This window comes from Sminthopsis crassicaudata, chromosome 2, assembly GCF_048593235.1.
Source record: "Sminthopsis crassicaudata isolate SCR6 chromosome 2, ASM4859323v1, whole genome shotgun sequence".
Classification (NCBI taxonomy): domain Eukaryota; kingdom Metazoa; phylum Chordata; class Mammalia; order Dasyuromorphia; family Dasyuridae; genus Sminthopsis; species Sminthopsis crassicaudata.
The window spans coordinates 566,699,724-566,760,671 of NC_133618.1; the positions used below are offsets into that span (position 1 = coordinate 566,699,724).

The following is a 60,948-nucleotide window of genomic DNA, read 5'->3' on the forward strand; positions in this document are numbered from 1 at the left end:
GTAAATAAAAACTATTAATTAAAAAAGAAAGAAAGAAAGATTACTTTGACAGGCTAGTGGAACATGGACTGGAGTAAGGAGAAACTTATTTCACACAATGATAAAAAGATAGGGTTTAAGAGTTGGAACAGACCTTAGAAGCCATCTACTACAAGATCCTAGACATGATCAAATAGCTTCTTCTTTAAGCCCACTAGTGAAAGGCAATTCATGGCATGTGTGAAGTGATCTACTTCACATTGTATATCTCTAATAGTTGGAAATTTTCCAAAAAACAAACATAAATTGGTCTCTTTTCAACTTCTACCCATTGTTTGTAGTTCTGTGGCCCAGGTAGAATAAATCTAATCTGCCTTCTATATAACAACCCTTCAGAAAAATCAAGTCAAATAAACAAGTATTTATTAATTCCTAAGTGCTAAACACTTGTCTCATTTAAATCTTTTCTTCTCCATTCCTAGTTTCTTCTACTAACTCTTCATTTTCTAGTTCTTTCCACTCTCCTGATCACCCACTTCTAGTTGTACTCTCCTTCCTACAATATGGTGTCCAGAATTGAACGGGGCACTCCACATGAGGCTGTACAAGTACGGAGTATAGAATAACAATGATCTTCCTGTCCTGATTATTATACCCCTGTTAATGTAATCTAAGAGAACACTGACATTATTTTTAACTATCATCTTACAGTGTTGACTTCTAGTTCACTAAAATTCTCAGATCTTTTTCAGGTGAACTTCATCTGTTAAGCATGCTTCCTCAGCCTGTATTTGTCAGTTTGATTTTGTAAAAATCCAATTGGAATTTTACAGTCATCCTCTCTGAGTCTTATCATATCTGGCTCTCCATTGTAATCTGTCAAACTGTTTTGGATTTTCCCAAATATATTAGATAGCCCTTGCAGCTTCATGCAGTCTTCAGATTTAACAAACTTATACCTTCTATGACTGATTTTTTTTTTTTTTTTTTTAATGTTGAAGAGGACAAAGTCTTGGAGAATTCCACTAGAAAAGTTCTCCCTAGTTAAATATTAACCCATTAATGACTATTTGGGTCATTTAACCAGTTCAGAACTCACCAATCTAGCCTATATATCTCTATCTTATCTACAAGAATATCACAAGGAAATTTGTTAAATGCTTTGTTGAACCCAAAGCATTTTTTATCTTCAGAATAACCCTATCTTATCAGCCTAATAATGATCTTGTCAGAAAATAAAATTAACTTAATTTCCCCCATTCTAATGAAACCATCCTTGTCACTGTAGACCCTTCCTTTTCTAGATATTCAGTAACTACCTTTCTAATACTATCCTGATAGGCCAAAAAGTATCTCTCTTTTAAGGAACCTGGCCCCTATTCTAGATATTCCTATTTCTCTGTCTCCATTCTGCCATTTTTCGATATAATGGTAAACTACTTGACATCACATGTAACAACACTGCACATTCATGTGTGGTAGCATATGCACAGAAAATAATGAGGACCTTTTTCTGGAAGATCGGAGCATGTTTGGATATTCTCTGTTGGTCTATCATGTGGGTCTGGAGCCATCTTTTCCATTAGTTGTGTAGCTGGAGAGATAAAACCTAATTCAAGGACTTCTTCATTCACATCATACAGTAAGGAACGGAAAGTGTCAGGGTCACCTATTTCTCCTCCCTAACATCAGGCCATGGGATTAGAAAAAGGTGTGAGGCTTTTTAGTAACTGCTTTTCCATTGTTGGTTCTGGGAGTGGAGCTTGAGCCATTGTCATTCCAGAGTTGAGGAATTAAGGCTGGCTATTTTAGCCAGCTAGCAAGTCAGCAGAAGTTGGAACTGCCAGCTTTGAACTTGAACTTGTTAGAACTAAAGTGAATAGGAACTAGGCAGGACTAAAGTTATATGAAATAACCTTGAGCCTAATAACCTAATCCATCCAGAGACCTAGGTGATAGAAGGGAGGGATTATGTTAGAGAGAAAGGCTTGTATGTTTTTCTTATTATAAGATTTGAAGTAAACTTTTTTCCCCCCTGAGGCAATTGGGGTTAAGTGACTTGCCCAGGATCACACAGCTAAGAAGTGTTAAGTGTCTGAGATCACATCTGAACTCAGGTCCTCCTGACTTCAGAGCTGGTGCTCTATCTACTTCACCACCTAGCTGCCCCCAGTAAACTTTTCTAAAGGCTAATCCATCATTAAGTAGTTAAATGGAATTGTAGTGTTAGTTATCAGTCCACTAAAAATCAGAGAAACACAATTAGTGGCGGCTCCAGCCAAAATCAGAGAAAGGCCAAAGTCCCCATACGCCTCATGATGTGATTTGATGATGTGGGGTTTGGCACTAAATGTTGGAGTTCGGTCACATGAAAAATTCACCAATGGCCATTCTCTTTGGCAAAAGGTAGATTTATTTAGGGAAGAAATTACAGACAAAATAGGCACCAGAAATGGTAAATATGAAATAGAGTGAGAGAGCATATGAAAGAAGTTCTTCAGTGGAACTCACAATTACCCAGAAGAAAAGGAGTACCCATGAGGTTGCTGAGAGGTAAATCCTGAAAGGGACTTAATATCCTAAAAGAACTAGTTAATTGTAAGGAGCAGAAGTGATGTTGAGAAGCATAGTGGAGTTAGAGATACTAAATGGAATAGGGGAAGGGGAAGGGGAAAGATACCAAGAGGCAGAGGGCCATGGTGGACTGACCCAAAGGAGGGCAGCACCCGTGGGTGGCCCATAAATAGATTCTATAGGGAAAATTTAACCTCAGAGACATGACTGGGATTTCTGACGGGGGAAGGTGAGACTGCTCAAGACCCCTATAGGTGAGTCTCAGAGGTTTGATATAACTTGGATTTCAGACAGGATGACCTCTCCGATGGAGCAAAACTGATCTCTATTAGAGATCAATTAGGGATCAATTCCTCTGCTAAGCACACCTAACATTGAAGACCTCACCACTCAGGTTACTGAAGAACCTTGGGGAGTAGAAGAAGGAGGTAAAATGCTGCTGGACTATTCCAGAGAAAATTCAGTATGAGTTAACTTCCCTACATCAAACTTTCATAAACAGGGATTGGCCAGCCAGTTCCCAGTATCACCCTGCCTGTGACTTTAGAGATGAGAAAACAATTAAAAAAAAAAAAAATTGAGTAGGGGCAGCTAGGTGGCGCAGTGGATAGAGCACCAGCCCTGAAGTCAGGAAGACCTGAGTTCAAATTTGACCTCAGACACTTAACACTTCCTGGCTGTGTGACCTTGGGCAAGTTACTTCACCCTAATTGCCTCAGCCAAAACAAAACAAAAAAAAAAAAAAAAAAAAAAATTGAGTAAGAACTAGGCCCTTCCCTGGGCTTTACCCAAACATAGTAAATTTAGAACACTTTTAGTTTGTTTTTTAATAACATAGTAACAACTAAGCTTAGTGCTTAGTTAGTAAATTCATTAGTTAAAATCAGAAACTATCAGAGAACAGTGATCTCCTCCCTTTATTCTATTTTTAATCTTTCCTCCTGTCCCTTCTCTATACTCTGCTCATCTACTTTCCATAATATGACTCCATGAATATCTCATTTCAGTTCTAATTCACAAGCTTTGCTTTGCTAGTGTTGGTACACTGTCTTTGGTTATATCTTTTCTTTATTGCTCCAGGCTCCATTTGTCCCTTCAGTGTTTTCTAAAATCTGTCACTGTTTGAGTTAAAATGCACCATAATAAAGGCCCATTGCTTTATTTGTATTTTTAAGCAAAACCTATTTCTTTAAACAAGTACTGGCCTCTCTAATTGTGACCCATTCTTTAAATCTCCAAACTATTGCAACAGACTGGATTGGATAGGTCTTAGAATTTTGGCAAGAATCAATGGCAGGCCCACTGGTTTGTAGTTTGCAGAATTTGTTCTCCTTTCTTTTTCAAAAATTAGTTTAGAAAATAACTGTATGAACATGTATATATATATATATATATATATATATATATATATATATATATATATATATATATATATATATATATATATATATATATATATATATATATATTGTATTTAACATATACTTTAACATATTTAACATGTATTGATCAATCTGCCATCTGGGGAGGGGGTGGGAAAAGAGGGGAAAAATTGGAACAAAAGGGTCAATGCTGAAAAATTACCCATGCATATATCTTGTAAATAAAAAACTATGATAAAAAAAAAAACCAAAAGCTAGCTCAGAATTTGCTTTTCTCCCATCCTGTTGGACATTTCCCATTCTCTTTAGCCTTTCAAAAGACCCTGTTAGTGGCTCAGGAATCATACCTACTGGTTATTTCTGTGTCCTGGGATGTAGTTCATCTTGGATTGGTAACTTGAACTCCTAGAGAAGGTAGTCAGATGCTGTATGAGATATCTTATTCCACTTCCTGATTGCCATTTTCATTCTAATTTCATAATCAAAAAATCATTTATCTTGGAGGAGAAAACAGAAGCAAAATAAGAAATCAGTAATTAATATTTGTCTATTATTATTATCATCTCACCTCCTCTAGTAAAGATGTTATCTCTTCCTGGATAGAACCTTTAACCACAGTATAGCTTTAAAAAAAAAAAAAAAAAAAAAAAAAAAAAAAAACTATTTTTAGTAAATAAAATGAAAGGATTAAACAAAATCATCTCCAATTTCTTTCCCATTCCTAGTCCTTTGATCCAAATACTTTTTTCTTTTTCTTATCTGGGAAGAAAATTCCTTTCTAATAGGTCTGGAATTGGTTCTTATACATATTTGAATACCACACAGACCTAAGTGCAAAGATTTTGTGAATCAAAGAACTAGAATCATGAGTCTAACTTTCTTGTTTTAAAAAATAGGAAACTGAGACCCAGAGAAGTGAAGGCCCCTGCAGATCAAACAAGAGTTGGTGAAGATTCTGGTCAGAAAAAGCCAAAATGATTCATAATTCTAACCTTTCAGAATAAATGTGACTAATAGTGGATACAAATTCTCTCTCCTCTGAATCTAATTCAGAACATTTGTTTACTATTCCCCTTCCTACTGCTCTGTGTTTGGACCTTTAGTTGGTTTTCTCTTCTGAAAATGGTACTACCATTTATACTACCTAACTCAAATAACTGGCTAATGGGAATAAAGATGGAAAGTATTAGGCAAGCCATAAAACATTTCAATGCCAGGTATTATGAATTTCCATTATTACCAATGTACTACTGCCCACCTAATGGAAGCTTTCACTAATTGTAGGCTAAATATCTGTTTGATTGGCAATAAATAAGTATGTGGAGTTAGGGAGAGCTAAATTCAAATCCAGCCTCAGACCATGTATGACTCCAGGTGAGCCATTTTAATCTTTGTCTGCCTGTTTCTTCAATTATATTTAAAAAAAAAAAAAAAAAAAAAAAAAAAAAGAGTATAATAGTATCCACTTCTCAGGGTGGTTGCTTAAGTACTTAGCACAGAACCTGGCACATTGGTAGGCTCTTACTGATTGTTCTCCTTCTCCACATTTCTTTATTGACTAGGAAGGGATAGATTTCAAGACTATATCACCAATTGCTTATTCTACAGATCTCAGTTCAGAAAAAGTATTGTCCCATATGAGGAGGGCCAGTGAAGAAGGGGATAGAGTCAGTCTCTTATTACCAGATATTAATCAAGGACATGCTCTAATTATGTTAGACCATTTTCTTTAAAACTTATAGGAAAAATAGATATATGGGTTGGTAATTGATGTCATCTCAGTTATCCTTTTGGGGGAAGAATATTGGAGCGGGGAGAATGCCAACTTTGATCTTTTCCATTCTTTTGAAATCTTCCCCTTTTTAAGATAGCTTGATTTCTTAGTATCTTAAAAATTATATAGTTCACATGGAACTATGTTCCAAGAGCTATCAAACTGTGCATACCCTTCAGTCCAGCAGTTTTTATGGCCTGTATCCCAAAGAGAAAAGAGGGAAAAGGACCCCATGTGTAAGAATGTTTGTGGCAGCCCTTTTGGTAGTGGCAAGAAACTGGAAACTGAGTGGATGCCCATCAGTTGGAAAATGGCTGAATAAGTTATGGTATATAAATGCTATAGAATATCATTCTTCTATAAGAAATGACCAGTAGGATGATTTCAGAAAAGCCTGGAGAGACTTACATGAACTGATGCTAAATGAAATGAACAGAACCAGGAAAACATTGTATACAACAACAAGATTATATGATGATCAATTCTGATGGACATGGCTCTTTTCAACAGCAAAGTGATTCAGGCCAGTTCTAATGGTCTTGTAATGAAGAAAGCCATCTGCACCCAGAGAGGACTGTAAGGACTGCATGTGGATCATAACATAGAATTTTCACCTTTTTTGTTGTTGTTTGAATGCACTGTTTTCTTTCTCATTTTTTCCTTTTTGATCTGATTTTTCTTGTGCAGTATAATAAATGTGGAAATATATATATATATATGAATTGCACATGTCTAAAATATATTGGATTACTTGCTGTCTAGGGGAGGTGGTAAAGGGAAGGGAAAGAAAAAATTGGAATACAAGGATAAATGTTGAAAATTATCTTTGCATATGGTTTGAAAATAAAGGCTACTATTTTTAAAAATTGTATTCCTCATTTGGAACTATGTCTAAAGAGCTATCAAATTGTGCATACTCTTTGATCCAGCAGTGTCTCTACTGAGTCTGTATCCCAAAGAGATCATAAAAGAGGGAAAAAGACCCACATGTGCAAAAATGTTTGTAGCAGCACTTTTTGTAGTGGTAAAGAAGTGGAAATTGAGTGGATGCCCATGAGTTGGAGAATGACTGAATAAATTATAGTATGTGAATGTAATGGAATATTATTGTTCTATAAGAAATGATGAGCAGGCTGATTTCAGAAAATCCTGGAAAGACTTAACATGAACTGATACTAAGTGAAATGACAGAAGTACACAGTGACAAGATTATATGATGAACAACTGTGATGAACTTGGTTCTTTTCAACAATGAAGTGATTTAAGGTAATTCCAATAGACATGGGATAGAAAGTGCCATCCATAACCAGAGAGAGAACTATGGAGGGATCAAAGCATAGTATGTTTGCTTTTTTTTATTATTGTTGTTGTGGTTATTGTTTACTTTCTTTTTCCTGTTTTTCCCCTTTTTGATCTGATTTTTCTTCCACAGAATGTCAAATGTAGAAATATGTTTAGAAGAATTGCACATGTTTTATATCAGATTGCTTGCTGTCTTAGGGAGGGGAAAGGGGAGAAAGACAAGAATTTGGAACACAAGGTTTTGCAAAGGTGAATGTTGAAAATATCTTTGTATGTAGTTAGAAAAATAAAATGCTATTTTAAAAATTTTATGTTCAAACCCCAAAATTTCCTAAGAAATATCTGTTTGTTCCACAAGAACTAGTAGGAAAAAAAACTGAATAGTGGCTTCATAGAAAAAGAGCTTAGACTACTTATTTACAGTAAATTTCAAATATATACCTACATGTGCTTATATGCATATATACGCTTATGTGATATTATAACATGAAGAAAGTGAAAGATTGGAAGGTCATATTTTTCAAACCTATAGAGAGGGAAATAGTTTGCAACTGGTTATGGGATCAATAATATCATAAAAGACAAACTTGTCAACTTTAGGTATATAAAAATACAAATCTTTTGTAACAATAAAATCAATCATGATAGAATAAGAAAAGTTATTTTAAATGAGAAAAAAAATTATATTGAACTCAAGACTCAGATGGAGCTATGCTCTCATCAATGTAGGTATCCCCTCCAAAGATGCAGAAAAGCCTGCTTATTCTTGTCATTGTCCTCTCATAAATTTACCATAGGGGATATATACAATGAGCAAGGGACCTTCCTCAAATTCTCCAGATATTCTATGAGTATCAATAGAGAACCCAATCTTTCCATTGATTAGCCAAAGTATTGTATTAACTATCTGAAAAAGGCTGATATAATAATAATTAATATACTTAACAAATTTATATATCATGTTAAGGGAAAAAATAGATGAAGAAACTGAGGCTGAGAATTTGAAGGACTTGCCCACAATCTGATAATTATCTAAATCAAAATTCAAACTCATTCAGCAGCAGACAATAATGTTTTGAAAATGTGTTCAGAATGATAGTAAACAGAGAAATATAATTAAAACAATTCTGAGGCATTGTCTTACCCACATCAAACTGCTTGATATATATTTTTTTAATTGAAAAACAATGTTAAAGGATCTGTGGGAAAATAGACTTGCTGAATCATTGCTGTCAGAGCTATAATATTGGTCCACCCATTTTGGAAAAGAATTTGAATTCTGAGAGGAAAGTTACAAAATTGTCCTAATCTTTGATCCCTTTAATCCCACTTATGGGTCTATGATCTAAGGAGACCATTGATTCCAAGAAAAGACTCATCTGTACTAAACATCTTAAGCAACAGTATTTGTAATAGCAAAAGTTAGAGACAATTTATATTCTCCCATCAGACTGGCTTATGGATAAACAAATTGTATTACATGAGTGTAATAGAATGTTATTGTTCTACAGGGAAGTATTCAAGGAAATATAACAACAATAATAATAATGGGGATCAGACTTGTGATTTCATTGGTATAGGAAACTCCCAAGTGTTGAAATTCCCTTTACTAGAACAGGTTGGCACCTTTTCTGCAATTTATAATCTTAAGGAATTGCATTTATCACTGAAAGTTTACATGACTTGCTTGAAGTCATAAAGCTCATATATGTCAACAATGAGGTTCAAACCTAGGTCTTCCTAGCTCTGAGGCTCACTCTCTGTTCATTATGCCTTTAGCAATAAATGCTAACATTCATATAACATTTTTTAAATATAATTTTATTTTTTTAATTTTATAATTATAAATTTTTTTGACAGTATATGATGAACAACTGTGATGAACTTGGTTCTTTTCAACAATGAAGTGATTTAAGGTAATTCCAATAGACATGGGATAGAAAGTGCCATCCATAACTAGAATGAGTAATTTTTTTTTTATAACATTATCCCTTGTATTCATTTTTCCAAATTTTCCCCTCCTTCCTTCTACTCCCTCCCCTGATGACAGGCAATCCCATACATTTTATATGTGTTACAGTATAACCCAGATACAATATATGTGTGTAAATCCAATTTTCTTGTTGCACATTAAGTATTAGATTCCGAAGGTATAAGTAACCTGGGTAGATAGACAGTAGTGTTAACAATTTACATTCAATTCCCAGTGTTCCTTCTCTGGGTGTAGTTGTTTCTGTCCATCACTGATCAACCGGAAGTGAGTTGGCTCTTCTTTATGTTGAAGATATCCACTTCCATCAGAATACATCTTCATACAGTATTGTTGTTGAAGTGTACAGTGATCTTCTGGTTCTGCTCATTTCACTCAGCAACAGTTGATGTAAGTCTCTCCAAGCCTCTCTGTATTACTCCTGCTGGTCATTTCTTACAGAGCAATAATATTCCATAACATTCATATACCATAATTTACCCAACCATTCTCCAATTGATGGACATCCATTCATTTTCCAGTTTCTAGCCACTACAAAAAGGGCCGCCACAAACATTTTGGCGCATACAGGTCCCTTTCCCATCTTTAGTATTTCCTTGGGATATAAGCCCAATAGCAGCACTGCTGGATCAAAGGGTATGCACAGTTTGATAACTTTTGGGGCATAGTTCCAAATTGTTCTCCAGAATGGCCAGATTCTTTCACAACTCCACCAATAATGCATCAGTGTCCCAGTTTTCCCACATCCCCTCCAACATTCATCATTATTTGTTCCTGTCATCTTAGCCAATCTGACAGGTGTGTTGTGGTATCTCAGAGTTGTCTTAATTTGCATTTCTCTGATCAGTAGTGATTTGGAGCACTTTCATATGAGTGGATATAGTTTCAATTTCATCACCTGAGAATTGTCGGTTCATATCCTTTGACCATTTATCAGTTGGAGAATGGTTTGATTTCTTATAAATTAGGATCAATTCTCTATATATTTTGGAAATGAGACCTTTGTCAGAACCTTTACTTTTAAAAATATTTTCCCAATTTGTTACTTCCCTTCTAATCTTGTTTGCATTAGTATTGTTTGTACAGAAACTTTTTAGTTTGATGTAATCAAAATCCTCTATTTTGTGATCAATAATGATCTCTAGTTCTCCTCTGGTCATAAATTCCCTCCTCCTCCACAGGTCTGAGAGGTAGACTATTCTCTGTTCCTCTAATCTATTTATGATCTCATTCTTTATGCCTAAATCATGGACCCATTTTGATCTTATCTTGGTATATGGTGTTAAGTGTGGATCCATATCTAATTTCTGCCATTAAATGTAATTTAAAAACTATTTTGTACATATTGAATTTAATCCTTACATCCACCTTTTGAGATAAATAATATTATAACTTCCATTTTATGGTTGAGGAAACGGAGATCAAGTGACTTTTACAGTGTCACAGAGCTAGCTGTGTCTGGATTTGAACCCCTTACTCTAAATATGGTCAACCCTCCACTCTTTAACTGGGTGACCTTAGGCAAGCAACTCAATACTCTGTGCTTCAGTTTCCCCAGCTGTAAGTGGGATGGACTCAGACCTGTAGCACAAAGCCAAGTGCAAGGTAATGGTGCTACTCAATCAATGCCAAGAAATGATGGGGGAACAAATGATAAGTCATTTTATTATCCTGGTAATCAACAATCTAGTAGCTGAGTTTTTGACCAGGGGCCTTTGCCTTCACCCCTTCCTAGACAATAAACTGTGGTGTTTCCCAAGGGTGGGGTCCTTGATCATAGTAGCTCCTTCTTAGGGTAACTTGCTGAAGGCAGACCTGGCTTGTCTTGGGTTGGTGGGGAGAATGAGGATAGTGGGGTGTCCTGGAGGGGGGTAGGGAAGATGGTGAGAATGTTAACAGCTGCCGTTCAGATGTGAATTATCCTTTCCACACTTTCCTTGCTCTATGGAGGTTCAATTAAAGCAGCAAAGGAGTCAGAATCCACACCTCTGCAAATGGGCTCTGTTTCCCAGGGCCCCCTGCTCCATTCTTTCCCTGGGCTCTGTGGGTTTTGACACCTCCCTGCCACATGACAGGGGGCCATCTCACACCTTAGTCTCAGGATAAAAACCCCAGTCTTCCTGACTTGCTCCCTAGTCTCACCCTGAAGCTGCCCCCCAACCATGGCTAACTCTCCTCGCCAGCAATTCCCCAGGCAGGAAGATTGGCTGCTACCCCAGGACTGGGGCTGGGGCTGGGAAAGCCCCTCGGACTCCATTTCCCCCACATCCTCTTCTGATTCCTATAGCTCATCCCCATCCTATGGACACCCAAGCACCACAGAAAGCCTTCCTCAAACTCTAGGCTGCCACCCTCCAGAGCCCCCTACTTCTGCCCCTTTCCAAAGGAACAGAAGGGAACGAGGTGGCCCCGCCAGTGGGCAGAGACAGAGTGCCAGCGAGCGTGAGAAACTGAGGATGCGCAACCTCTCACGTGCCTTGCATGAACTGCGGCGTTATCTACCACCCTCAGTGGCACCTGTTGGACAGAGTCTGACTAAGATTGAGACCCTGCGGCTGGCTATCCGCTACATTGGTCACCTGTCGGCCCTTCTGGGACTCAGCGAGGAGAGCCTAAGGCGCCGAAGGAGGGAAGGGACCATGCAGAGCTGCCCACTCTGTCCTGACAGATTGGGCTTCTGTCCAGACCAAACCCAGAGCCTCAGCCCACTCTCCCAAGCTCCCAAAGCCTACTCTCCCCTGCTCCCTGAAGTCTGGGCATCCTCACCTTCCTGCCAATTAGTTCTGCCCCAGCCCAAGCGATGTGGTGAGCAGAATATCAATGCCAGGTCTTGGGGTTCACTTTCCTGCTGCTTGGGATCACCAACCAGGTCAGACCTGCCTGGAAGAAGACATGAAGCTATAGGATTTGGGAATCCTCTTCCTGCCTGCCCTGGAACACAGACCCCACCCAAGTTACACTGGGAAAAAGCCACTGATCCAGCCTCCTGGGCAATAGCTCCACACTCCTCGGAGTTGACTACTCTATACCAGGTACAATGTTTCTCCTTTTATGTGTCTCCATGAGAAGTTCAAACCATTTTTTTAAAAGACAATTTCCAAAGGCTCAGATTTGTAACTAGGAAGGAAAGTGGTTGGGGCTGGACTGTTTCCTAATCTAATCTTTATAGAATAAGGGAATGTCAGGATCAGAATAGATTTAAGATAGGATCTAAACCCCATCATTTTACAAGTTAAAATATGTTGCTTTCCATTTCTAGGGGAAAGCTATTCATGAACCTGCGATTTCAATATATTCCTCAGGCCTTTTGTCGTCATTCCCCCCACCCCAGTTTAACCAAAAACTCCTAAGACTAATTAAAGTCAGAAACCCTTAGCCTGTGTGGATGGTCACACCATAACTTCTAGCCCTAGCCCCTGATTTAATTTCCCCTTCATTAGATCCAAAATTTATCAAGGGTCTACTCTGTGCAAGGCAGAGCTGCAAAGATTGCAATGGGCAAAAAAGAGTTATTCTTCTAGTGGAAAGATGGCTTTTTCTCCATCCAGATTTCCACATCTAACTGCCTCATTGTTCTCTTCTCTCAAGAAGACTAAGGATTGGTTGGAGGATAAGGACAGGAAGACTTGGGGTTGGGGAGAGGGATGAGTATTCCTGTGGTAAAAAGCCCACTGGCATGGGAGATCCCTTATAGGCTGAGGAGTAAAGATTCTGATGAAAGTAGCAAAGCATGATGGCAGAGGAAGGACAGTATGAATTCAAAGAAAAGAGCCCTATGTTTAAATCCCAAATCTGCTCCTTATTACTTATATTATTTTTAAAGTCACCTTTTTTCTCCACATCTATAATTTTCTTAGCTAGAAAGAAAGAAAGAAAGAAAGAAAGAAAGAAAGAAAGAAAGAAAGAAAGAAAGAAAGAAAGAAAGAAAGAAAGAAAGAAAAGAAAGAAAGAAAGGAAGGAAAGAAAGAAAGGAAGGAAAGAAGAAAGAAAGAAAGGAAGGAAAGAAGAAAGAAAGAAAGGAAGGAAGGAAGGAAAAAGCAGAGAGGATTAGAATAGGTGATATTAAAAGTGCTTTTTAGCTCCTCTCATCTTCTCTGGGGGCATGATGGACTTTCCAAGACCCTTTGTCATTGCTTTAGACCCACTCAAATATGCTATATTCAACCATCCAGATAGAGGAAGGCAAAGAAATTCCCTCCCTTTTTCTCCATGTCTCCCAGCTTTCTGTGGAAAATGAGCTCCTCTGTCTCCCTGGGAACCTCATGTCCAGATATAGGTCTTGTGGCAGACAGGAGCAAGAAGCCTAAGTTAACTCTGGCTCCTAAAAGGATAAATGCCTTTGGAAAAGAAAAATAATTCCTCTGTAATTCTCCACCATTCCATCCATGAATTAGCAAATCCTCTCTTTTCTCCACTTAGCTCTGTTCAAAGAAGGATGACTGGAATGGTGAGGGACCCGGAAACTGTAGTGACAGATGAGATCAGGAATCTTTTACCTGAAAATTAAAAAAAGAATACCCTAAAAAGGGTTATGGACTTCACCCTGAAAATCTAGGAAACCAACCAATACTTGTGTCACTAATCAATGATTTGTTTCCCTTCTGGTCTTAGGTCATCACCACTTCTCCGGAATCTAGTTTACCAGCTCTCACAGGACCTTACCAGTCACAGCCCATGCCTCAGAGATGTCAGCCAGAACTGCCAACACAGTGGGATTGCTGGGGTTACAATGGCCTAACTTCTGTACAGGAGACAGACCCTTTACTCATGTTCAGAGAGGACAGGTCCCCTGAGTGCTGAGGACTCAGGGCCTCTGAGCTTGGGGAGAAAGAGCTGGTATTTCTCAAGTAATTGTCCACATGTTATGTCTTAGCCCATCTCTGGAAGTCCAAGGATTAAATCTATATTATTTACTTCTTTTCTGTGTTATTTTTTAATACTCACTAGATATTAGAGAATAATACTTTGAAAGCACTTCTCATTACATCCTCCTATAAGTTCCTAGATTTAGATCCAAAAGGGATCTTAAAGACCATTCAATTCATCCCCTTCATTTTATAGATAAATAAAAAGAGGGAGGGACAGAGAGATGGAGGAAGAAAGGGAGAAAGGGAAGAATGGGAAAGAAAGAAGGAAATGAAAGTTTAGTTTCTACTTTTTTTAATAGTTTGCCTGGGTTTTGTTTTGTTTTGTTTTGTTTTGCCTTTTTAATGCAACTTGATCCTGGGAGGAATGAGTCACTTGCTTCTTGTGCTATATTCAGTTTACAGGTTTTAGGGAAGATAATCAAAGTCTCTAAAGGTCCTCAGAGTCTCCTATGATCCAGTTCTCCAATAGAAAATGGCTAATTGATCTTATCTTTCCCTAAGATTTCTCCTTTCTCCCTTCCCTATTTATCTGCTCACACAAACTACACTTTACAACACCAGTTTAGTTGCTGACAGAATCTACCTGCCACCTTAGTTGGGGAGGATGGTTGACATACTTGGCTATTTCCAAGAAACTTGTCCCAGAGCAATCAGGTTTAGAATGGTATTGTGTATGAGAATGCCTCCCCTCTACACATTTATCAGGGAAGGCTGTTTAGGGAGTTCTCACAGCAGCTTATTATAGTTTCTTTCCTCCAGTAAGATAAAGTATTTAGAGTAACATTTTGGTTGAAATCATGTCTCTACCTTCTTGACTTTGGTTAACCTCCTTCAGCCTTAGTTTCCTCATCTGTTAATGAAGATATTAGGTCATTACATGATTATAGACCATATTAGTTTCTCCCTTTTTCATTTCTCTGCTCCAGAAATAGGGCTTTATAGCAATATGCTTATATGCTAACAGAACCTGATGGCTCAGTGGGGAGGAGGGAGGAAAGATTGCTGGACTCTATGGCTATGGGAAGAGTTAAGCTAAAGAATAATGAAACTGCAGAGGTCTTTTGTGAAAATCATAGATTTAGAGTTAAAAGACACCTCATAGACCATTTAGAGTCCAATCTCTCATTTTACAGAGGAGGAAACTGAGGCCCATTGAGTTTAAGAGACTCACCCTTCTGAATCCATGTCTCTGGAGTTATGATCAGGAAAGCCAATAAGTAATAGTTGCTCTCTCTAAGCATCTCCAGTCCTGCTGTCACTGAGTCCTATGGTCTCAGAAAACTGAAGACTGAAAAAGTCTTTTCTGTTATTGACAACAAATTTCAAAGAAGACATTGCCTAAGACTTTTCTGTTATTGACAAATCTCAAAGACTTTTAAATGTCCATTGGTGGGGGCTCATTTCTCAAGCCATCCTAGCAATATTGTCATAAAATAAGAGACTCGGTAGAACTTCAACTCATTTTCTAGTCCATGCCTGTCTTTAGTCCAGCTCCATTGAAACCTTCCCACACAACTACAAATCAAGTCTATTCTTAAAGATCTCTAGAAAAAGGCATTTCCTATCTTCCCCAGGCAAATAAATGTACCAGTTAATATTCATTGAGCTTCCACTGAGTATATAGTATCACATTACATCCTTCAGGGTGTTCTAGAGAGAGAGAGAGAGACAATTTTTCCCTTTAAGAAGCCTAATGGTCATATGTCCATTGGGATGGTTATAAACACAAAACATAAACAAACAAACAAAAAACAAATAGAAAAACAAACATATTGATGTACCTCAATAGCTAGACTGTGAACTACAAAAGCAAAGTTTAAACATCAAAAAACCCAGGTTCTGTCATACACTACACATCAGGTAAGTCACTTAAGCACCGTGGGCCTGAGTTTTCTAATATGTGAGATGGAAATGATTATATTTGTTCTACCAACTCCACAGGATCATCCTGAAGTTCAAATATGATAATATAGCCATGAAGAATGTCTGATGCGGAAAGAATCTTTGAAATAATTTCCTTCAACCACTTCATTTTATAAAGGAGAAAACTGAGGCCAGAAGTTAGTTAGCTTGCCCAACGTCACACTGCTATTAGTAAAGTTAATACTAGAAGTGAACTAGCTTAAGTCCTCTTGGCAAACTCTTATCACCACACCAAACTATGCAGAAGTAAATAGTATCAGCTATTATTAAAAAAAAAAAAAAAAAAATCTTTAAAGCTTGTAAAATACTTTGTGCTACTTAATTCTTTTTCTTATATCAACAACCCCTTTGAGGTAGATGACCAAGGGCATTATTATCTCTAACAGGAGAGAAAATCAAGATCCAGAAATGGCGAATGACTTGTTCATAATCACACTACTAGTATCAGAGGTTGGATTTGAAGCTTGGTCTCCCCTGACTACAGGGTCAATATATTTTATACTATGCCTTTCATATGAAGGCTATCCTTTTGAAAAAGAGAAGTGTGTAGACTTACTACTCCCTATACTTACACAATGTATTTTGATAGGCATAAAGAATTGTGGGTAATGGCCCAAAGATGAGAGTGAAGAATAACTATAGCCATAAAGTTATTCCAGGAAGGCTCCACTGAGGCTGAATTTTCATAAAGTGAAAGAATCTCAAGAGGCCATCTAGTTCAACCCTCTTCTGAATAAAAATTCCCCCTTAATATGTGCAAGCAAGTGCTCCAGTTCCCTTTCTCCTTGAAAACCTTCAGAGAAAGTGAATTCAATCTTTAGACAGTTTGTTCCATCTTTGGATAACTATAATTAATACAAACTTTTCTGTTGCCAACTCTAAATTTGACTTCTTTGGAGTCAAGCTGAAAAAAAAAAAAAAAAAAAAAAAAAATATATATATATTTTTTACATTTAAAAACCATTTAAATATCTAAAAGCAACTATCATTTAATGCCCCTCCCCACAAAGTTTTCTTTTCTTCCAATTAAACATCTCCAATTCTTTCAGTTGACATAATTCCAGGCTTACCCAAAAAAGATCAGCCAAGCAATTCACACAGAAAAAGCCAAGTGGATGAAAAATATTGATAGCTTCTAATATGCAATTGTATGGGTAATCTGCCAAGTTAGATTGGGAAGGAACAGTCAGCTTGCATCCAGATTCAAAGAAGGAAAAAAGCAGGTAGGATTACATTTGTGAAATTGATAGCTGTTTTCAATAATCCTAAACTACAGACTAGTAAATAGGAATTTTTGTGCCTGAAGTGAGCACCACCAACCTATGAGTACTATAACATGCAAAGATAGCACACACTCCAGTAATGTAATAAGGGAGTCCTGTTAAGTGGCGCAATGTTACACAGTATATATGTAACGTGTTGATATCCATTGATTTGCTACGTTGTCTCTTCTCCAATCCGAAGCTCCCTTCAAAGGTCTGTGTTCCCCCCAGTTATGGAATACTATCATGTCATTACATTCAAACTCTCTGTGTACTATGGGAAACTGTTGAGAAAATATACTCCCACTACTCAGAACTCTTGCCCTTCTGTTTTTTATTTATACAGACACTTTACAATGTAACATCATAAGGTGAATGACGTTAACACAACCAATTTTTTAGATCTCAAACATAAAAGAAAAATACTATATATGATTCAGGCCAATTCCAATATAATTGTGATGGAGAGAGCCATCTAAGAGTACTATGAAAGAGTACTATGGGGACTGAATGTGAATCACAACATCATATTTTTACCTTTTTTGTTGTTGCTTGCTTTTTCCCCCCTCTTTTTGATATTTTTCTTGTGCAGCATGATAAATGTAGGAATAGTATAGAACAATTGCACGTTTAACATATAATGGATTACTTGCTGTGCAAGGAAGGAAGTGAAGAGAAGGGAGAGAGAAAAATTTGAAACACAAGGTTTTACAAAGGTGAATACTAAAAACTACCTTTGCATATATTCTGAAAATAGAAAGCTATTTAAAAAAAAGAATAATACCATATAGCTAAAAAGTGTAAACAAAGTAGATGCCCTTCAATTGGGGAATGACTAAACAAATTGTGATACATGAATATATTATAAGAAATGATGTGTGTGATGAAAACAGATAATCAGATTCATCTGAAGTAATGCAAAGTGAAGTCAGCAGAGCCAAGAAAACAATGACAGCAGCAATGTAAATTGAAAGACCAAGGAGTATTCAAATGAAGAGACATGAGAAGACATTCCCAATATACCCCTTCTCAGAGATAGGAGGTCCATAGTGTTATCTATTACATTTATTTTCAAGCTTTTTCAATATATTGCTCAGTTATACTGACTTCTCCCTCTCTAAAAAGTACTATTTATAATATAGGATGATTCTCTGGGAAGGGGAGGGGGAAAGAGAAATGGGATACTATAATGATGTAAAAAACAGAAAACATTAATTACAAAATTATTTTTAAAAAAGAATGTCATACTATGAACCACTACATAGAATTTCCAATCCCTCTAATTTTGTCCGCCTGCATTTTGGATTTCCTTCATAGGCTAAATGTACACTATTTCAAAGTCCGATTCTTTTTGTTCAGCAAAACAACTATTTGGTCATGTATACATATATTGTATTTAATTTATGCTCTAACATATTTAACATGTATTGATCATGTCAACCTGCCATCTGGGGGAGAGGGAAGGAGGGAAAAAATTGGAACAAATGGTTTGGCAATTGTCATTGTTGTAAAATTACCCATGCATATAGCTGGTAAATAAAAACTATTAGATATGAAAAAAAAGATGTCATAGATATTAATATACTAAAGTCAATTCATAAGTAATACATATATTATAATATCTATATAAAACTTTATTACATTCTCTAATGTCCTTAGTATTTATGAGGAAGAGTGGCCACAAATCTATGGAACCTAACAAGGAAGCACATGAGGGAGGGCTCTGCAGGACTTGATGTAACTAATCCATTTATCTACCTCTCCTCCTCTCCCCCCTCCCCCCCTCCCCCGCCGCCAATAAAACTAAGTCTCAATGCTTGTTTTCAGCTGGACAAATCCTCTTTTCTATTTAAACATAGCATTGACAAACTTATTTTATCATTAAACTTAATTTATCACTCTTTAAAAGGTATTTTTAAAATATTTCCTCTTAATATGAATAGTAATTTCATGGGAAGTAGTATGAAAGATGCCTTCAGTTGAAGGATGAAGCAGGAGACCATACCAATAGGTTGAAGGGAAAACTAGTGACATAAGTGCATGGCTATTACTGGGAAAGCTTCTATAAAGGAATGGGATAAGGATGTTCTCCACCCTTGAAGTACTGAACTGCTGTCAAATTTTCAGTCACTTTCAATCATGTCCAATTCTTCATTATCCATTTGAGATTTGGGATTTTTCTTGGCAAAGATATTAGAGTGGTTTGCCATTTCTTTCTCCATCTCATTTTACAGATAAGGAAATTGGGGCAAACAGGGCTAAGTGACTTGCCCAGGGTCACATAGGTAGTTAGTATCTACAACCAGATTTGAACTCAAAAAGATGAAGATTTCTGACTCCAGACCCAGCACTATTCATTGAACCACTTATGGACCCGCTTCTAAATTTAGCATCCCCTATTCAGCACCTTGGGAAAAAGCCTTAAGCAGCTTATATTATAACTTATAGCTCTGTAAAGCTATTCTTTACTTCAAATGCCTTTTATTTGTCTGTTAATTATTTAAAGCTGCCTAACAGTTGATTGTTTTTAATCGATGCCCTTTGCTTTTTATATAAGTAATTTCCAGATACACTTCCTCCCCCACCACAACTACCATCAGGCAGTAAGCATTCTTTTATAACAAAGAAAAATGATAATGGCTATATATTAATGCATTTGGTATACTCCATACACTTAGTTCTTTGACTCACTAAAGAGAGAAGAATGATACATTTCTTCATCTCTTTTCTGGCGTCATAAACAATTCTTTACAATTATATTGTTTTCAGGAAAGTCCATCTTATTTATGCCATGGAGCAGCACATGATTTAAATAGAGAAATATGGAGAAGACAATTCAGTAGGAATAATGCTCAGTGAATAAGGTGTATATAACTAGACACAAGAAAGATAAGACAGAGAGAAGTCTAATTGTACCCCAGCAGGGATAATAGCATCACTCAAATCAGTAACTACCAGAGCCTCTACTACCACATAACAGGACCACAGCAACTATATAAGTAGAACAAAATCCATGCAAATCTATCATGTCCCATGCCCTAAATCAGGCTCCTAGTTTCAGAAGCTGAGTTCCACCAATGCTACTTATTACCTCGAGCCAACTCTGACCTTTCACTATCCATGTATGTTGTTCTTTCTTCAATGAAGCTGCTTTTGAATGGTAAAATTACTGAGGGAGATCCTAGAGAATTCCCCATACTCAAAACTTAGGAATTCCATTCCCTTCTTCACAAGAATGAGGGGTCTACTTGACCTCAAAGCTGCAGTTTAGTTTCATCCCCAAAGAATGCACAGTTTAGAATCAGAATATAAGACATTAGTCTCCTTGCTCTCTTCCTTTTTGTGCTTTAAATCTTTAAATCTCAACTAAAATCCCACCTTTTATAAGAAGTGTTTCCTAAACCCCCTTGATATCAGTGCCTTCCCTTTGGGATTGCCTTCAAATGATATTGTATAAAACTTGTTTGTACAGTTATTTGCAAGTTGTCTCCCCCAAGAGAATGTGAGCTCCTTGAGAGTAGGAGTTTATTTTTGCCTTTCCTTGCATCCCTAATGCTTGGTACAGTGTCTGGCATATCATAGGCATTTAATAAATTATCAACTAGAAAGGACCTTGGAATCAACTAGTCCAAAATTTTTATTTTACTAAAAAGAGAAGCCCTGAGACTTACCTCATGGGACTATCATGAGAAAAATGCTTGGAAATTAAAAAAAAAAAAAAAAAGCTATATAAATGTGTGTTATGTTCTCTCACAATGTTCAATTCAAAGAGTCAGCCCTAAGCAAATATAAAATAATCCAAATTTCTAGGAGCTTATAGAGATTGAATAATGTAATGGGAAAAGAGCAGTTGGATTCAAATCCCATCTCTGGCATTTATTATCTATGTGATCTTGGGTAAATTATTGAACTTTTCTGTGCCTCAGTTTCTTTTCATTGTCTAAAAAAAAAAGAGGCTGGACTTGATGACTTCAAAGGTCATAGGTCCAGTTCTATGAACTATCTATGAATCTGTGATTACTGACATCTAAATTACAAGACATGCTCTTCAAAACAATCTCTCAAGTTTCCTTCCACTCCCAACAGCTTGATAGGTCACTTGCCTGTTCACTTAAAGTCTCTGAGGTACATATCTTCTGGAGGAAGTGAGAGATAACTGTAGAAGCAATTAATGTAAAAGAAGGTGATATCCAGATCCATGAGCCATTTCTGTCTCTCATAGCACTAATCACCTATTTTCTTATGACACAGTGAATTCCTTGTTTCTGGAATTTTTGACCAAAATGGCCTAGCTAACATTTTCTACCTTCTGTTTACCTTCACTTTGCCAAATTATTCTCTTCTTAAATAATTCTTCATACACTCCAACACTGATACTTCCCTTTTACTTGAGAAAACTAGGTTTTTTTTGTTTGTTTTGTTTTGTTTTGTTTTTAATCTCTGCTCTACAATTCACTAGCTACTCAACATTTACCAAGTCACTCCTTCCTGGTTCTTAATACTCTCTATTATGAAATAAGGGGTTGGACTAGATCATCTCTAAGATCCTTTTCTGTTCTAAAATTCCAATAAATCTGCTTCAAAACTCTATCATTGGCATCTTAGATTGAAATCCTAAGAATTTGCAATTATCAACTATAAAAGACTTGGTTCTTCTCAATGGTTCATTGATCCAAGGCAATCCCAATAAACTTGGGATAGAAAACAGCATCTGCATCTGGAAAGAGAACTATGGAGATTGAATCAAAACATGCTATGTTCACTTTTTTTTTCTTTTTCTTCTGTTTCTTTTTTCCTTGGTTTTTCTTTTTTCTGATTTTTCTCTTCCAACATGATTCATAAAGAAATATGTATTTTTAAAGATTATACATGTATAACCAGAAAAAAAAATAAAAAAAGAAATCTTAAGAACTTCTAAAATTAAATGTTCCCTGATTAAATATTTAAAGGACAGATAAAAAATTCCTATCCTTAGAAAAAGTCATACCAGATTGTGAAGATAAAAATATTAGGGACAGATAAAGAAATTCTCATCCTTAATAAAAAGCACCAGGGATTTTAGATACAGGCCCCAAGTCAGGAATTTTTAGGTTCCCCTAGACAAATTCAAAGCTTCTTACTGGAGTTGAAGATTAGAAATCCCTTCCCCCAAAGCTGAGGGGGAGATCCAGACTTCAGGGCCTGGGGAAGTGCTGGGAAGGACAAAGTGAGAGCCATAGGCCACTGGGGGTTGGCACCAGGAAAGTTGCCTACCCAGGAAGGAGTTGGGGCCAGGTTTAGTCAGGAAGAGATCCAGGAAGGTTTTTTAATTTGGGACCACACAGCTTTGAACCACTCTCTTCAGTGCTAAACCTGCCCTGTTCTTCCATTCACCCCATTCCCACTCCCACTCCGCCCCTTCAGTTGCTCAAGGTCATTTTAATGTGTGGAAGGATGCCGGGGAGACTTCGGCTCACAGGATTCAGGTTGAACTCATCTCTTTCTTCACAACTCCTAGTGCCAGAGCCACAAGTAAGGATTAGGAAGGCAGCATTAGAAATTTTTACATAATTCTGTCTTATATAAAAATAATATTTACTGATAAAAACCACAATTTTGCAACCTCCACTTTCAATTAATGATCCCATATGGAAGAAACTGGGGAATAGATGAGTTTTGAGATCCTTTCTGGGTCTCAATCTAGGAAAAAATTGCCTGTCCAAATCAGTGGGCAGAGTTCTCAGAGTAGGAATACCAAATACAGAGTTTCCAAATTCCTGTTCCACCTAAAAGGCTTAGAAAGTACTTTCACAAAAAAGGTCTTCTTTGATTTTCATACTTCCCTAATCTCTCTATTTTACAAATGAGGACACTTGAAGTCAACTAACTTGACTAAGGCTATACAAACAGCCTATACTTATTATCTCTCAACTCTTATCATCCTATCGCTGTCCAGTTCCTAAGAAGAATTTCTCTTACCTGGAAAATATGTAAGGCCTAAAAGGGCTACACAGATAAGCAGTTTTATTACTACCATGTTTAATAATATACATTAAAAAGAAAATAGAATGCACATAACAGATTTGGAGTTTCATACACACTTTTTCCCTGTCCTTATTTGTATAGAGCTGTTCTTGTTTGTGGATGTTTGTTCATAATAAATCTATTAATAAGATAATTTTATGACTTTTCATTCAATTAATCATTTAACACAAATTTTCTGAGCTCCTACAGAATTGCTTACACTGGTGGTACCTTGTGGTATATATATACATGGGGCTATGTTCCCAATAAACTGGGAATGTGAAATTCTGGGGACCCAATAAATTAGCTCCCAGTGGTAGTTGTGTTCTTTCTTCCCTCTTCCCCCAGTTTCCCATCATCTCCATCCTAACCCTTCCTCCTACAATGGAGAAGCTGATTAAACAGTAGATTGATAGAGACCACCTACATTAATAAGATGTGGGCATAGGCTTCCCACAATCTTCTAAAAGGAGTAACCTTCCATCATGCAGATTCTCTGGCATCTGGAACTCCTAGTCAGTAACTACTCCTGCAAGTTTCTAGATCCAGATTCCAAGATATTGGAGGAAAGGGCCATAGAAGAGCTGAAGGGGTCTCCTTATACTGTCTCCCTCCCTTTCTCCCCTATTCCCAGAATGTCAGTGCAGCTTTTCATATTATTTTTAAAAATAATAAACCAGACTAGGAAACTCATCTAGAAATCATTTATTTACATTTTCCCTTAGAAAAAAATATACAGATACTTTCCCCAATGATTTCTCAGATGTCGGGACTTTCAAGGTTGAGGGGGAAGGAAAAGGGAAGGTTCCACTTCCTATCCGAGTTGTTCAGCCCATGAGACATGGGTTCCCTGAGATTAGCCTGGGTCAATGCCTCCCTGGTAAGATGGTCCATGATGTCACCCAGGATGTAGGCTTTTCAAATTTTGTCAATGCCAAAGTGGGCCTGGCATGAGGAAAAGCAGGGGAGCACATAATGTTTTTGTAGAATGGTCTGTCCTTCATCCCTTTTGGCTGGGCTCAGGCCTTCAAGAGAGACAGACCGGAATGCTGATACTACCATCACAAATTAGAACCTACTTACTATGAGTTTTAAACCAGTCTAGCACAATAGCCTTGTTCTCATTCACCCATTTAATATTGGCCTTTGTCTTCTCCAGAGCCTGCTCCAGGGCCCGGGTTCCTGAACCAAAGCCGATATCCATGTTTTCCTCTTTGAATCGTTCAAGCTGCAGAGGATAGAGAAAATTAATCCCATTTTCCTTTTGGTTTAGCTCCATTTCTAATAATGGAAGCCACTATTTTAGGGGGAAGCCGATCTGCCCATGGGATCCTGAAATCTTTTTCAGGATTTACCTTTTTCAGAGACAGTAAATGAAAATCTAAGTTGCAATACACCCTTCCTACACACACACCTCTCTCTAATTTGTCCTTTAAGGGAAAGGCCTTACCTGAGAAATCAGGTAACAAGATCACTGGATTTAGAGCTAGAGAGACTTTAATCCAACCCCCTTAATTTATAGGGAATGGGCTCAAAGTTTAGAACCGGTAGTATGAGACAGAGCTAAGTTTTGAGCTTGAGTTCAGCACCATTTTCCTCTATGCTATCCAAACCCATCTAGTCCAACTCTTTCATTTTATAGATAAGGAAACTAATGGCCCAAGAGAAATAATTTGATCAATTGTCAAGCAGGTCCTGGACTTCCAAACTTATGTTATTCCCATTACACATGATTGCCCAATGAGATCACGCAATGATCTATTGAGAAAATAAGAATCAGTCTTATTACTGAGGCAATCAGATTTTGGAGGGGGATCCTGCAACCTCTCTGCCACCATGGTAGTTCTTCCAAACTTCCTTCTCATGAACATGAGGTAATTGTGGCATTTGCCCAGACATAAATGAGAGTACTGAGATAAAGCCTTACCTGTTTCAGTTCATAATCTGTGGAAAACCTCTGGGTCACACCCTGGATCAGGTTGGAGAAGGAGAAGGAACCACCACCATAACTATACAGAAGGATGAAGAGTAAGTCAGAAAAAAGTCAAAGGGCCCATATTTCTTCAATAAAATGAGGTCAAAGGAACCTCTCATTAGCAAGAAACAGGGGAACTTCCATTTAATCCCAAATTCTTGGGTTCTAAATCTATGTAATCTGGTAGTCAAAATCACTGCAATACTGCCTTGGAGCAAATCTGTTCTCTGCTAACTTCAAATTCAAATCTATGTTGTTTGGCTGAGGCCTTTATCAACACAAGTACTATTCCAGCTTCCCAAACTCATGCCCCTCCAGAGAGGGAAGGGCATTAAATAATTTGGGGTTTGAAGAAAGCTTTTTTTGAGGAAAAAACTAATAATAGCTAAAATTTATTTTAATTCATTTTAAACTAAATTTAATATTAAGTATCAATAAATTAATTTAAATACATAAGCTAAATAAAATAAATAATCCCTCCCTAAAGTCCTTTCCCCAGCAGACTCACTCCAGGAATAGCTTCTTCCAGTTGATTTGAACAAAGTTCCAGGCCAAGTTTTGCCCAACCACATTGCTGGCAATGCTGGTGATGGTAGATGTTGCATCCTGCTTCCGGATTAGTGAGGAATTCAGAGTGTAACCCAGGTACCTAGGCAGAAAAAGTCAAGACTAACTAGGGCAGCAGCTTCCCAATTTCTATGGGTTTATTGGATTAAAAATTAACCATAAGAACTAAAGTTGCAAGAGTGCATTTCTCCTCAAAAGTCAAAGTACTTTCCTGTTTATTTTTTCATGTAGCCTCATTGTTCTCTTGCTAAAAGACTGAGCTAAATCAGTGACTTATCTCTATATCAGACAGGTGTAAAGGGCTAGAACTGAGCAATGCACTTGGATAATGAAGCCCGTGAGACTAATTGCCAATTGGACGGTTCCCTATTAACTTGTTTGAAGGTTGACCCTCCCCAACTGTTCTGTGCTGACTTGATTGGTGGGACAAAGAGGGGGAAGTGACTTGTGTGGGAGGAGTAGGAGAAACTTGGGTGATGGAACTCTCGCACATGACCTGGCATTGGAGGGGACAGTAAAGATCAAGAATAAAGACGTTTAGTGATCCTGACTCCAGCTGATTTCTGGGAAGATAGAGTTCCAGCAGACAGGGCATAAAATTTTCATTCACAGGAATTTTTTGAAACATTCTATTAAGTCTCAAGAGGAGCTGCCATCTGCATTGGTGATGCAAATAATCACACTGGCAAGTTGCAGATATTAAGAAATATCCTCCTAACTTTTGATTGTATGCTATGAGGAGATGCTACTTCATAGCATCATAGGGAAAGTGTAAGGAAGGAAATTCTTTTTTTTATTTTTTTGGAGGCTGGGGTTAAGTGACTTGCCCAGGGTCACACAGCCAGGAAGTGTTAAGTGTCTGAGACCAGATTTGAACTCAGGTCCTCCTGAATTCAAGGCTGGTGCTCTATCCACTGCACCACCTAGCTGCCCCAGGAAATTCATTTTTAAAATCAGCTAAGGTGAATATAGATTTCCTATAACTAAAATTATTTTGAAAATACCTTGAATAGCCCATAGATTATAGTGTAATACAAGGTATTCCAAAAAGTCTTAGTACAGTTCTGTTAAATGCTCAAAACTGCACTAAGACTATTAGGAATCCCTATATATTGAAAATGATCGAAGCTGAGAAGGAGCTGGATCTCTTTAAAAGATAATCTATATACAATGATGGGTTGGTTGGTTTTATTCTTTTTCTTTGTTGAAAGTAATAGTTTATTAAATAGGGAAGAGGGAGGGATATATTCAGAAATAATGGTGACAAATGGCAGGAAGAAAGATATCAATAAACTTTTTTAAAAGAAGGCAAATGGTATCAGATATTATGGAGGGAAATAATTTTGGCAGAGCTTCATTACATGAGAATGATCCTTCAAGGAGTTGCACATGCCATCAGGGAAATTTTCTTTAGTTTCTGTCCTTTAGTTTCAAAGTGAAGCAAGATAGGACAAAAGGAAATCAAAAAACAAAATAAGGAACTTAGGATGACTAACCAAGCTTGTGCCTCTTAATAGCTTTACCAGTCTAAGCAGAATGTATATGCTAGTTGGGATAAAGAGAAAAATACAGAATCACAGTCAAGGAAACAAGATGGTCACTCTATGAAATGCTTTGTGATAACTAAAACAGAAAACAGTAGCTTCATGGAAGGGTCTTATATGTCATACTTACTTTAGGCATATGCTAATTGGTAAAATGACTTGCCACTATTATTTTAATTGCTATTTCTTTTATTTTCTGTCAAGTACATCTATGGGAAAGTTAAATTAAAGGCTTTGAAAGCTGCCCCTCCTTTACAGTTCATTTAACAGATTGGAAAACTAAGTCAAATTCACAGGATGAGTAAGAGAACCAGTTCACTGATTGCCAGAACAGAGAGTAACTCTTTTCATAGACCATTTTAATTGTTTTTTATTTTTGCCTCTTTTGATTCTTTGAATTCACTTATTTTGTTGAAGCTGCCTAGTTTGGATTATAGTAGCATTTTTTGTTTTGTTTTGTTTTTCTGAGGCTGGGGTTAAGTGACTTGCCCAGGGTCACACAGCTAGGAAGTGTTAAGTGTCTAAGACCAGATTTGAACTTGGGTCCTCCTGAATTCAGGGCTGGTGCTCTATCCACTGCGCCCCCTAGCTGCCCCTCATAGTAGCATTTTGGAAAAATCCTCAATGCCTGTGATTTGCATTTTGGGGCAGGCTAAGGAATTCAGGGGATTCTACATTGTCTCAAAGCTCAATCCTCTAGGGTTTCCATGCCTTGGTGCCACCCAGAATAAGCAGAGGGCCATTTATGGTGCAGCTATGAACAGAAGGATGATATGAGTGTGTATGTGTATGTGTGTGTGTGTGTGTGTGTGTGTGTGTGTGTGTGTGTGTGTGTGCTGACACTTGTGTCAGATGCATGCAGAGAGGGAGAAGAGAAGAAATTGGCCCCAACTCTAAATTGCATTCCCTTTCTGCTGCTTTACATTTGTTCTCACACATGACCACACATTACACACCTGTCCAAGATCCACACATTTGTGCTGCAGGCCAGCGCTGAACGAAGCTTATCAGCCTCCGTGACCAGGGTGGCACTTTGGAACTGTTTCCAGGCAAAATCCCACTCTTCTTCTCCACCTCTAGCGATGGCATTGCAATAAATGGTAGATCTCAGGTTGGGATGGATCCTAGAACCAAAATAGCAAGGTAAGAAGCTGACAAATGATGGGATTAGCAAAGGAGGAAGTGGGGCAATCTTCTCAAGCTCCTAGACTGGGGGGGGAGGGGTAATGTTACCTCTGAAATAGCTGAAAGCATCACTAGACATGGAGTCAGTCATGGTGTCCAGTCCTAGCTTTTGACTCCTCAAAAATTTTCCCTCTCTTGATCTTTCTCCTTGTCTATATAATTAAGGGATTGACCTAAGTCCTTTTCAGTCCTAATATTCATGATTTTTATCCCTCTAGATGAGGACACAGGAACAGGATAGGTATTTCCCCCAGTTGTACTCCCACTATCTTCCTTGCCCTGGCACTATTTAGCATGAAGCTTTAACAGAACTTTCTACCAATACTTACGGATTTTTTGAGGGGTCCTTCATCCATTGGTTGAAGAGGTTTGAGGCCAGTTCCCCACATTCAGCAACATTATTAGAGCAGGCTGTGCTAATAGCATTGATCTCATTGTACCTACGCAAGGAAGAAGATGCAATCAGGGTATCAGTAGGCAAATAAATAGGGAATTGAGAGGGATTGGAGAGAGTTCCTCTGTGATAAATAAGGACCCCAGAGCAACTCTTCCCACTTGCAGTGCAAACACTAACAGGATCTGTACCTTTCTCTAATACCAATTGTATTTTAAAAATAGAAAAGCCTAGAATGAAGCAAGATATTCTGTTCTTTTATCTCCTTTGCCCAGCAACTCACCTCCCAATCCTCCAAAAACAGCCTTAGTGATAACTAATAAGACCCCCATGGTGGAAGTTATAAAATAATCGGAAGAGATCAGACTTTTAAACTATCTACTGTATTTATAGTGCTATAAATTTGAGGGTACACACACAGGTCTTTTTTTTGTATTAGTGCTTAGCACAGTGACTAGCACATAGAACACACAACTAATTAACTGACTAGTATCTGTATCCCCAGAAACAAGCATAGTGCCCAACATAGAGGGATAGGGATTGTTATTTTACTGGTTTAGGCTACTCTCAGGTTGCAGAACAACTGCCTTCTCGCCGAGTTGCCTACCTGCCTACCTGCCATGTTAAACCCAAATGGAAATTGATCCCTGCTGGCTAGGATTTAGAAAGTCACAAATGAATATTATCTAAGTTTCATTGTATTTTCATTTATATTTATTGTGTTAAACATTTCCCAATTACATTTTAATCAGGTTCAAGCTCCCTTGTCTGTATGCAAGCTTCATTTTTGGAGGCATTAAGAAGTTCATCATCTATGTATACATATATTGTATTTAACATATATTTTAACATATTTCACATGTATTGGTCTACCTGCCATCTGGGGGAGGGGGTGGAGGGAAGAAGGGGAAAAGTTGGAACAGAAGGTTTTGCAAGGGTTAATGCTAAAAAACTACCCATGCAAAAAAACTTGTAAATTTTAAAAAAAAAAAAAAAAAAGAAGTTCATCATCTTGCTCCTAATCTCAACCTACAGTATATATCAGAGGTAGAATATGAATCTTCCTAGATTCTAGGTCATCCTTCTAGCCATATTGACTCTTATCTGGTATGTTATATATATATATATATATAATAGTTTACAGTAGAGCAAACTATTTTAAAAGATGAAAATAATTTTTAGCACCCATGACACTGGCCCAATTCCAATGTAGTTGTTAGGAACAAAAGACATGTTCTCATTGAGGTGGGGTGCCCATCAGTCGCACAAGTTTTGGTATACAAATGTAATGGCTGATTTCAGAAAAACCTGGAAAGACTTACATGAACTGATGCTAAATGAAGTGAGCAGAACCAAGAGAACATTGCATGCAGAACAACAAGATTATGTCATGAGGTGATTCAAGGCAATTCCAGTAGACTTGGGATGGAAAGTACCATCCATATTCAGAGAACTATAGTGACTAAATTTTTGTTGTGATTGTTTGTTTACTTTGGTCTTTTTCCCTTTTTGATCTGATTTTTCTTGTGCAGTATGACAAATATGGAAATGTTTAACCCATATCAGATTGCTTGCATCATGGGAAGAAGAAGAGAGAAGAGAGGAAGAAAATTGTCTAACACATGGTTTTATAAAGGTGAATGTTGAAAATTATCTTTGAATGTCTTTGGAAAAATAAAATACTATTAAAAAGTCATTTAAAAATTGTTTTTTTTTTTAATGTTCCCAGAAAGTATCTGAGAACAAAGATTAAGGGCCCTGAAATGAGTCCCCTCATTTTTGATCTAGGACTCCTCCCTGCACTGCACATCTCCAGCCCACATTTTCCATGTTTATACTCACTGATCCATCAGTGTGAGAGGACGTTGAGTCCAATTACCGGTGAGCATCTTGAAATGATTAAATAATGGAGTAACCTGTTTATACATATAAGCCTGTTTGGAAAGAATAAGACTTTTCAAAACATTTTTCATTTTGCGATTTAATCTTCCTGATTCTAAACAGCAAAATACAACAAACAAGCATCCAGAAGATGTCTAGACTTCATGTCTAACCCTCCTTTTATTGAGCACCCTATACTTTCTTCCTCTTCCAAGAGCCTTAGACCTCACATTGGAACTAAAGAGGGGCAGCTTTTACCTCATTATTTTATTACTTCATTACTAAGCTTTTAGAACCTAATTTAGCTTGGTTTATTTTGGCTGGTAAATTCAGAGTTTGAAAATTCTCTGCTGATTATGTAGGTCTTGAACTGCACACCATCTTTAATTTAGTTTTAGGCAGATGCTTATGGGACACTAATACACTAATTAACCATTTCTAAGAACACATAGATAGTATGGACAAGATGTTTCCAACCCCAAAGGTGGGGGTTAACATCACATTTCCTCACACTAAGAATTAACAATAGCTAAGTTACCAGTTAGCTTCCTATTCAAAGTGAAATATTCCCTAGCTCATGTGCATATCCTATTTCCTACTTTTTCTCTATAGCTCCATCTCTCCACTGGTAGTCTCACACTGTTCTAGGGTTTCCCTCTGTGGGGTCCTGAGACCTTTCTCCTTTACCTCCTCAATTGAATTTGTCTTTAAATATTTACTTGAAAATACCCTTAATGCCTCATTGAACATATTTGTGAGGTTTATTCCAGATGTCAACTTGCTAGTTATTCTCTGCTTAGCCCCAAAGACCATAGTGTCCATAGAGGGTCCCTCTCTGAAAACACTCAGAAAAATAAATGTTCTGCTTTGCTTTTCTCTTAGCCCATATGTGCAACAATGAATTCAGAAGTTCTTAAGGCCTGGAGAATTACAAAGAGCTGCAAAGTTTGCAAAGTAGGTTGGCCTACTTTGTCCTATTTTCTTCCTCTTCCTATGGTTCTCACTTCCTTCATATCAACTATCTAGGGACCTCATGTTCTGCCCCCTCCCTTATTTAAAGTATCACACATAAATAGAATGTTTCTGTTATAAGAAGACAAAAATTTAAACCAAAGAAAGGAAGCCCAAGATTTTCAGGCAATGAGGGTGGATGATGTAATAGACCCAGGAGCTGTCCAACTATCCTTAAAATTCATATCATATGGATAGATTTGCTTTCCCCACAGTCTAATCTACCCCAGCTCAGATCCACCATCCTCTTAACTGGCCCCTCAATTCTTCTTACCTTCATATGGGTGTTCACGTCTGTTCGATCAAACATGAGTTTGAAGTAACTAAGACTGCTGAGGGCAGCCTGCCAGGGCAAGTATTCCACTTCCTTTTCCAAAAAGAGTGTATTTTCCAGAGCTAGTGTTATATTGACATGTTTGGCCCTAAACATAAACATAGAACCTCAGTGTTTCCAGCCAAATGAAAAGTTCCTCTCTCCATTCTAGCTGTGCTAGCTTTCAAGCAAAGTTTTCTTTACTCTCCCTTTCCTAAACTCATCTCTATAGGGGGATTTAAAAGTTTAAAACATTTTTTCCATTAACAAACCTGTCAGGAAGACAAGGCAAATGCTATCTCCATTTTACAAATAAAGAAATTGAGCATTAAAGACATTAAATGTTTTACCCATTGTCATCATGAGTCAGAGTTCAAACCCAAACTTGGATCTTTCAGATGTGGGTCTAGTTCTTTTTTTGCTTCAAGCCAAGAACATCAGACCTATTAGAGCTTCAAAAAGACCTTAAAGATCATCTACTTGTATTCCTCTCACATTTGGAAGAAGAAAACTAAGGAACAGAGACATTAAGTGACTTACCCCAAAATCACCTGGCTAGTTAATGGAAAAGACTATGCTTTTTGTCTCTTGATCCAAGACTCTTTCTTTCTATCCCTGCTTCCTATTCTAAGTTTAGATGGTCCATTGGGGTGTTCCCTTGGATGGCATGCTCACCTGGCTAGGTTAAAGCCATCATGGATGATCTGAGCCCTATTGAGTACTGGAATGACCTAAAGGGAAGGAAATAAAATATCACCAGGATTTATGTGAGAATGTAAATATCAAGAAAATTTAAGGCATGAAAGACCCTCAACATTATCCCAAGTTTCCCCATGAGTTACCTAAATTATAGGCAGGGTATGAGTTTAAACTTTCAGAAAAATAAATCCATTGATTTCCCTCTCTGATTTCTCAGAATAGAGGTAGGGTTTCAAACACTTACAGAAAGATTGGCTTGTAATTGATCTTGAAGCCTCTTCCAATTTCCAGCATCATAATTCACGAGGTAATAGCCGGTCACATTGAGGTTCAAGAGGATCCAATTATCACCAGACACGATAAAGTTGTTAAAAGTGTCTGAAGAGAAAAAAAGATTTTGGGGGTGCAAGGCAGAAGTCTGGCATGAGAATCACTTGATTAAGTTTTGGTTCTTCAAAGTAACCTGCAACCCTAACTCAAACACATATACACACATATTCATACAACCTACTTAACCTATATGTTCACTCAGAATGAGCAGATTCTTAAGCATACTGAGGGTTCAAGACAAAGCATCTCCAAAACCATTTTACCCATAGATGGGGTAGGGGAGGCAGTAAAATGAATCAAATTCCTAACAGATATTTTTGAGAGGCAGCTCAGACCACTGTCTTCCACTTCTATCCCTATTTTCTTTGATTTTGATTTCTTCTTCTGGATAATCTGGGTAATATTTGTACTACCTATTTTTACAAGCCTGAAGATAATGGAACATTGGAACCATGTAGTTCTTTACATGTTACTTTAATCTAAACTCTGCTTATAAATGGAGGGAAATAGGCCTCTACAATGCATAGAAATCAGATTATTTTCACTCAAGAAATTGGAGAAATTGGGATGGAGGAAAGGTCCTTGCTGGACTAGAATCAATGGGCAGCCTGGGAATAAAGATAAAGAAAATATCCTCTGCACCCACCCAAGAGCAAAGGAGGAATACCTGACTTGCTGCCATTAAGCCATTCATCGTGCCTTTTTCCATCCTTTGTAAGTGAAGAGACAGGAGCTATCCACATGTAACTATAATGAGAAAGACAGGTAGGTCAGTAGGTCCTCCTCCCTGTGTTCTTTTGAGTACTCATTCCCTCATCTCAAGGAACATAGATCTGAAACACGGAGGGAGATGCTCCAGCACAATGTTTTCCCTCTCAACCTCAGGTGCCTATGTGGCCTAGAGGGAAAGCTTAAAGTACCACCTTGACTGGTGGGCTCCTCCTGGGCTGTGGGGGACCTCTTCTTCCCTAGGGCATGGCTAGGGACAGTATGAACAAGAAGCTGCCAGGCAGTGACACTTTCATTAGTCTCAGTAGATATTGATAGCAGGTAGATTCTAGTAGAATCACCTCCTGGGAGGTTGGAGAGAAAGTTAAGGGGTTCATTGTTTGGGACAGAGAATTTCAGGAAATAGGTTTCAGAGAGGGATTTGGTTACTGAGAATTGAATGGTGGGGTCTTTCCACTTCAAATGTCCTTCCAATTACAGCCTGGATTCACTGCAAACTCACTTGAATTGGGAGGGACGAGTGACATTGGAGGTGGGGTCTAGCAGGAAGTGTTGCTGGGAGAGTACACCAGTCGATGTTTCCAGTTTCAGCACAGGGAAGCCCATCTGCAGGATCCACCGATCCATAATAGTTTGTACAGAGGCAGGCAATTTCACTACATTCTGATTGTCCACAGCCTATATGGAAATGAAAATTGATGGAAAAGTCCTTTCAGATCTGAGACATCAAATGATCCCACTTCTCAGAGACAGTTCCACTGTGACTCAGTATTGGTCGAAATCATCTCTGGGCAGAGTAAACCTTGACTTCCCTCCTTTCCCTTCCTTGGTTTCACACTGTTCCTCTTTAAATACCAAACTGTATATAGCTTGAAGAGAAAGGAAACCACAGCCTGGCAGAAAGGAGAGGATTGAAGCAGGCAAGAGGGCTGCAGTCTCTTACTCTTCCACCCCAAAATTTCTAGCTTTTGTATCAATAACATCTGTTTGTCCAGCAAGTACAATTTTGAGGCTATCACATTCTTATTCCAAGATCTTCTATGGGCAAAGTGCACAAGAATGTTGATGGACTAAATAGACTCAGAAGACTGAACTTCCTCCAGATCCCCCAGAGGCAGTGTAGTACAATGGAAAGAGAATGAGAACACAAATTTTCTGGCCCATTTTGTTGCTTATGTCACCTATGACAAATCACCATCTGAAAAAGGAAGGGCTAAACAAGATGAACTCTAGGATGTCTCCCAATTCCAAATAAAGCCTTAGCTTGTATAATTCTTTTATTAAATTTTCTCCAATTTATCCTGCTTATGTTTTGTATGTTTGTCATGTCTCCTCTCAGAATGTGAGTTCAAGAGCCCCCAGTGCTTAGCCACTGTTAATGATCCAAAGTGATCAAAGTGTGGGCCCATTTTGTGGGACAGATTGTTTCCATTTCTCTCACTTTCTCCCTCACAGACCCTACTCCTCTCTCCTGCAAAACACCCTTGACTACAAATGGGAATATCTCTGCCTTATCTTCCATTAGTCTTTTATTTCCTTCAAAAACTACAACTAGAAAACAGCAGTCCTGTTCTTAATCCCTAGCGGGCCAATGTTTCTCTTCTTTGACAATGAGCTGTCACCTATCCCCATACTCAGACACAGACACGTAGATTAAATGGACTCTTGGGCATGCTGAGAATCTATAACTTAGCTATACTGCCGGTAGGGGAATGGGGAAGCCAGCATGGAGGCCCAACAGCCTAGCCTAGCAGGCTTGTGAAAGGAAGCTTGGTACAACAGACACTCAATAGGATGTGAAGTCAGGGAGAGTGGAGTCTTAGTGTGGCCCTGCTAATAATAACAACTAGCCAGATGACCCAGAACAAGACACTTCATCTTTCTGGACCCCAAATGTCCTCACCTTAGAAACAAAGGAATGGATAAAACCTCTAAGGGACCCTGTAGCTCAGTGATTCTGAGCAATGCTTATTATATGGCATCTCTACTCGGGGGGTGAAACTTTCTCATAAGGGCATACGCTGTTTACTCACTTTTTGGAGATGATCCCATAGATCCTGGTAGACTGTATTATTGTAAGAAAAGGCATGCAGATATGACTGTGGAAAGATAATCAGTTAGACAGAGTTGCAAGACAGGAGCTCTATTACTTTGGTTAGCAATTTTATCTCTCTAGACCTTACTCAGTTTTAATCAACTATAAAATGAGACAATTGGAGTAGGTGACCTTCTCATTCTCCATTCCCCACCCTCTACCTCCCCACCCCTATCTCATGAAGGCAAGGGCCTTAGATTTGAAAGGAAAAATCCCTACCAAGTTTCCAAGTGCCAAAGTTTCCCAATTATCCCAAACTGTACTATTGGCCAAGGCTTCTAGAGACACCTAGGAGTCCGAATCAAGGTTCCTTCAGGACAGCCAAATCAGTACTTTATGCAATCTTTCAATTTCAGCCTTCCTGCCTGTCAAATGAGGGTTGTAGTAAAATACTCACTGCCAAGCCCTTTTTGAAGAGGTCCTCTGTAAGGAAACTGGACAACATCCGAAGAACTGAGGCTCCCTAGGGAAGATGAAAGATGAGCCCTCAAAAATAGTTAGGGAATGGAAAGTTTCTGGAAGACTTTATGCCAGCAAGTAAAGGGGGGGGGGGGGGGGCTGTCTGGCAGACTGACAAGCTGGGTCTAGCGATCCAAGAGCTCTCCAGGGCTAAGGAGCTCCTAAGGAAGGGGGCAAAGCAGATACAGGACTTGCCATGGGCTAACTGAGCCCTCTGGGGCTGAGATAGGATCATTTCTGAGAAGCAACGTGGTCTCTGAGGTCCTTTTTTTCTTCCAGATCTGTGACCAATCATGGGACTACAGAGGACCCGGGCCCAAAATTCAAAGTATTAGTTGGGTGACCTTGGGCAAAGTCATCAAATAACTCCAACCTTCAGTTTTCTCAACAGAATGAAGGGACTGGCCTCAGTGGTTAATATTGGGGAAGACAACAGGGATATGATGAAGGGGCCAAAACAACTCCATGCCTGCCTTCCAGCAGAGTAGGCTGGTGCTATGGGCTCCCAGGCAGGAGGCCTTACCTTGCTGTAGCTGATAGCATCAAAGACCTCACTGATCTGGGCTGGGGTGTTGATTTCATTAGCAGGAGAGGACAGTGGATGGGAAGAGCCCAGAGCATCGATGGCCATCACTCGGTACACTTCATTCTGCACTATGATGTCTTTCTGCAAGCCAGAATGAGCCCCAACCAATCCGTCAGAGCTGAACCAGGAGAGAGTCCTGCCTATTCCCCCTTTCAATCCCACACACTTCCTAAATTCATTAACTGGTTCTAGGTCTGTCAGATGTTTCCTACTAAAGCACAGCTCTCTTCTGCTTTAGAAGCTTGAACCCATTACTTCTAAGGTAAAATACAAAGATTACATTTAAAGCCCCTCACAATCTGGGTCTGGGAGAAATTAATATTATACTAAATATACAATTACTAATTACTAATATGTGATAATTTTTTTTTTCTTCTATTAAGCCCCAACTCATGAAAAAGACAAGTTAGTCTCTATGAGATGAGATTGCACCCAGCCCTCAAGGCACATGTTAGATTGGGAGTTAACTAATTTGGGTCAGAACTCCATCCCACTGGAAAATCTCATTTCTGTTTAGAGATTAAACAGAATATAGTCCGAGTCTTTGCCTGTGGGAAGAACCCCTCCATTACAATTTACTAGGCAGACAGGTCAGGATGAAGTTAGATTTCCCTTGTTCAGATTGTGAGAAGCTGCTGATCTCATGATTGAGTTAAGTTCTCAGCAGAACTGTCTTTTTAGCCCATTTCATTAAATGTCTACCAGTCGGGGTTGATTTTCCCTTGTTGGGAGTTACAAGTTGTTACAGCCCACCCCTAGACCCTACACCTCTCCCACCATATTATGCGGTATTTACTTTGTGTATATAGTTATCCCTTCCACATCTAAGGATCAGAGGTTTATACTTCTGATACCAACACAATCTGGAAATCTGTATGAAAAATTTTAGTCCTCCCTTTTGTACCCAGAAATCTGAATTTTTTTTCCTTTTCTTTTATGGAGTGTTTACAGTACTTATGTAAAATTTAGGCTAAGAATTTGGTCATAAAATCTGTGTCATCTACTGGTCTTTACAAGTCATTTGTAGCTCCCAAAATAATACTGAAACCACAGTAAGGGAAATCATAACATCCATTCTCTATTTCCCACACAGTAGAATGTAAATTCTTTGAAAGCAGATTGTGTTTATTTTCTCCCTACTCTTCCTCCCACTCCCACAAATTAGGTACTCATTTGCTTGAATTGGATTCTTGGGGTAGGAGACTCAGCTGCTCTTTTGGCTTTAGCCATTGGAGGACAGAGCCCTCGATGCAGGAGAATCTTAACGTACATACAAGTCCACTCACCAAGTTCCAGGAAGGCTCAGCATAGTCGGCTCCCAGGTACTCCACATAGGAAGCAAAGCCTTCATTCAGCCACAGGTCATTCCACCATTTCACAGTGACCAGGTTGCCAAACCACTTAAGAAGTAAAAGGTATTTAGGGATTTGTGATCTCTATCCTCTGACCTTTCATCCACTGGATTTGAAGTCAAAAAGACTACAAATCGTGGCTGACAGTTATCAACTGCATGATCTTGGGCAAATCCTCTATGGTCCTCAAATTCATTATATATAAAATGAAGATACTCTTCTAGTTCTAAGACCTCCATTTACAGTCATGGCTGCCTTTCCCGGTGGCCCACCCAGAGATGCATTCATGCACATACATCCAACATAGGAATAGTCCATCAGGTAAAAAGTGACACATAGGGACTATGGCAGAATGTGGTACCTGGTGGGCGAGCTCATGGGCAATCACTGTAACCACCCGGTCCTTGTTGCCAATGGAGGAAGTTAAAGGATCATAGAGCAGAGCGCTTTCCCGGTAGGTCACCAAGCCCCAGTTCTCCATGGCTCCAGCATTGAAGTCTGGCAGGGCTATCTGATCTGAAGAAGAAAGGCGCCCACTGAGTGAAGCTGCCCCTCTCCAATTAAGCCCCATATCTAGTCCAAAGGGAGGCTCAGGCCCCAGGAAGACACTTGCTGCTGCAAATCTAGCCCTACTCACCAGACTTGGGCAATGGATAGGATGTGTCATAATGATTCTCAAAAAATTTCAGGATGGGACCTGTGACGTTCAAAGAATAGTCTCCATGTCCTGCCTCAATCGCTTTGGGACGGGCCCAGATTCTGATCTGTAAAAGCAAGAGACCCATCTGAAGAATGAAAAACAAAACCACCCAGACCACCACCAGAACCAGGAGAGGAATAGGGTCAGTATCTTTTAATAAATTGTCGTTTATCTATGCCGTTTTCAGTCAAACCTCTGAATTTTTTCTCTTTTTCCAGAGGCCAGGAGGCAGTGGAGGGCTACTCTGGCCCTGAGAAGACTTCCAAGGGCCTGAGGGGATAAGGCAGCAGAGGGCAGAAACAGCTAAGTGGATAGGGGGAGTGGATATGGGGAGCTCTGGGGTGCTGGAAAGAAGGGCATAAAGCCTGAGTGTTGACAAGAACATAGAATGGGTAACATTTTAGCACACCCACTTCCTTCTATCTCTGCTCTTTCCCAGCAGCCTCTTGCCTTATGTTCTGAACTTGGGTTTGAGATGCAGTCATTAATATTGGGCTAGAAATGACCAGACTTGAATTTTAGTCCAGATCTTACTGTGCCACCTTAAAAACTTTACTCTTCTGGACCTCATCAAGAGTAGGAAACTTCCAAAGTTGGTTTAAAGACCTTGCCCCTTCCTTGTCCCCTCATATTCCCTGAACCACTAGGGAAATGGGGAAAGGGGAATGGTAGAGTAGGGAGGCTGGAAGGGACCGTTGTGAACATTGGAGAAGAGCCTAATTCAGAAAACTGCCCCAGACCAGATCTTGAATGTTATACCAGTAAATTGTCTTCCATTTTCTGCACTGCATCAAACTGGCTGACAATATACGCCAAGAGATAAGTGGACATCTTCGGGGTGGTGTTAAAACGAGTGATGTTCCAATCATTTTCTATTGTTTCAGTAGCTGAACACAAATGAGAAGGTCAATAGGAGCCTGTATCTGTCTCTGCCTCTAATAGTTCCCAACTCCTCCAACACCAACCCTTCTTGAGAATTATCACTGTCCCAGAATCTGTAACTAGCATGGGGAGAATGGAGCATTGCCCCAGGTGACTAGCTGCCTCCCAGGATGCTACTGCTGTGACTGCCCTCTCTCCAGGCCTTTTCCTTCCCAAACTCCAAGTTTGCTCCTCTTTTGGGGGCACCATTGAACCCATAGTCAGCATGTCTTCCTTCCCCTGACTCTAGCCCTTCCCCTTCCACAAACTGGATGGAAGAATAATGTGAGCGCCATTTTGGCTTACTTACATATTATAGGCATGTTAGAGAGGGCTTTGTGGTCAGAGGGGTGGATCAGGGTGATGTCGAAGGTGGCCTTCATGGCTGGCTCATCAAAGCATGGGAAGGATTTGCGGGCATCAGCTGCTTGCATCTGTGTCGTGGCCACCACCCTGAGCAAAAATTGGAGTTATTGCCCCTCCCAGTAATCATGGATTGCCTTGGCCAGAGAATTTATCACCAAGGGGAAAGCCTACTTCCCTAAGTGAACCCACAAATATTAAATACCTACTATGTGCCAGGCACATACCTAGCAAAGCAGGTACTCCACTCTACTGCCTAGAACATTCCAGATGGGGAAGCTGGCCAGGGCTTATACTCCTCTGGTAATTCAGGGTACCTCTGACCCACCAGTTCACAAAAATAACAAGAAGAGTTCTTGTGTACTCTGTTTAAAGAATATTCTTCACAACATTGCTGCAAGCTGAATAGTAGCACCTTTTATAGGTCACAGGACTCAAGGGAACTGCAAAGCCCTCATTTAGAGATGAGAAGACTGAAGTCAGAAAGCGACTCGTCCAAAATCATACTGGTAATAAGTACCAACATTTGACTATCTTTGCTATGTACTGTACTGCAGCTTGTTATTATGTTCTTTTTGCAGACAAGAGAAAGTGAAGCCCCAAGCTACACTTCATACTCCTGAAGGCTGCCTGAACCCAGGGAAGGGGAAGGGGACACAGTGGGTAGAGTGCCAGGCTTGGAGTCAAGAAGACCCGAGTTCAAAACTGGCCTCAGTTTCTAGTTGTGTAACCTGGTCAAGTCTCTGGCTCTTTTTCAGGCTGTATTCTTATCTGCAAAAAACACTCCACCGGGTTGCTGTGAGGAGCAAAGGAACAAACGTATGTGAAACCCTTTGTGAACTTTAAAGGGCTTTGTAAATCCTTGCTGTTATTAAAAGAATACCCTCTATGTATCAGAGCAACCACAGAGGGGCTGGTTTGTTGTCTCAATTAGCTGTCAACAGAAAAACAAATAGGATATAAATTCTGGAGTCCTTGCAAAAACCACTGAACAATCCAACCCATGGGTCAGGCTGGATAAGGAACATATGTACAGCTGCTTCAGCAATCCCTACAATTACCTTTCCAGAAGACCTTGGAAAAACTGGATTAATTCAAGGACAAATGCACAAGTTTAGAATTTCTATATGGTAGGTATGAATGGTGCTCTATTAAGTGCCTGGGTTCAGAATCCTTGAGTCAACCTTTGAATTAACCCAGATTTTCTGTGATCCTTCAGGGATATTGTAAGGCTGATTCAGACTTCCCCCCAACTGCCTAGGACAGTGTTGCTGTCACAGATAAACATCTGAGGCCCAACCTTTTTTGTAAGGGGTAGTCTACCAGGCCAGATCCAAGGCTGCTTCCAAGGATGCAATGGTATGAGGCAAGGAGGATAGTAGGATGGCAAACACACTCATTTTATTATTATTCCATACCTACTTTCCCACTTTCCTAAGTCAATCCTTTGGGGTCAAATTTTATTACAAATTGACAAAGACTAGCTTGTAACTTAGACTTAAGTGGTTTTCTCAAAGTTACAATCTAGTCTTACCATCTGTCATCTCACTGGCTCAGGCAACGGTAAGACTAATTGCAAAACAGTACCTGATCTGCAATTCACAATGTGTGAGATAGGAAAGGCAAACTTGATTATCTGCATTGTACAGATGAAAATGATTCTCAAAGAAAGTCTAATAGCTAAGGAAACAGTAGAATCAAGACTCAGACTCAGGTCTTCTATCTCTCAATACTATGATCATTCCATAGCACCACAATGCCTTTCCATGAAATACAAGCTCGCTAGACCCAAACCACAAAGACTGACTGGTTTCTACAATGGGAAAAACCATAAGGTTCTTTTCTCCTCTTCTCTAGGGGATCTCTTCTTCCCATGACCAACTCTCAAATGACATGGGGTTCCTATTTGTATCTCATCTTTGGCCAACTTCCACTATATTGTTGTGAGTGATGGCTATTATTGGGTCTTTGTTCTTCAGAACCCCAAACTCCTAATTCCTCTTTTTATAAAAAAAAAACCCTCACCACAGCTAGGCCCCAATTCTTACTTTGTTACATTATCTTCCACATATTCACTGCGATAAAAACCAGCCAGATCATCAGCCAACTCTCCAACGAAAGTGCTCTCCATCTCATAGTAACTGCCAGCTTTCAGGTCACTTTTCAGATGCACGACCAAATAGTCAGTTGGTATCACCAGCTCTGTCTTATCAATCTGGGGGGGCTGGAGGCCTACTCCCTTCAGACTCACATGGTGGCCATCCTTCATTGTATAATTGAGCTTTTTACTGTGGATGATAATGACGTTGGTTGCCTCTTTACAAAGGAAGCGAACGGTGCTGTTACCGAAAAAGACATATAAACCTTGTTCATTTGGGGTCAAATAGGGTCTTAGTGTCACTTTGTAATTCTCAGGGATCAGAGTCATTGGCAGCCGATATTTGTTCCAGGGCAAGTTTGGATCTGGAGTCGTAGTGGCGTCCGGAGTAGTGGTGGCCGAAGTAGTGGTGGCCGAAGTAGTGGTGGCCGGAGTAGTGGTGAGATCCCCTGATCCCGCTGAATTCTTGTTTTTTTCCTGGGAGTATACCACCGACAGGGCGATGATGGTTGCCACAGCTGTTACAGCAAAAAGAATGCCGACGATGCCCAGCGTCTTAGAGATGAAGAAGCCTTTGCCCATGATGGCAGTGTAAAGGGGTGGGGGATGGAGGTGAAGGGGACTGGATGTGGGAGAAGAGAGGTCTGTAGCACTTGTCCTGGGCTTTTATAGAACAGGGTGAGGGGAGGACCACGAGCAGCAGCATTAAGAGGTAAAAATTAACCAGAGCTGAGACAGGCGAAGGTCACGTTCAATGGTTCAGGTCCACACTTTCCCTAGGACTCCAGAGAAGAGATAATGGCAAAGGGATTGGTCAACAGCACGCAGGCCCTGCTGGAAGCAAACAGTGTCAGGTTACAGTCTGAAAAAAGCACCCCAATGGGCTGTCTGAGTTTTGAAGCACAGCAAGGAGAATGTCACCAAGGGTTTTAAATGATCTCCAGGAGGAAATGGCTTTCAATTATAGCAGAAGAAAAGCTGCTTAGGACAAGAAAGAAATGTCTGGTAGCAAAAAAGGATGAACAACTAGTTAAGGGTATCTAGGACCTGAGGTCATCTAGTTCCACTACCACCCTTTACAAATAAAGAACCTGAGACAGAGAGCTCGTGACTTGTTCAAGGAAACATATAGTCATTAGTAGAGCTGGAGTTTAAAGCCAGCTCCTCTACTCTGAATCTAGTTGTTTAGAGGGATCTAAGTAGTTTTCAGGCTTTAGGAGAGATTACCTGGAAAGAGAAATTATCAACCCTTTTTCAAGTCATAGAGCAAAAAAGAGCCCTGTGGTGTGAGAAAGGGGTCCCGTTCAAATCAAAGTTCCCATGCTTTACCTCCTAAGCCTCAGTTCCTTCATTTGTGAAATGAAAAGGTTAGGCTACTACAAGACTTCTAAGGTCCTCTCCAGATCCTGATTCTGTGACCTGGAGTCTAATTTTAATAAAGATTCCACAATTTTCTTTGATAAAAATGTCCTCACAAAACATATGCTCGAAAATTCTTGCTACTAACTAACCTAAGTGCTTTTTGGAGATTTGTTTCAGTTACAAATGGGGGGAGGGGGACGCAGACTGTGATTCCCCTGTCTTATTATGGTGGGAATGGAGATATATCTACTCCATTTCCTGAGCAACCCAACAAAAATACATTCTTTTGGCATAATGAAGGAAGGTATCTCTTTGAGGCTTTTAATCCTTTTCTTTGCTGACCTCCTGAATTCTCTAAATTTTCTAAATCTCCATTGACTTGAGGATTATTATTAATAACAATAATGACAGCTCACATTTTGTATATAATGTTTTGAGGCTTACAAAAATATAAGCACTGTAAGGTTTACAAGCAAATTACCATGTGCTTTTGCTCACAATCCTGTGGGGTAGGTAATCCAACCATCCTCATTATCATTTTAACAGCTAGCATTTCTATAGCACTTTAAAGCTGGCAAAGTGCTTTACAAATATGATCGAATTCTCCTCTCAACAATCCTGGGAGGAAAATGGTATTATCATCCCCATTTTACAGGTAGGGGCAGACAGTGGTTAAATGATTTGTTGAGGTCACCAAGCTATCTAAGTTTTTGAGGCCAGATTTGAACTTGTTTTCCAGGCTTCCAGTTCAATGTTCTATCCATTATACCACCTACCTGCCATTAGGTTTCGTGGGAACAGTTTCACAGGTTTACACAGTTCTATTCTTCTTGTCTTTGGCAGCTAGGAGGTACATGATCCAATCTCAGACACCTGCTTTCTGTGGGATCTTAGGCAAGTCATTTAACTTGTCTGCCTCAGTTTCCTCAGCTGTAAAGTGAGATAATAGCACCTATTTCCCAGGATTGTTTTGACAATCAAATGAAAAAAATTTTATAAAGTGCTTTAAATTTAAAGCATTATATAAATGCTAGCAATCTTCCCATTTTAGTTCAGAACTGTCAAGGTCACAATTCAAATTCAGGACTCCTGATACCTGATATAATATTCTTTCCATTATATCAAGCTTCCTCCAACATTCTAATTCTAGACCCCCCCAAATTCACATAAATTCACATAATTCACATAAAAATACTTGCCAACTCTGAGCACAGCAGGAGAATCACTTTGTGACTGCTATATGCTGTATGCATTCCTATTTATACCCACGGATCATATTCCCATTTTCAACTAGAGGATCACATTGCTGACATAGCACTCAATTAGGACATTGGGGGACCCCTTCCCTAAGGATTTTTATTTTTTGGCAGGGGAGGCAATTAGGTTTAAGTGAGCTGCCTAAGGTCACAGCTAGTTATGTGTCTGAATTCAAATTTGACCTCAGCTTCTCTGGATACCAGGACTGGTTCTCTGTCCTTTACACCATCTAGCTGCCCACTATGGATTTCTAAAAATAGACACATCTATATTTATCAATCCATTAACCAAATGATGTCCAAGCCCTGCATAAAAGACGTCATCCTTGTCCTTTCTACTCAGTGAAACCTAATCCAAGTAAAATAACTTTGAAGCAATCCAAGATTACAGAGAATCTAGGACTGAACCAAACATTTTGGACTTCCCATGCATTTAGGACTCAGGTGAGGGATGAGATCAAGCCCATTTCAGCAATTTCTTCAGGGAAGGATAGCTCAAGGTGAAAAGAATGGGCTCAAAAGAACATTAGAAATTAGGACTCAGTAAGAAATGAATGACAATTCAAACACTTATTAAGCATTAGCTATGAGCCCAGCAAGACAGGCAGCTGGATCTACTTACTGGAGAGTTCACCTCAAAGCCAGGAAGATCTGGGGTTCAAGAGACACTTTCAACACATGCCAACTGTAATGATCCTAGATAGGTCACAAATTCCCAGTGGTCTGAGAAGTTCCTTAATACTTAAATTGCAAAGATATAGATAAAAACTGTATTCATAGAGTATTTCCTCACCTGGAGGTTCCCAATACCAAGGAAATCATAGATTTAGGTACAGTTAGGGAATGTGAAATATACGAGTAAAAATCAGATAAAGTCATTTCAAGAGGGAGTATTAAGTCTTGTGTAGGAAAGTCTTTGCATGGGCAGTGGAATCTGAGCTGAATGAGAAAGTTAAGATACAGCAAACTCTAAGAGGTAGAGATAAGGAGAGCATATTCCAAGGAGATACAAAACACAGCAGTATAGCTTTTAGAAAGAAAAAAAAAAAAAACCACATCAGGACAATTTGATTGGTCAAAGGATACTGCAATATAAACAGGAACATGAGTCTGGGATTCTTATTTTCGGCATGCAACCTTGGAGCAAATTACCCAACCCTTTTTGAGTATGCCTTTCGAGAAATAGGGAATTGAAAATGAACCTGGATGCCATTGAATAAATGGCACTAAAAGGTTGGGAGAGAGGCAGGAGGGGAGAGAAGGTAACTTCTGGGCACTAGGGGACTATGAGGAGAGAGCTGATAAAACATTTACAATACGTATACCCCAAGGAACTACTAGAGAAGGGAAAGGGTCCTGTATGTGCCAAAATGTTTGTGGCAGCCCTTTTCATAGTGGCTAGAAGCTGGAAGATGAATGGATGTCCATCAATTGGAGAATGGTTGGGTAAACTATGGTATATGAATGTTATGGAATATTATTGTTCTATAAGAAATGACCAACAGGAGAAATACAGAGAGGCTTGGAGAGACTTACATCAACTGATGCTGAGTGAAACGAGCAGAACCAGAAGATCATTATACACTTCAACAATGATACTGTACGAGGATGTATGCTGATGGAAGTGGATTTCTTCAACATAGAGAAGAGCTAATCCAATTCCAATTGATTAATGATGGACAGAACCAACTACACCCAGAAAAGGAACACTGGGAAATGAATGTAAACTGTTATTTTTACCTTCTGAATCCAATTCTTCCTGTGCAACAAAAAATTCGGTTCTACACACATACATTGTCTCTAAATTATACTGTAATATATTTAACATTTATAAGACTGCTTGCCATCTGGGGGAGGGGGTTGGGGGAGGAAGGGAAAAAATCTGAATAGAAGTAAGTGCAAGGGATAATGTTGTAAAAAATTACCCATGCATATGTACTGTCAAAAATGTTATAATTATAAAATAAAATAAAAAATTAAAAAAAAAACATTTACAATACGAATAAATTGGAACCTGATGAATGCTGATGATTCTTCTAGCTCTGTTGATCTCCACCTCTGATCCATATAGGTCAGCCAGGAAAAAGTGGTCTTTTCTTTATCAGAGGACCCAAATGTAGATAGATAATTGGATGAGATAATATTAAATCTCAAATCCCAAATCTGAGTAAGATTTGGGCAAGATATGACCCCTTTTGTACCACTTCTACCATCTTCTGCCCACTATTATTCAGATGATCCCTTGAGGTACAAATGATCCCTTTGCAAATCAAATTTCCACAAACTTAAGGTGACAGCAGCACCTTAAGGTTACCAAAGAGCACCTTAGTGGGAAGCAATTAGTATCATAGGATTTAACACTGGAACAGACCATAGAGGGCAACTATTCTAACCCCTTCTTTTAGACCCTATTGGTTTACTTGTTATTTTTAGAAACAATACTCAATCTTCCATTTCTTTTGCCTTTGCATTAGCTGTCCCTCCTGTCTTGAATGTTTTGCTTTTATCATCCTTGGATACTTTCTCTAAAGGGCTTATAGCAGCTAGGTGGTACTATCAATAGAATACTGGACCTACAGTCAGGAAAACCTGTGTTGAAATCCACCCTCACTCAGACACTTAACTGGCTGTGTCACTTATTCCTATTTGCCTCAATTTCCTCATCTAAATAATGAGCTGGGGAAGAAAATAACAAATTACTTACTGTCTTTTGCCAAGAAAACCCTAAATGGGGTCAGGAAAGGTCAGATACAACTGAACAATATTAATATTAGGCATTAACAGCTGGGGCAACTGGGAAAATCCTTTCAATATTGTTGTAGCTTCTCTGTATGTATATTATTTAACCAATAATGTCTCTCATCAGCAGGTGAGCTCTTTGAAGGTAGGATTTGTTTCATCCCAACCACTAGGACCAGGCATGAAAAATTCTAAATGCCAAATTATACTTGTTTATTAATTTCCAGGGGTAGGGAGACATTTGATCCACATCTGACTCCAAACTTTTACTACATAACAATTAGTGGAAGTCACCTAAGAGAAAGACCCTCCAACTATACGGAGGAGTTAGGCTACTTTGGAGTTCCCCACAGGTACCTTGGCTACCAGCATAGTGAATGATGGGACAGTTACACTTATACCCCCATCAAAATAGTATCTGGACTATGTTCCTGAGGTAGTGTTAGGGTTAAAGACAGGAAAATTTTTATTTTTATTTATACATATTTACATGTAATATATACATACATATACATATGATATACATATTATGTTTTATATACATTTTTTAAATATATAATTTAAGAATGAGTGGCAATATGACAGTGAATAGAGAGATAATCTCAGAATCAAGAAGACTGAGCTTCAAGTCTGTCCTATGACACCAATCAATTCCAAGATTGAGCTGAAGAGAAGCTGCCAATATGCACTGGGAGAAGAAATTTCCTTATTACATGTTCCCTATATATTCTCAATGCAGTCACAGATCCAGCCTAAAACAGTCAGGCCGGTTTATGATGAGTTTGAGAGGCCCTGTGGATAAAGAGGAAAAGGTTTTAGAAGGCCTAATTCTTCCTCTAATTTGCTGGATCACATAAACCCTTTGGCCCTCACTTGTAAAATGAGGTATTTAAACAAGATTAAGAGCCCTCTATCTTTAAAAACATAATCCTCCTCGAATTAGGAGCCAATCAGACATGTGCAAAAAAATTAAAAAGGAAAATAAACATAGGGAACATGCCAGTTTCCTTGTTTGACATCAGGATTAGTCTTCAATTGCCCTCATAAAGACTTCCAGGAGCTGAGCTATGGGGGAATTTAATTTTCAGACTTCACATCCTGGTAGCACTTTGAGCTGCTAGTCAGCCCTGCCAAAATAATAGCTGGACTATGTTCCTGAAGCTACAAATCTCAGGGCTTTTTCCAGTTCCCCATATCATCCAAGCCATGTTGGCTAGGATATTCTCAAACTCAATGGCTGAAGTCTAGTAGGAGTAGGACTACTCAAGATGTCCTCATTGTCTGAATGAAAGAAAGGCAGAAGGTATGATCTCAGTGATATAGTAGAGAAGGTCACAGACTTGCCAAGAATGTTGCCTCACTAGGATTTATACCAGAAATGCAGGGCTGGTTTAATATTAGGAAAACTATTAGTATAATTGACCATATTAATAATCAAATTAATAAAAACCATATGATCATCTCAATAGATGCAGAAAAAGCATTTGATAAAATCCAACACCCATTCCTATACTAAAAGTGCTTGAGAATATAGGAATAAATGGACTATTCTTTAAAATAATAAGGAGCACATATTTAAAACCATGAGTAAACATCATATGTAATGGTGATAAACTGGAACCTTTCCCTGTAAGATCAGGAGTGAAACAAGGTTGCCCACTATCACCATTACTATTCAATAAAGTACTAGAAATGCTAGCCTCGGCAATAAGAACAGAGAAAGAGATTCAAGGAATTAGAGTAGGAAATGAGGAAATCAAACTATCTATCACTCTTTGCAGATGACATGATGCCCAAAGACTCTGCTAAAAAGCTATTAGAAATAATTCATAACTTTAGCAAAGTTGCAGGATACAAAATTAATCCACATAAATCCTCAGCATTTTTATACATTACCAACACAATCCAAGACCAAGAGATACAAAAAGAAATTCCATTCAAAATAACGGTCGATAGTATAAAATATTTGGGAATATATCTACCAAAGGAGAGTCAGGAATTATATGAGCAAAATTACAAAACACTTGCCACAAAAATAGTTAGATTTAAATAATTGGAAAGACATTCAGTGCTCTTGGATAGGCCGAGCAAATATAATTAAGACAATACTCCCTAAACTAATCTATTTATTTAGTGCTATACCAATCAGACTCTCTAGAAACTATTTTAGTGACCTAGAAAAAATAACAACAGAATTCATATGGAAGAACAAAAGGTCGAGAATTTCAAGGGAAGTAATGAAAAAAAAAAATTAAGTGAAGGTGTCTAGCTGTACCTGAAAGCAACAGTCACCAAAACCATTTGGTATTGGCTAAGAAATAGACTAGTTGATCAGTGGAATAGGTTAAGTTCACAGAGAAAAATAGTGAATAAAAATAGCAATCTAGTGTTTGACAAACCCAAAGATCCCAACTTTTGGGATAAGAATTCATTATTTGACAAAAACTGCTGGGAAAACTAGAAATTAGTATGGCAGAAACTAGGCATGTACCCACATTTAATACCACATACTAAGATAAGATCAAATTGGGTCCAAGATTTAGGTATAAAGAACAAGATCATAAATAAATTAGAAGAACATAGGATAGTTTACCTCTCAGACTTGTGGAGGAGGAAGGGATTTGTGTCCAAAGGAGAACTAGATCATTATTGATCACAAAATAGAAAATTTTGATTACATCAAATTAAAAAGTTTTTGCACAAACAAAACTAATGCAAACAAGATTAGAAGGGAAGTAACAAATTGGGAAAACATTTTTACAATTAAAGGTTCTGATAAAGGCCTCATCTCCAAAATATACAGAGAATTGACTTTAATTTACAAGAAATCAAGCCATTCTCAATTGATAAATGGTCAAAGGATATGAACAGACAATTTTCAGATGATGAAATTAAAACTATTTCCACTCATATGAAAGAGTGTTCCAAATCACTATTGATCAGAGAAATGCAAGTTAAGACAACTCTGAGATACCATTACACACCTGTCAGATTGGCTAAGATGACAGGAACAAATAATGATGAATGTTGGAGGGGCTGTGGGAAAACTGGGACACTGATGCATTGTTGGTGGAGTTGTGAAAAAATCCAACCATTCTGGAGAGCAATCTGGAATTATGCCCAAAAAAGTTATCAAACTGTGCATAGCCTTTGACCCAGCAATGCTACTACCGGCAAATACTAAAGAAGGGAAAGGGACCTGTATGTGCCAAAATGTTTGTGGCAGCCCTTTTTGTAGTGGCTAGAAACTGGAAAATGAATGGATGCCCATCAATTGGAGAATGGTTGAGTAAATTACGGTATATGAATGTTATGGAATATTATTGTTCTGTAAGAAATGACTAACAGGAGGAATACAGAGAGGCTTGGAGAGACATCAACTGATGCTGAGTGAAACGAGCAGAACTAGGAGATCATTATACTTCAACAATGATACTGTATGAGGATGCATTCTGATGGAAGTGGATATCTTCAACATAGAGAAGAGCTAATCCAATTCCAATTGGTCAATGATGGACAGAATCAGCTACATCCAGAAAAGGAACACTGGGAAATGAATATAAACTGTGAGCATTTGTTTGTTTGTTTTTCTTCCCAGATTATTTTTACCTTCCGAATCCAATTCTTCCTTTGCAACAACAACAACAACAAAATTCAGTTCTGCACATATATATTGTATTAAGCATATACTATAAGATATTTAATATGTATAGGAATGCCTGCCATCTAGGGTAGGGGGTGGAGGGAAAGAGGGGAAAAATTTGGAACAGAAGGGAGTACAAGGGATAATGTTGTAAAAAAAAAAAAAATTATCTATGCATATGTACTGTCAAAAAAAATGTTATAATTATAAAATTAATTTAAAAAAAAAAGAATGTTGCCTCACAGGGATGGGAAATGACAAAAGGGAGTTCTAGGATTTGGGGATGGGGTTAGTATGCTTCAAACTGGTACCTAAAAGTATACTCTGGATGCCCTCATCTATTCAATATGGCAAAAATCTCCTAAGAAATGCATTGAGATGAGCTATCCTTTCTGTGGTCTGAATTCTCCTGCTCTTTTGCCTGTGCAGAGGGTTTTCCCACTGTTTTGGAGGCAGTGGCTAATGTTTTCTCTAGGATGGAGGAGGAGAAAAATGACTCATTGCCAATGGGGGCTAGAAACTAGTCCCCAGAGGGCAATTAGGTCTTCCTAAAATTAAAGGAAAAGAGAAAAAGAAACCTCTGCATCAGTGCAATTTAAGAACAAAAGGTTAGGTCCTAATATGACCCTAATACTAGCACAGATCCAGGAGGATATAGTAAGAAGGCAGAAAAGCACTGAATGTCAAGTTGGGAGTGAGGGGAGGGAGGAAGGGAGAGAAACATCCAAAAGTGGGCTGCTGGGTAGAATAGGATAATGTTCCATGACTACCAGTAACAATATTTCAGCCTTATTTAGCAACATACCCTAAACATCCAGCTGTGGCAAGCCTTATGCACTAAAAATGATTCTAAACTGTTCCTGGTCACATCTTTCACCACCAAAATACTAGTAGATGGTACAGAGTTTGGGAATAAAACATGGTAATATAACAACTCAAAAACACATCCTCTCATTTGGTCCTCAAACAACCCTGTGATGTGGATATTACAAATATTATTAGTTTTATTAATTTCTCTTCTATAGGTGAACAGTCTTAAAGTCACTGGGCAAATGACTTGCCCAAGATCATGAAACTACTATATGTTAGGGGCAGGATTTGAACTCAAGACTCCTTCTGACTTGAAGACCAGTATTTTTTCTGCTATGCCTCTAAAGCAAATTCTTGGGCTCAGGAGAATCGCACAATGTTGAGTAAGCAAGAAATGGCCCAGTGAGCCTAAAATACTAGTTATCTAGACTCCATTCCAGTCCCAACATCCACTATGTCACAGATCCACTAATAAGACTCAACAAAGCTTCCTATCTTATCCAAATCTTAGATTCCATGGGTAACTGAGGAACAAAGGCTGAAAGAGAGTAAGATTTGCTCAATCACACAGCTACTCAAGATCCAAGTCCATTATCCTACCTTCAAGCTGGAGAACAGAGACAAGATCAGTCAAAATGGACTAGAACTTTTGGGCTCTGGGTATGTAATATAGACTTATGACCAGAAGTGATGCTGATTAGGCAGAAGGTGGTTAAGGTAAGGTTTTTATTAAAGACCACCTGATATACCATCAGACCTTTAGATGGGTGTGGTCACCTGGGGGTGGAGAAAGCTGACTTAAGAATGGGAAGCAGCAGTTATGGTTTCCCTGCATTCAGCCCCAAAGTGAGTCAGGATAGGGCTCTGGGCCAACTCAGTGGGGCACTTCCTATGAGTTTCAGAAAAACATGTTTGTACTGTGAGAACTGGGCGTCCCTCAGCGAGCCAACATCCAGCCCATTCCACCACAACTAAATAGGATGAAGGTCAGAAGGATGAAGGGATTGGGGAGAGGAAGCTGGGAAAGGGGAAGGTTTTAGGGACTCAGTTTTGGGGGGGGGGGGGTGTTAAGTGACTTGCCCAGGGCCACACAACTAGGAAGTGTTAAATATTTGAGACCATATTAGAACTCAGGTGCTGACTTCAGGGCTGGTGTTCTATTCACTGCACCACCTGGCTGCCCCTGGAGGCCCAGTTCTGCCACTAATCCCAAGATGTCCTAGGATCAGATCCTCTTGTTGACAGAAAAGGGATAGGCAGTGATTAGATACCTTAAACAACTTGTTCTTTTATGGAAATGTTTTACTTGACTGCAATATACATTATCTATATTAAATTGCTTACCTTCTCAAGCAAGGAAAAGGAAGGCAAGACACAGGGAAACAAAATTTGAAAGATATATTAGAAATTTTTTTGTTTACATGTTATTGAGAAAATAAAATGAAAATAGTTTCCTGCATCCCACCATACACACAAATTATCCCCTCTAGACTTTGAGCCTTCACTATAGATAGGGTTTTTTATTTGTTTTATTTTTTCTGAGGTAAGTGACTTGTCCAAGGTCACCCAGCTAGTAAGTGTTAAGTTGTCTGAGATGATATTTGAACTCAGATCCTCCTGACTTCAGGGCTGGTGCTCTATCCACTGCGCCACCTAGCTGCCCCCCATAGCAAATTTCTTTCTACTGATATAGACTCCAAGGCCGTCAAGTTTTACATACCACATAGGACAGAAGTTTTTGGTGTAAAAAATAAATCCCGTGTGCCAGGAATGTTCTCCTCCCTTATTCATGCCTCTTGGAACCTGTGGTTCTTTTCAACGCCCAGCTTAAACATGCCACTTTCTACAGGCAATTTTTCCTAATTCTCCAAGGAATTAGATTCTATACTTTCCAAAGGCCTTTTTCATGGATTTCTGTATCTAGGCTCATGTGGCTGTTCATTGCAAGACAAATTCCTGGAGGAAAAGGGACTGTTTTGTTTTTGTATCCTCAGCACCTAGGACAGTGCCTGACCTATTAGGTGCTTAATAAATGAGCAATTCTTATCCTTATTAAAAGTGGTCTTTGATGTAATCTTGTGTTAAAAATAGATGGGGGGGGGGGGGGAGGGAGCAGCTAGATGGCACATCAGTTCTGTAGTCCAGAAGACCTGAATTCAAATCTAGCCTCAGACACTTAAAACATCCTACCTGTATGAAGTGGGCAAGTCACTTCCCCCAATTGCCTCAAAAAAAGAAAATAGATGAATAGTACAGAGGATAGAGCATTGGACCTGAATTAAGGAAGATTTGAATTCAACTGTACTTCTTGAGCTTACTAGCTAAGTAAATCATTTAATCAATCTCTTTTCCCTTCAGTTTCCTCAACTGTAAAATGGGGATCTATTTCCTAGATAATATTTTCAAAATACCTTGTATATAGGCACCATGTCAGAGCTCTAGTGATTATTTTAATATGTCCTACTCAGCAGCCTATCCTTAATTCCAGATATATTACCAAGGATCTCCAATTCACCTTCCCAGAGCAGTATTTTTTTTCTTCATCCCCAACAAACATTAGAATCATAAAGAAGGTTGCACAGCTGAACTCCTGGGATAAGAGGAAGCAAATAGACTGGGGGTGGGGGAAGGAAGAGAAGGACCTTGATCCTTTGGATAAGGTAATTACAGCAATGGGCTAGTTTATTAAAGGAGTGAAGCAATAGGGTGGAGGAAACACTAATAGCCTGTTAAAATCCTTAGTCAGGTCTTTGCAGTTTAGTGGGGATAAAGTATATATGTCTTTTGTGTATATATATATATATATATATGACAAGCACTTAACAAATGTTAGTTGAGTTGAATTTAACTAGGGTGGGGAGAAGACAGATAGGGTCTTTGCAACAGCAATAATATGGTGTTTGATGTATAGTGCAGTGATCCTGTGTGTGGCTAGTGTGTTTCCTTGTCCCAGGAAAATAAACACTAAAAGATTTGGCTTCCAAGTTGTCTTGTGATCACAGCATCTAGCTGTCCCAAAGTTTAATTACACATCATCATTATCATCATCATCATCACCCCAAAGGAGCATTGGTCTGTAATAAGTTTCTTACATTCTGCAACAGCTAGGTAGCTTTCTTCTCCAAACCATACTTTTATTAAGTACCAGCTTTGTGCTATGGGAAAGAGGAAGCATGTTATAAGGGATGGAGGATCTCTAGCAAATATTTAGACTCTTTATAAGTCATTTATATTTCCCAGTATCTTCAGACAATTCCCTAAGACAACATATTACAAAGGTGGTTCACATTTGTGCCAGTAGCAGCAATCCCACACCTAAGTTCTCTAGCCAGTGAAATTATAAGTCTGGATAGCAACCCCTACCACCTCTACCCACTCTCCACTGCACCTCACCCCCTCCCAAAAACTTGGAACACGGACAGAAACAACAAAATCTATCCTCGAGCAACTTACATTCTTTTGTATTTTTTATTCCAAGAAGGGTCACTGTTTCTTAAAGAACATATTTAGTATATGGAAATAGGGGGTAGTAACTTCCTATTTCAGAGTACCAGGACAAGAAGGGAAGAGATAGCTCATTCAACCCCTTCACTTTTAAGAAAAAAATGGGCAGATTGGTAGCATACTGTCTTGGCCAATGTCACATACTGGCAGAATTAAGGCACAAACTTCATTCTCCTGACTCTAGCTAATTCCATGGAAGAATGTTCTCTCTTTACAGTGGGTCTGGACAAGATCAAATTCATAGTGAACAGAAGTGCAGGAGGTCGGGTGTCCTAGTCTAGTGGAGGTTCCTAAGGTACAGTCTCTCCATACATACAAAAGTACACGTACAATTTGACCAAATGGGAGGTGGGAAGGGACAAGGAGAATAAGAAGAAAGGGAGGGAGGGAAGGAGGAAGGGAGATACCACCCAGAATGGAAATCTCTGAATATATGTAATGACAAACTACTTCCAGTGGTGTCAGTTTCCAACTGGGACTGGCCAAGGTCCAAGTTTCCAAGACTGTCTTTGCTGCCTTCCTTCATTCTGCCTTTCCTTTATATTATCCCTCAAAACATACTCTCAGGCTGATCTTACTCCTGTTTTTGCTAATGAAATGTAAGATGTCCTAACCACAACACCCATCTAAGCTTTATATAAACTTTTATGAATTTATGACTCAGACAAAAGAGTAGAAGGAATTTCTACTTTAAGAGTTCACTGTGCAATTAAAATGACAGATCCAGGTCTTAATTTCATTTAAGCTTTATCCCCTACCTTACAGAGGCCCTCCTCCTTCAAGTCACTTCCTCTCTCTCCTTTAATCTACATAAAACCCTACTTCAGTCCCATACTCTATATGACCTCCCACACTACAAACACGCACCCCACACTCTTCCATTTTATTCTTTATCTCCTCATCTCCTTAGGAAAGAGGTGTGGTACGTAATGGAAATAAATTTAGACTCCACCAGCTATCTCTTCCATCCTCTTCATATTACAGGTGGGAAAACAGGCCCATGAAGATTCTCAACCCATCAATGACACAGATTTGAATTCAAGTAAACAGGACTCCAAATTTAGGGCTCTGACCACAATAGCCTAGGTGCTGGTCCTGACTCTGTCCTTAATTGACTACATAGATTAGATTTCAGACAAATGATTTAACTTTTCAGGGACTCAAATTTTCTCATCTGGCAAATGGCATTTTTGAGTCTATTTCCCTTGCTCAACTCCTATAAAATGCTTCTAACCCAGACGTCCTTGGGATCCCACTCTAGAGTCAGTCTACAGTGATTTCTTGCTTAATAACCCTCCTCCAGCCTGCTCACCAGCATCCTCAAACAATGAGATGCTTCTCCTTTTAAAAGGGCAAGGGCATCAAGTGAGGGGGGGGGAGGAGCCAGGACCCCTAAGAGGCAAGTTCTTGGGAACATCTCTAAATATAGTAATCCAAAACCAGAGCCTCTGCTCACCTTCCCGGAGCCAGTAGTGAGTCTTCACCTCCATGTTCCCTCTTCCAGCTACAGCTGCTGCTATGGTCCCAGCACCTTGTCCTCCCTCCAACTCACTTTTAGATCTTCTGAGCCAGGCCAAGACCCAGCCCTCTCCTGCAAAGGAGTAGCTGACACCCACTAACCAGACTCCTCCTATCCCCCAGCCCATCTCATAGGAAACTTCTCCATATTTTTAAGGGGAAGTAAGCTGACCTTATGAAGGTCCCTCTGGGTTAACCCCTTCCATGCCTACCAGGCCAAAACACAAGAAAATAAACCTATAATCTGACACTGTAGGAGAAATTCATGCCCCTGCCAGCAGTTGTAAGGATCCTGGATGGCACTGTGTGACCTACCATAGAAAGGTTTTCCTGCCCAGCCCAGCTACAAGTGGGCCTGGAGCGTAGACCGGTCGAGAAGCAGGGGATAGCAGCACCCTTGTGGAAACAAGAGGAGTTCTTTGTTCCCTGGGTTCCTTCCTTCCTGGCTGTATAAGCTGTTCTGCAAAACCCACCATCTGGCTGTAGTTTCACAGCCCCTGGGTCCCAGGGACCTGGCTTAGGACCACATTCCTCTCTGCTCCCCAGCAACAGCTGCTTTCACATCTGGAAAGCATTTGTTTCTGGGTAAGGGAAGCTAGGCTGATTCTTGTCCTGTCCTTCAGATGCCAGGAATAAACAGAAAAAGGCTATGGAGTGGACTTCTACTAAGGAGCAGGGTTGCACTTGGTTGTGCACCCCCACCCCAAGTCAGTCCCTGACTGGCAGAAAGGTTTCCTTCCCAGAATGCAAAATAAACCCAAAACTAGACTTATCAGAATTATCCGTACCAAACTCTACCCTGAATACCATGCCTGATCTCTGAATCCTCTTCATTTTTTTTTTCCTTTATTACCTTTCCCCCAGATAACTAAACTCTAAGCAGAAGACTTTTTTTTTTTTTTTTTTTTTTTTTAGCCACTTCTGATGGAAATATGCCTGGGATGTTGTGGCAGAAGCACTGGATTTGGAGTTAGAGGACCTGGGTTTGAATCTTGGCTCTCCTGCTTACAAACTGTAAATCATGCAGAGATAAATCTGAGATTTAGTTTCTTCATCTATAAATGAGAGTTACTAGATAATCTCCAGCTCTAGGAGTATATCAAACTATTAAGGGGGGGGAGGGAAGGGAAGGAAACTACACATGACACAGGGACAAATAGAATTTAGAAAAAGAGGGTATCTAGGTGGCACAGTGGATAGAATAGCAGCACTAGAGTGAAATGAACAGAACCAGAAGATCACTGTACACTTCAACAACAATGCTGTATGAAGATGTATTCTGATGGAAGTGGAAATCTTCAACATAAAGAAGATCCAACTCACTTCCAGTTGATCAATGATGGACAGAAATAACTACACCCAGAGAAGGAACACTGGGAAGTGAATGTAAATTGTTCACACTACTGTCTATCTACCCAGGTTACTTATACCTTCGAAATCTAATACTTAATGTGCAACAAGAAAATTGGATTTACACACATATATCGTATCTAGGTTATATTGTAACACATGTAAAGTGTATGAGATTGCCTGTCATCTAGGGGAGGGGATAGAGGGAGGGAGAGGAAAATTTGGAAAAATGAATACAAGGGATAATGTTATAAAAAAAAGATTGCTCATGCATATATACTGTCAAAAAAATTTATAATTATGAAATTTAAAAAAAAGAAAAAAATATATAATAGCACTAGAGTCAGGAAGACCCAATTTCAAAACTAGTCTCTGTATGACCCTGGGCAAAACACTTAACAGTGAAAGCCTCCTATTTAAAAAATAAAAAAATAAAAAATAAAAAAAAATAAAAGACAGGAAGAGTGATAATAATTGAAATATAATGCTAAGAAAGACAGTATTGGATAGTAGGAGCTAGCCTCTACACTAAGACCTGGGTTACTGATTATGAGTCTGAGCAAGTCCCTCAGTGATTTACATATTGAGTAGATTTTTTTTAATTTTATGAATTACTTTTAAGATTATAAGATTTTGGAACAGCTAGATGGTGCAGTAGATAGAACACCAGCCCTGAAGTCAGGAGAACCAGAGTTCAAATCTAGCCTCAGACACATAACACTTGCTAGCTGAACATGGGCAAGTCACTTAAATCCAATTGCCTCAGATAAAAAAAAAAAAAAAAAAAAGTATAAGTTTATATTAAAGATCATAAATTACTGAAAACTTAAAATAAAATTATAAATTACAGAGAAGGTGCTACTTGGTATTGGTAAAGGAATGAAATTGTGGGTAAAGCTCTTCTATCTAGGGAGCAAGATGGACTGCAAGTAGTTATGGGACTACCTGGAATGAAGAGTTCAAATAGTCTGCCTACCTTCCCTCAACTTTAAGAGAATATAACTCACGTATATCGCTTAATATCTACAATGAGCCTAATGCAGTGCTAAGCATCTAGTAGTTAAAAAGCTTGTTCCCCTTTCCTCTCTAATAGGCTCGGTTCATTTTCTCTCACAAAATCTTTACAACAACACTCCAAAAGGTGCCTCATTTTTACATATTACCCCCATTTTACAGATTAGGAAACACATTGAAAAGAGTTAAGTATCAGAGTCAGTAAAAGTCTGAAGCAGTATTTGAACTCAGATTTTTCCAATTTCTAATCAGAAAGCAAATTACAGCTCATAGCTACAATATGCAGTTATATTTACTAATTTGTTAAAATTACTGATTTTCAACTGTTGCTGAGTGAAATGAGCAGAACCAGAAGATCACTGTACACTTCAACAACAATACTGTATGAGGATGTATTCTGATGGAAGTGGAAATCTTCAACATAAAGAAGAGCCAACTCACTTCCAGTGGATCAATGATGGACAGAAACAACTACACCCAGAGAAGGAACACTGGGAAGCGAATGTAAATTGTTAGCACTACTGTCTATCTACCCAGGTTACTTATACCTTCGGAAGCTAATAATTAATGTGCAACAAGAAAATGGTATTTATACACATATATTGTATCTAGGTTATATTGTAACACATGTAAAATGTATGGGATTACCTGCCATGGGGGGAGGGAGTGGAGGGAGGGGGTAATTTGGAAAAATGAATTAAAAAATTAAATAAATAAATAAATAAAATAAAATTACTGATTTTTTTTTTTACTAATTTGTCAAAATTGTAAGCAGTTTTCAATGTATGATTAAATAGGAATTATTATGCCTTCCTTAAACATAATTTGGAGCCCTTCAGTAACCACCTATAAGTAATCTCAACACTCTTTAGACTTTTCCCATCACTTAGAATTATTTTACTCCCAAAATCTTATAAAATCCCCATTTTTGCTTGCTATCTTCCCGTTCGACCTCTCCCCTCCTTAAGATTTTTGTCCTCATGATTTCTCCACTCCTTCAATCCTTCCTCACTTGTCTTCTAAAGTAACTTGGAAAGAATTATCAGCCAATTTCAAATATTTTTGCTAACATCCTAAAATGTCTTAGCCTTTTGCCTTTTACTTCACCCATTTCATTAATGCCCAAACTCCCAAGTAAAGCTCATATTTACCTTGTCTGCTCCTGCAGGTGGTCAGCTAAGCACCGAGGAGAAATTCGGGGGAAACATGAAGTCAGACCAACCCACAATGCACCTTGATCTTTTATCCCACTCCCATTAAGTGCTGATTAGGATCTCTTTTCAAATTCCCAGTGGCAGCCCTCTCCTCCCCCACCAGCAGATCAAACTTTATTTAATGGAGAATGTAGAGGTCATCCATCCCATTCCCCCTCACTTTGGTCTCTAAGGGAAAAACACCCATCCTCCTTCTCTAGACTAACCCTCCACCATTCAGCCCCACCAAAATCTGTTATCTCATTTTTCTCATACCTTTTCAAATTCTTCCTTTTGGCT

The 60,948-nt window shown here is 38.9% G+C and overlaps 2 protein-coding genes across 4 annotated transcripts; one reads left to right on the forward strand and one right to left on the reverse strand.

The window, feature by feature from the left end:
* Positions 1-11,163: 11,163 nt before the first annotated feature.
* Positions 11,164-13,801, forward strand: LOC141552971 (mesoderm posterior protein 2-like). The gene is made up of 2 exons (XM_074284858.1): positions 11,164-12,033; positions 13,613-13,801. Exons 1-2 carry the CDS (start codon positions 11,164-11,166, stop codon positions 13,799-13,801), a joined length of 1,059 nt encoding a protein of 352 aa, XP_074140959.1.
* A 9,946-nt stretch (positions 13,802-23,747) lies between these two features.
* On the reverse strand, positions 23,748-60,716 carry ANPEP (alanyl aminopeptidase, membrane). 3 transcript variants are annotated; one of them, XM_074295153.1, is made up of 21 exons: positions 60,607-60,716; positions 42,210-43,093; positions 40,109-40,251; positions 39,637-39,764; positions 38,815-38,941; positions 38,539-38,693; positions 38,112-38,225; positions 36,763-36,906; positions 36,178-36,243; positions 35,719-35,784; positions 34,188-34,363; positions 33,624-33,703; positions 32,871-33,004; positions 32,603-32,658; positions 31,889-32,036; positions 30,565-30,656; positions 28,658-28,768; positions 28,100-28,267; positions 25,541-25,681; positions 24,985-25,066; positions 23,748-24,285 (listed from the first exon to the last, which is right to left on the reverse strand). In XM_074295153.1, the coding sequence occupies exons 2-21, from the start codon at positions 42,839-42,841 to the stop codon at positions 24,133-24,135; spliced, it is 2,916 nt and encodes a 971-aa protein (XP_074151254.1). In that variant the 5' UTR covers positions 42,842-43,093; positions 60,607-60,716; the 3' UTR covers positions 23,748-24,132. The 3 variants fall into 3 exon arrangements, with proteins under 3 accessions (XP_074151254.1, XP_074151252.1, XP_074151253.1); XM_074295151.1 differs by lacking the exon at positions 60,607-60,716 and adding an exon at positions 57,030-57,165 and having other exon boundaries at positions 42,210-43,090; XM_074295152.1 differs by lacking the exon at positions 60,607-60,716 and adding an exon at positions 57,030-57,138.
* Between the last annotated feature and the right edge of the window lie 232 nt (positions 60,717-60,948).

Excerpts from the sequence above, each read along its gene's own strand:
- LOC141552971 (XM_074284858.1), top strand. The coding sequence starts at position 11,164 with ATGGCTAACTCTCCTCGCCAGCAATTCCCCAGGCAGGAAGATTGGCTG. Across the intron at positions 12,034-13,612 it reads AGTTGACTACTCTATACCAG|GTCATCACCACTTCTCCGGA; the intron begins GTACAATGTTTC and ends TTCTGGTCTTAG.
- ANPEP (XM_074295153.1), bottom strand. The coding sequence starts at position 42,841 with ATGGGCAAAGGCTTCTTCATCTCTAAGACGCTGGGCATCGTCGGCATT. Across the intron at positions 36,244-36,762 it reads ATGCTATCAGCTACAGCAAG|GGAGCCTCAGTTCTTCGGAT; the intron begins GTAAGGCCTCCT and ends CATCTTCCCTAG. Across the intron at positions 25,682-28,099 it reads AATGTGTGGATCTTGGACAG|GTACCTGGGTTACACTCTGA; the intron begins GTGTGTAATGTG and ends TTTTCTGCCTAG.